General features: G+C 45.1%; 2 protein-coding genes and 1 long non-coding RNA gene across 3 annotated transcripts in view; 1 reads left to right on the top strand and 2 right to left on the bottom strand.

The window, feature by feature from the left end:
• Window positions 1-38,508: 38,508 nt before the first annotated feature.
• Window positions 38,509-39,839, bottom strand: LOC117884363. Its single transcript, XR_004647551.1, has 2 exons — window positions 39,456-39,839; window positions 38,509-38,986 (listed from the first exon to the last, which is right to left on the bottom strand). It is a non-coding gene; the product is annotated as an uncharacterized LOC117884363 (long non-coding RNA).
• CILP (cartilage intermediate layer protein) lies at window positions 39,702-59,829 on the top strand. Its single transcript, XM_034784706.1, has 9 exons — window positions 39,702-39,782; window positions 43,611-43,764; window positions 46,762-46,845; window positions 49,269-49,538; window positions 51,363-51,548; window positions 53,073-53,387; window positions 53,532-53,640; window positions 55,927-56,084; window positions 56,741-59,829. Exons 2-9 carry the CDS (start codon window positions 43,698-43,700, stop codon window positions 59,086-59,088), a joined length of 3,537 nt encoding a protein of 1,178 aa, XP_034640597.1. The 5' UTR covers window positions 39,702-39,782; window positions 43,611-43,697; the 3' UTR covers window positions 59,089-59,829.
• Window positions 59,830-70,358: 10,529 nt separating this feature from the next.
• The window catches only part of MTFMT (mitochondrial methionyl-tRNA formyltransferase), a 12,444-nt gene continuing 10,713 nt past the window's right edge, over window positions 70,359-72,089 (bottom strand). Inside the window, exons 7-8 of the mRNA XM_034784906.1 lie at window positions 70,821-70,903; window positions 70,359-70,647 (exon numbers count right to left, since the gene is read on the bottom strand). Of these exons, the coding sequence (XP_034640797.1) occupies window positions 70,441-70,647; window positions 70,821-70,903 (290 nt within the window). The 3' untranslated portion in view covers window positions 70,359-70,440. The remainder of the gene's footprint in view (window positions 70,648-70,820; window positions 70,904-72,089) is intronic.

The raw sequence follows: 72,089 nt of genomic DNA, 5'->3' as shown, positions 1-72,089 counted from the left end.
CTCCAGGGCTGCCTATCAATATCTGATTCCAACTTCCAGCGTATAACAAACCCACAAACCTCACCTGCTTCTCAGCAGAACAGAGACATCCTGCCGAGCTCTGGGTTCAGTAAGCAAAGGAAAATAAAAGATGTGCCGTTAATAAAAAAGCAAGAGAGGAGTCTCTCTTTTTCTTTTTCCTCTCTGCTCATAATAAAGATACACACGAGCACTTCTCACAGATGCGAAGAGCGGTTCACCCCCCTCCTTTCATTCATCTGGATGGTGACATGAAGTCATCCCCCAAACAGTGCCCCACAACTGTCTCTAAACATGTTTATTTGTGGGGGGGTTTTCCCTGCAGAAAGATGCAACCTATACAGTTTCAAAGCCAGATTCTCGCCCAGGTAACTCAACTGTGCAGAGTCACCACTGTTCCACTGAAACTGCCCTGTGCTCCCGTACAGAATGATATCGTGAACAAGCCCACTTTCGAGGGCAAAGACTCAAATTTAGGAGAACACAAACAATAAGCACCGATGAATGCAAGCAGCTTACAAACTGTTTCATGCAGCCGGGGCTGACGCTCAGTTTCACTTACACAGAAAGAATGTGCTTTCCCCTGGTGAAGTTACAGAAATAAAACCATCAGCAGAGACTGCATCGACATCCTGCTCCCCAACTAACTTATTGTTACTACACACTCACACTTGCTCTCCCTCTTCTCCTTACTATCATTTAGTCCATGCTCCGTGGCTAGTTACAGCTATTTGCTTTGCTGCAGCCCCCCCACAAAGAAAGTAAGCGCAAATATTACCAGAGTCTTAGCTCAAACCCCAAAAGCAAGCAAAAAGCGATAGCAATGACAGAGTACCAAACGGGTCACTTCTCCTATTATTGCCAGTCCACGGGAAGGAGGAATGACAGGAAGGAAGCCCAGTATCTGTGCTGATTGGAGGTGCTGTATTCAATTCATCGGATGGGAACATACCTGGTATCCGCATGCCCTTAAGGGAAAGGAAAACCGCTGCCTCTCTCTTTATTTGTCCTTCCTAGCCAGTGCCAAAAATGTCAGCCTGCTCCTCTCCTGCATTTAGCCAGTGGTCCGCATGATGCAGATCTGCCTCCCAGTAAAGAGAAGATGCAGAGAGATAGCAGGGTGGCTGGGAGCGCTGTTACAGTGCTCTGTCTATGCAAAAGAGGAGTGTCATTCCGCTCCCTACTCCTGGCACTGGAATTATCATAGAGAGACCCCACCGCCCAATGTAATTCAGGTTAATCTAGCATAATGCTTTAACAATGCGCAAGGAAAGCTGCTTTGATAGGAGCCCCGGGAGAGGGGAAGCACTCCTCAGTTACACAGCTCCAGTGCATTCAGGGCTTAGCAGGTGTATTTTATGATGCTTGTTAGGTCTGTATTTTAACTTGTGCAGAAAGCTGAGCGCCTCTGTGGTGAGATGGGGCACAAATCTAGCTTTATATATAATATAAATAGATACAATAGCATTATTTGCTATCGAGATCAGGAAACAGCTCATTAACCGGGCCCTGAATCAAACCGCTCCAAAGAAAAGCAGAAACAATTCTTTGCCATGGGTCAAACCTTGAGGTCCTTATTCCATTTTTAAGATAGTCCATACACAGACAAAACTGCATATGGACTAGGTAACAACAGAATAAGGACTTCAAGATTTGACACATACGTGAAAACAGGTATCAGGCAGTGAACGTCCAGGTACCAATACATATTTCAGTGGAGCACTTGGGCTGGATCCAGTCAGGGACCAGTATGGGAGCGCTTTTGGTTTTGCAAATATTAATGACTAAATTGGCCTCCTTTCCTTTTAGGATTTAATGAGCCACCCACGTGAGGATTTAATGAGCAGGCCTAGGAAACAATGACAGATCTGCTGTCTTCAGGGAAACGGCCAAATTCAGATGCTGTACCTGCTTACAGCATAGCTGAATGTTGCCTCTTCAGGGACAGCATCACCATTCCAGCGCATCAGTTGTCTGTAAATCAGTAATTATTACACGGATTTTTGTTGATTGTGCTGTTGCTTAGACAACCGCGACACGCACACACACACAGCAAAGTTCCAGGAGCACACAGCTCTTTATTAGCCCCACTGATGGGGATTAATAAGGAGGGGATGCGCTCCTGAATGGAAAGCCATTAATTGGGAATTAAACACAGAGGGAAGAGGAGGCTAGGAACTGGATAAAATGTTCAGAAGTCCCTTAGTGACTTAGAAGCCTATGGCCCGTTTTCGAAAGAGACGCAGGCACTCAGAGCTAGATCCACAAAAGGGTTAGGCTGACATCTAATTTTAGACACCCTGCACCCAGTGTAATTCTCAGTCCTGAGTTAAGTGTCCAGGCTCTCTATACAATGCATGGAGACTGTGGAATGGGATTCCCAGAAGCCAGCACACTGAGTAAGGATCCAGTAGGAAATGCTGAGGAGGGGGGTGTGGCCTAAGCCCTGCCCCTCAAGGGGACTCAGGCACCTCCCTTTGACCTGGATGTAGGGTATGTCTACACTAGAGCTGGAAACATGAGAAGCCATACCCACACGAGCTCTGGGCACACTAGTGCACTAAAAACAGAAGTGTGGCCACAGCAGTGCGAGTGGTGGGAGGGGCTAGCCTCCCAAGAACAAACCTATGGTCTTGGACGGGACCAGGAGTGGGTGGTTAGAGCCCCTTGTGATGCAGCTGCACTTCTGTTGGGCACGTCTCCTCCAGCCGAAATGGACACTTCCCAGCTCTAATGCAGACAGACCCTTAGAGACTGGGGACTCGCCGCTGTGGACCCTCTCCTGAGTTAGGCTCCTAAGGTAGGTTGGTCCTTTCTCACTAAAAAATCGAGGAGGAACCCTTACACCTGATAGCCCAGGGAATGGAGGACATGGGGACCACCACGGTGGGGTTTTATATTGAAGTAACCCACTAGTCTTAATAATAATTCATTGCTAGTAACTTAACAGTCTTTACTAGATAAACAGTTAACATATCTCCAGAGCATCTGAACGAAGGTCAGTCTAACCTTGAACCAGCTGCCTCCTCCCAGGGTCAGCCCCCAACACCTTGAAGAGTCTATTCATTCTCTTAAATCCACAGGAACACCACAGCCACCATCTCCCTCTCCTCGACGGCATCAGGACTCAGGTGGCTTTGCAGATGCCCACTGGCAGAAATGTAGGGGACTGTACCAGCGGCGACGTAGGCAGCAGCTGAACAGAGGTTTTGAGGAGCTCTGTTTCGGACATAGGCACCTAAAATGGCCGTTAGGTACCTACGTCACTTTGTGGATCTAGCCGTAAAAGACTAAATCTCATTGCAAGTTGATGGGACTTAGTGATTTAGAGAGCTGATTGGTTCACTGTCTAAATACCTGTAAAAATCTCTTCAGAGGATCGAAGAGGCGGTGTTGAGAGTTCCATGTCCTGCTCTCCGGCTCAGGGGAAGGAGCTGGGAAAGCAGGTGCTATAAAGAATGAAGAGTTCCTCAGATGACATAAAGACAGAGAGGAAGAGATGAACTATAATATCAGTTTGGGTAATGTAGAAGTCCAACACACACTGGATTGTGTGTATCAGGAAGAAAATCCCATGAAAGGCTCAATGCTAAAAATTAGTTAACAACTTTGAATACTGTCTTTGACATTCACATTCGTCTCCAGAAGATGGCGCCTCCGAGTAATCGGCAGGGGGATGGCTCAGCCTTCCACTCCCAGAACCGGGTCTGCCTTTTGTAACCAAACCTGCAATGGGGCGATGTTCACGTGCTCATTGCAAAGCCCAGACTCAGGCCAAGTTTGCTGAGGTTCGCAGAGCTATCAGCAAGCCTGTTAAATCTGAGTTGAACAATGGTTTCCGGCGGGCAGCATGCAAAAATGAGGTGTCTTTGTGCCACACCAAGCGGTTTCGACCTGAAAGTTAGGCTAAACTTTTGGCCATGTTTCATTTTGGAGGGGGGGATTATTCACACCTGCAACTCAAAGCGACTTCGGAGGGGGGGAGTGAACCCCGAAACATCGGCTCTGTCTGTGATGCCGAGCAAGCGAGTGCAGAATTCTAGGCTGAATTAAAACACACAGGCAAAAGCAATGAACCAATGAGAGTAAATGGCCAAACTCTCATTGATTTCCATGGGAGCAACAGCAAGCCACATTATTTTCCCTGGTATCATGAACAGGGCCGGCTCTAACTTTTTTGCCGCCCCAGACAAAAAAGAGGGGGCCTCCCACCCCCGCAAGCGCCGTGCCGCTGTACCCCCACCCCAGCGCCGCCGAAATCCCCCCTCCGAGCACCACGCCGCCCGAAGCCCCGCCCCCGAGCCGCCCGAAGCCCCGCCCCCTCCAAGGGCCGTGCCATCCAAAGCCCCCGCCCCCCCCTCTGAGCATCGTGCCAAGCCCCCGCCCCCGTCCGAGCACCACGCCGCGCCAGCCCCTGCCCCCCCTCCGAGCGCCAAGCCCCCGCCCCCCCCGAGTGCTGTGCCGCCCGAAACCCCACCACCCCGAGCGCCGCAACGCGGAAACAAACAAAAAAAACCCTCCAGCGCTGCCCCGACGAACCAATAAATAAATAAATAAAAACCCGAGCGCTGCCCTGCCCCAAGGTGCCGCCCCAAGCACATGCTTGGTCAGCTGGTGTCTGGAGCCGTCCCTGATCATGAACAATTATGGACTCGTGCCAAGTGCTGTGACCTTTTGAAGAACTGTTACAATCCCCTGGAGGAGAGGCAATAGCAGTACTTATTCACACACAAAAGCTCAGTGCTAGTGACTCAGTATAAAACAAGGTAACCTTTTCCTTCCTCCAACAGGGCCTGTACAAGAAACCAGATACAGATAACGACACCCAAAATTACACAGATTAACAAAGGAAATGAGAGCGGGAAAGCCCTGGAGGGCATGACGTCCTAGGTGCATAACTGTCTGTGTAAGATGTTCCTATATTTGCACACCGAATGCACGCATCGGAATACGGCAGCTGTGCACACAAAGTGGGGAACTGTGAGTGGAAATGAATTAGGGTCATTTGTAATTGCTTGATTTGTGGGGAAAAGCGGTTAATTCCCTGTGCAAATAGATGAATAAAGGCGCAGAGGGAGAGAATCATTTCAGGGAAAACCATATAGTCCAAGGATTAGCTATGGGGATACCCGATTGTTCAGTTTGCTGGCAATTAAAATTAAAAAAATTAGTTTTGGATAGAACCCAAACTGACATTTTTCAAAATTTTCAGCAAATTGAAGCTGAAAAAGATTTGTTTTGATTTTGAGCCTTTTAAAATGTTTTTCATTTTTAAAAAAAATAAAATGATAGGAAATTTCTAAATGAAAAGTCATTTTGAATAAAAAAATCAAAACATTTTATTTTGAAAATGTAGAAACAAAACCTTTCCATTTGCGTTCAGGGCTTTTTGTTTTGTTGGACTGAAGCAATTCAGTTAAATCGACACAAATTTCATTTTTTGCCCCAGAAAAAAGTTTTGATTGAAAAATTTCACCCAGTTCCATTCATATGCAACGATCCAACTTATGTCATCCATGAGGTTTGAATAAAGGACCTTCTGCAACGCAGAATACACCTCTATCTCTTGAGCCAAAAAGAGTACTTCCTTTAGCTGGTAGCAGTAGTAGGCTATTACCTTCTACATGGATTGACCACTGGAGCGTGACCAAACACACACTCCACAAGCATATTACATAGACATGGGGCACGTACTTGTATCAGCCTAGCTTAGGGGGTGGAATATTCTATGCATAGTGCAGGACTTTCTAACTAGTTTGTGTTTTAAAGATTGAATCACCCTTGAAAAAAATACATTTAATTACAGGGGGGAAAGGTCAGTGAACTCAAACTAGTTTGGGGAATCCCAAAGAATAGTAAGAACCTACAGCCCCTTTGAACTCTGCGATGGTGGATCATGCTGCATTTAGCTATTCAATCGCCCCACTCCCTCCCCTCCCCATACCCATTTGCCTGCCTGTTTCCTAAAGGGATTTACATTTAGCTCATGGCAATGACATTGAATGGACTGGAGGAGGCTGACCCAGTCCTTCTGGAACTACATGGAAAATATTAACTTGGAGTTTCCGACAGCACCGAGAAAAACTAAGGAGGGGCAAGGCAGGCAGAATGTTTGGAGAGCTGCAAATGCACAGGGCAGCCTACAGATCACGGCCTCCAAACGGGAAAACCAAACAATCCAGGGAAGTACCGATATTGCCCTAAGTGAGAAGTGTCTCTCCTAGAGGAAGGGGAGGAGTAACCCAGCAGGCTGGGGGAACTAAGCACTGCCAGAGGGATTGTACCAGAGATGGAAATATCTCCCCAAAGTCACTTTCCAATGTGACACCTGTCAGGCTGAGATACAAAGTAGCTGCTTTATCACCAGGAAAATTGCTCCTGCAATGTGCTTCTTTGCTGAAAGTACCTGGGAGCAGTACCTGTGTATTTGACGGAGCGAGAGACCACAACATAATTATATAGCACTTGATGAGTCACACTCCTCTTAGGGTACGTCTTCACTACCCGCCGGATCGGCGGGTAGTAATCAATCTATCGGGGATTGATTTATCGCGTCTCGTCTAGACGCGATAAATCGATCCCCGAACGTGCTCCCCGTTGACTCCGGAACTCCACCAGAGCGAGAGGTGGAAGTGGAGTCGATGGGGGAGCCGCGGCTGTCGATTCCGTGCCATGAGGACCCGAGGTAAATCGATCTAAGATACGTCGACTTCAGCTACGTTATTCTTGTAGCTGAAGTTGTGTATCTTAGATCAATCCCGCCCTAGTGTAGACCAGCCCTTAGATACACTAGTGTAAATCGAGCTACCCCAGTTCACAGTGGTGTAACTAAGGGCTTGTCTACACACAATCTTTGTACCACTTTAACTATATTGGTTTGAAACCGACATAGTTAAATCAGTAAAACCCCTAGTGTGGATGTAGTTATTTTGCTATAAAGGCGCCTTATACTGGTATAGCTTGTTCTTATGTACCTACACCCATGTTAGGAAATGTACCAACGTAACTGTTTGGTTACACAGCGTACCCGGAATCCTTACACTTAACTTGGTAAGAGGACTGTGTATAGACCAAGCCTAGGAGTTCTGTGGCCTGGGTTTTACATGAGGTCAGACTAGATGATCACAGTTGCCCCTTCTGAATCGATGAAAGAGGAAGAGTTGGCCCATACTACCGGCCAAAGTACTTTGCGAACATTATTAGCTAATTAATCCTCACAGCATCCTGATTTTGCACATAGGGAAACTAAGGCACAGAGAAGTTAAGTGGCCACACTCAGTGAGTCATTGTTGGAGACAGGATTAAAACCCAGGTGATCCTGGCTGCCCACTCCAGTGTTTTAATCATTAGACAAATGCTGACTCTGGGTGCGTAGGGAAAAACGGCACTTGCACTACGAGTCATTCATAAAGCCAAGGAAGAAGAGAGAGAGAAGATGGATTGTCAGAAAATGGGACATTTAACCTCAAGTGGAGAGAACAGGCTTGGATGAGCTAGAGGCTGATAAATCTGCTTTTCAGACTATGCAGCAGGGATGGTGAATCGTTCTGTAAATATTGGGAACATCGACCAGTACGTGTTGTCCTTCTTAAAAACAAAAAGAACAGACAAAGCGTTAGTAAATCCCTTGTGATCTTTCCATCCTCTGCTCTGATACTTATCGAGGAAACACTCGGCAGACAGAGAATGTGCTGTTCAGAGCTACACGCTGTTGACATGCTCTAGAGCGATATGCAAACTCACCAATTTTAATGCTTCTTAAGAACTCCTGTGTATGGAGGGACGACCAAATGGGGGATGGGCACGTTATTTGCTTCTGTCGTTTCTTGTTTGGTATCACACACTACATCGGATATAATGGATGCTGTCTTACACCATAGGGCTCTGGCAGGCAAAGGGATAACAAGATCCAGTAGTGAGAAGCTGAAGCTAAATAAATTCAGGCTAGAAATAAGGCACAATGATTTAATAGTGTAGGTAACTGACAATTGGAATCACTTTCTGGGGGATGTGGTGGATTTCCAAGCACTTGGCAATCTTTAAGTCAAAATCGGATGTTTTTCTAAAAAATATGCTGTAGCTAAATCAGAAGTTATGGGCTTAAGGCAGGAATCACGGGGTACATTTCTATGGCCTACATGATGCAGGAGGTCAGACTCAATGGTCATCATTTAAATATATTTACAATTGTTCATAGACAAATATCAATTTACTATCAAACGGCCTCCACTTTCGATACAGTTGCTTCTCACTATCAGGAGGGGACACATTCCTTCTCTGGGATTGTTTGGCTCTGTTGGCGCTAACCTGTTCTCCAGTAGCCTGACTGTGTTTTCACCTATTTCAATAAGGCAGTGGTTCTCAGACTGGGGCCGCCGCCTGTGTAGGGAAAGCCTCTGGCGGGCCGAGATGGTTTGTTTACTTGCCGGGTCCGCAGGTTCGGCCAATCGCAGCTCCCACTGGCCGCGGTTCGCCACTCCAGGCCAATGGGAGCTGCTGGAAGCGGTGCGGGCCGAGGGATGTGCTGGCCACCCTTCCTGCAGCCCCCATTGGCCTGGAGCGGCGAACCACGGCCAGTGGGAGCCGCGATCGGCCAAACCTGTGGCCGCAGCAGGTAAACAAACCGGCCCGGCCCGCCAGGGGCTTTCCCTATACAAGCGGTGGACTGGCTTTGAGAACCACTGCTTTAGAGTCCAAAAAAACACCCCAATTGCTTTCAGTGTCTCTTCCTGAAAAATACTGGGCCCAAACCACCTCACGTACCTGTGAGAATCAGGAGTAACTCCACTGAAATCAATGGAGTCACATCGGGTGTAAAACAGTGGCAGGATCAGAATCAGGCCTGTTGTGAATACAGGTCCATGAATGAAATACAAAAATACTCTCCACCCTGGGTGCTCTGTCTGGGAGTCAGGACCACCCTGCTCTCTCGCATTGTTAAATTTGTCTTTCTGGTCTATTTCGATGGTAAGCTCATCGGGTGAGGTGCTATCTTTCCCTATGTGTCTGCCCAGCAACCAGCATAATGGGGCCTCGATCTCGGTTGGAGTACCTAGGTGCCACTCGGCTGAGCAAAATGAGGGCTAACACCACTTGCTGACATTTTGTCTGTCTGTGCGTCATGGGATAGCTTTTGAAGATCACATTTGATCCGTTCTAAAATTTCAGGGACTGGTGGAGGCATCAGTGGGCAGAACCCTAGTGATTCTGGTGACACCAGAAAGGCCGGACCTCCACGTTGTGCCCCTCTGGTGCTGCAGGCAGAGAAGCACTGTGAGATCAGGGGCAACTTGGCCAGTCAGCACCAGATGGGCACTGGCAAGGGGAGAGATGGCCACAGGTTCAGGCTCTGGGTACCGGAGGCAGCGAGCAATGACTGGCTGAGTTACCTTTGATGTCACAATGCCACTGCTCAGGTTCCTCTGCCTGAAGCACCTGGTGGACCTTGCCAAGGGGAAGCTGTTGACATAAAATGATGCAGAGAAGAGGAGGAGCGGCTTAGACAGTTTCACAATAACGTTTAGGCTCAATGGCAGTTACAGGTTCAGGGAGAGAGACTGCGTTCCTCCCCCTCCCACCCCCTGCCAGCTCGGCCTGCATCAGCAACCAAGTTGACACCTTCTAGTCAATAACACTAACAAGGGCTGGGATCCTTGAGGGGATCCCAGTTGTGGCTCCGAACTAGCTGGGAGGCTCTGACGGGGGAAGAGTTTACAGTGGGAGAGCAAATGGCAATGATTTGCGTCTCTTGCTTCTTTCCAACAAACAGCTGAATGGAAATCTTGATGAGTGGTTTCTCCACTTGGTTCAGCCGCCCTGTTTTCTAGATTAGTTCTTGTTCTGAAGCCCCTTTTGTCCCACAGGAAGCACGGCTATCCATTCTGGAAAAAACACTTCCCCAGCGGAGACAGCTCAGCTTGGATCATTTTACGATCAACCCACAAGTGACGCAAAGTGGAGGCCAAAATGCTTTTGCAGGTTGTTTGTGGGCCAGCCTGGGGTCTGTTCCAATCCTAGAAACCCAGTTAGGAAAAGCAGCGTGTCTGTTGTATCTAGGTCAGTGCAGCTAGCTACCCCAGTCTGCATTTGTAAGTTTGTTCCTAGGAGCTTTGAGTCCAGGAACTACAATTCCCAGGGTGCACCAGGGGAGGAGGAGGAATGGGAGGAGCAGGAAAGGAAGAATGATGAGCTGCGTGAAAGAGTGAGGGAAATAAACCTTACCTTTGCTATTAGCAAGTTTCCTGAGTCTTCCTCCCAGGGGGTTGGGTATACAACCAACTGGCAACAAGCATAAAAGAACCACAGAGAAACCGAGATCTAACGTACCCACGTACCTCGTGATTCCTGCTGCCGGGATCTGCTGTTGCTGCATCCAAGGAAATGTCACAGGCCTAAAGCCTGCTGCTATCTGCAACTGCAGCTTGCTGCAAAGAGAAGTTTAAAGGGGCAGTGACTATTTCTGCAAAGTGCCCCTTTTTGCCAGCCGGCTCGTCCCTCTGCAGTTCTGAGGATCCAGCTTTCTTCCACACTTATAACCAGGACACAAGTTACACCTCCTCCGTTCTTCATGCCTACTCCAGGAGATGCCCACTCCCAGGGGAACAATGGAAATCTTACTTCACCAACTGTGTTTGCTAGAGAAACTTCTGCTTACACTCCAGACAAGTGGGGAGCCTTACTGCTTCCTTGCCTTGGTTCTAAGGGGCAACAAATCTTCAAGCATCTCCCTCCCGTTATCGACTTACTGCAAGCTGCGACTCCATACGCGGCTGCTTTCCAAGCCCTGGATGATCATTTTAATCCTCTAGCAAATGCTGTTGCCACATGCTTCAAGTTCTATTCCTGTGTACAGATGCCTCATAAGCCCATTGACCACTACACAGCTGCATTGTGTGAGTTGAGTGCAACCTGTGAAATGGCCAGTTTCACAGACAAAATGATCAGAGATCAAACTGTCAAGAAGACGACCAGCTCCAAGATTCATGAATGACTCCTCATGATAAAAGGCCTTCTTTTGAACCACAGAAACTGCCCTGTGAGTGGAACGTACCACTTTCCATGACATCAGATGTCTTCCAGCCTGCAGAGGTGAATGCAGTCTGATACAAGACTGCACCCCATAAAGCTCATAAGTCTATATCCACAGGGCCATTACCCTCCCACACACTACACTGATACCATGAGCTACAGATTCAGTGACCCAGATCACAAGGCAGACTTTCAAGGGTGTCCTGCCAGGAAATCAGTATGCAAGAAGTGCAACAAACGAGATTCTGCTAAAGTCTGCAAGTCTGCCATCAATGTTGTATCTGCAGTTCTCACAGATAAGGATGATGCTGAACTGAATCACAATGGTGTTCTGAACGTGATAGGAGATCACCACACCACTCCACACTGCTGAGTGTGAGTCAACGGCAATAAGATGAGGAAGTTAGCAGATTCTGGTTTGTCCTACGCTATAATTCCCGACCACCTCTACATTGTGTTATTTGCCAGCTCCCAATCTGAGTTGCATCTTCCAGGCATATACCCCAGAGATGGTGGATGGTGGATCTCCCATCCCCAGTCAATGGTTATTTTACAGCTACCCTTGAGTACAAAGGCTGTGATGCCCAAGGGAGAATCTGTGTAACCCAAAAGGGAGCTATTTTTGGAAGGAATCAAAAGGATCTTCAGATGATATTAGATCTGAATAGTACAAAACCTGTCCTGCAAACTGGGCTAGGCTACCAATAGGAATCACTTCTGACTTTCCAGAAGTTTTCCCTGATACCAAAGGGTGTTGCAAAACAGTTCCAGCACAAGATCCAGCTAAAGAACGATATGGTGCCTGTACAGCATAAAATATGAAACTTACTGGTTGCAATGAGACAACCACTCAAGGAGAAGATTAAAAACTATGAAAAGCAGATATCATTGAACAAGTAGATTCATCAAAATGGGTTTCTCCTATTGTTCTTGCCAGGAGGCCTAGTGGTGCTATCTGCATGAGTGTGGACGTGAGAGATCTAAATTCCAACATTGTTGTTTATTGTCATCCTCCGCCCAACATCAATGAAATGCTGCTCACTATGAAGGAGGCCAGAGTCTTTATGACCCTGATTTATCTTCAGCTTACCACCAGATCCCCATAAAGGAAGAATCCCACTAGTACATAGCTTTCATCACTCCAGAAGGTTTGTTCCAATTCAAACAGATGACATTTGGTTTAGCCTCTGCAGCATCCATATTCCAAAGACCGATGCATGGGATCTTTGGAGAGACTAAGTGTGTTACTTATTTTCAATATGACATTCTAGTGTATGGCAAAGATGAATCCAAACATGATGTTATCCTAAAATAGGTTCTAGAAAAACTCTGATGACATGGACTTACCATCAGTAAAAAGAAATGTCAATTCCGTACTGACTCAGTGACATAACTAGGACATACGGTCTCTTAGAATGATATACAGCCAAAACCAGTCCTAGTGAAAGTCATTCATGGTGCATCAGAGTAGTTCCTTTGCATCATCTCATAAAAAAGGATCTGAGGTTTTAATGGGATGAAGTGTGTAAGAACAGCTTTAATGAGATAAAACATGCAATTTCCACCAGCCTGACTTTTACCCTTTTTGACTCTGCGAAACAAACAATTGTCACAACAGATGCTTGTGAGTACAGTCTTGGTGCTGTCTTGACTCAGCTAAAAAATGGACAAGGCACTGTTGCATTAGCCTCCAGAGCCCTGATTGAGCCAGAAAAATCCTAGTCTGTCATTGAGATAGAAGCTCTGGCATGTTTCTGGGAAATAACACATTTCAGAACCTACCTGTGGGGTAGGAGATTTATCTTAAGATCTGATCACAAACCTCTTTCAGCTTTATTCACCGTGTGAGGTTTTGGGTGAGCAATACCAAGAATTGCTAAATGGGCCACCAAACTAATGGACTTTGATTTCCAGACAGTACATTTTTCAGGTGCCAAGAACACCCACTGCAGATTGTCTATCTTGCTTGCCCATACCGTATCATGAGATTGCAATAGAGAAAGATGATGAAGAGATCGTCATTGCAAAAATCTCTGCTACAACTCAAGAAGTAATCACAGTCTCAGAGTGAGAAACAGCCATAAGAGAAGACAAGGTGCTTCAGGACCTAAAGTCTTACGTAGTCAACAGATGGCCTTACAAGACGATAACACCACAACACTTGCAACCCTATATATACATATCACATGAGCTATCCCCTGTACATGAATGAATTTTGAGAATTAACCATCTTGTTGTCCCTGCACTTATGAGAGAATGATTGATTCACCTGGCACATGAAGGACATCTGGGGATGAGTCTAACCAAAAGATGACTGCTACAAGACTTCTGGTGGCCAGGGATGCACAAGCCAGTTGAAGAAATCATCAAGAATTACATGGCTTTGTGCTAACAGTGATAAATCACAGAAAACCTTTTGCATCCCTCTCACACCAGTTGACTTTCCCATCTGTCCATGGGAGAAACTGGTTCTCAGCATAATGGGACCATTTGAAGATCAGCTTGTTATGCAAAGTTTTGCCATAGTAATTGTAGACTATCATTCAAAGCGGCTGGAAGTTATTCACTGGAAAGATTATCACTGAAATCATGATTAAGTTCATGCCATCAGTCTTCTCCGGAGAAGAATTTTCTAAGAAATTGGTAACTGACAATGGAACGTAACTGACCTCTCCTGAAATGCAACATTAACCCAGTAGCAATGGTATCAAGCACAAAATCGTATCTTTATACCACCCGAGAGCTAATGATCCAGTCGAGAGAGTGGACAAACTAGTGAAAGAAAGTTTTCAACTTACCAGTTTGCAAGCGAGACCATGGAAAGAAGCTTTATGTGAAATACTGTTTGCTTACAGGACCACTCCACACTCAACAACAAGAGTATCACCCTTTGAACTGTTAAGAGGATGCAAGGCCAATACACGACTTACTATCAGTCAAGGGCTTACATAGTCTTCTTTTTCAACCAAATATCCTGAAGAAACTATTTGTGAACGTGTTGAGAACAAATAGGAGAGATACAGACAGTATGTAAATTGTACGAAAGGTGCTAAACCTTACACGTGTCAATCTGGAGATTTTGTTTGTGTGAAGCTGCCATATGGAGTCAAAAGAGGATGTTCAAGATATTGATGTCCTTTGCAGATAACAAAAATAGGAGAAGATCCTGCTCTATTAATAGATGGAAAGAAATGGAACATTTTCAGGGTTGTCCACAGCTCATCAGCCAGCAGCTGGAGAAGAGAATGCTGATGTCCACCTTGGACCAGAGAACATCGATGACACCGATAGTGATGATGGACCATCCATAGTAGTAGGAATTGCTCCACTGCCCAGTCTCGTTCCCGCCTCTCCAGGTAGTAGTAGAAGTGGGAGACAAAGGGGACTGCCTAAAAGATCGGAAGACTTTGTTACTGGACTCAAGTGACTGTTTAAAGTTTTACAATGACTATTTGAAAGGGGAAGTGTGTGTTATATCTAGCAAGGCGCAAATAGCTACCCCAGCTTGTGTTTATAAGTTTGTTCCTGGGTGGTTCCTGTTGCTTTGTGTCCAGGAACCATAATTCCCAGGATGCACCGGGGAGGAGGAGGAGAGAGAGGAGAAAGAGGAGAAGGAAAGGAAGAACGTGAGCTGTGTGAAAGAGTGAGGGGAATAAACCTTTCCTTTGCTGTTACCAAGCTTCTCGAGTCTTCCTCAAAGCGGTTCAGGTACAAAACAGTAGTAGCCTTTGGCCTGTATTACCTGTACAACCACATAGGGTTTGTCTACACTGCAGGATGGCCATGGCTGGCCCAGGTCAGCTGACTCAGGCTTGTGGGACTCGGGCTGCAGGGCTACAAAATTGCAGCGTAGCCATTGGGGCTTGGGCTGGAGCCTGGGCTCTGAGACCCTACTATCAGCAGCCCTGGGCTCTGAGACAAGGTGCCATGGGGTTTTTATTACAGTGTAGACATACCCATCCTTGTTTATCCAAGGATCGCGCATGCAAACAAGTCGGGAGCCACCATGGCCAAGGCCTGCTCATCGGTGGAGGGGAAGCTAGCACTCTTAGGGTCCGAGCCAAAGCCTGTTGAGAGCAGTGGAGAGTTGATGTCAATGCACTTTGGATCAGTCCCTGGCTTTGCATGGGGCCCTGTAATGCTGAGGCTTGCCCCCGTCAGTCAGCTGGTCAGTATAATTCAGTGGACGATCTATTCTCAGCAGTGAAGCTGAGATTCACAGGGATTTGGACTTGGGCTGGATGAATGGCAGTTTATAATGTATCTGAGATGGCATTCACTGTATGGAATTTATGATCCTTACTCCTGGCATGTTTAAATTCCCTCCCACAGCTTGAGAAGGGATTTGGTTTTGGATAAAGAGAGATTATGTGGTAGGCTATGTGTGTATAGTTATTTTGAGGGATTTTATGAGATTATAGGCAGATTGGCATTGCCTGCCCCTGACAGCAATAGGTGATATGTCTTAGTGGATCACATGGACTTTCCCAAGACCTCTGCATGTGTTTTCCTTGTTCAGTTCAAATTTTAAAAGGCAATTCTACTTTCTATAGGTGGACTCCTATCTATCTCACCCCCATCTCTGGATACCTGAGCACCTCACAGCCTTTAATGCATTTATATTCACTATGCTCCTGTGATGTAGGGCAGATGGGGAACTGAAGCACAGAGAGGCTAAGTGATTTGCCCAAGGTCACACAGGAAGTCTCTGGCAGAGCAAGGAGCTGAATCTGAGTCCACCAAGTTCCAGGCCAGTCCCTCAACCACTGGGCTAGCCTCCCTCCCCATTGTGGAGTCCTCATGGAATCTCTGGTGATCAAAACAAACCTCAACAAAAATACTTGCTTCCATGCGGGCTGGATACAATCCATTGTGCCTTTCACAGGGCTGAGTGATTGGGGCTGGACGATCTCCACTTGGAGTTGCAGAGGAAAGTTCACGGGTCCACTCAAATGATCACCACTAAAAGGAAAAGACCGAGTGTGTCTCTTTCCTCCCTCACCGTCCCCCCTCCAAGCATTGTCAGTTTAGCTGAATACATATTCTGCCGTTCGGGTGCCAGGACCAATGACTAACTAGTCTAAACAACAATAAATAATCATGATCAAAACTCAGCACCACCAAAGAACACCTAACTGATTGCAGCTGAACCCATTAGTAGAGGCAACAGAGCCGATTTGCTTTTACACACGAACAGCATCCTTAGCAGAAGTTCAGTTCTCATATACCATGAGCATCCATGAGATAACCATTGTTATCTACTGGAGGGAGGGGGGCTGTTTTCTGGGCTTACAGATTCAGCTCAAAATCTAAACAGAATGAAGGCCGGTCACCTCTCCCCTCCCCTCCCCCCAACTAAACAAAGATTTGCACAGATGTGACAATGTTTTGCAAAGGCATCGCCGGGTCAGCTTACAGTCTTGGATAGCAGAACCAGAGAACCTGCTGCAAGAGTCTGTATATCTGCAAGGAAGTCGCATTCTGGAAGGATATCATGGACAGGTTCTGATCTGTTACTCTAGTGTTTATCCTGAGTGTCTCTGTGGGAATAAACTCTATTGGAATTTACTCTAATGGAATGAGCAGAATTTGGCCCTGTACTTTTAGGGATCATGTCTGTTCTGAAATATTGGTGGTTACAAATGAGTAATGAGAAACTATTGTTCTTATTACCAAGAAAAAGAGACTCAAAGTGAACAGGAACAATATGAAATTCAGAGGCACTACTTTTATCATTCCCAAAGCCAGTACATCTGAGTCCTCCCTTCAAGATCCATGTCGAGTTCCACGCTTGGAGAAGCTGAGCACCCTCATCTCCCACTGATTGCAAAAGAATCGAGGGGCCCCAGCATATCACAGGATCAAGCCCATAATTATTAATTCTGTGGTACCCATCAGAGCAGAACAACACTGCACAATTTCCATCAGCTGTTTTCAGTACTGAATCTTAAAGAAAAGGGGAGTGAGTGACCAAGGTAACAGGGAGGTTGGCAAGACAGCAATCTTAATACAATGTACGTAACTTCTTTTTGTTTTGGTAATGAGAATCATCAACATTTATTAGCTATTTGTTCACATGGATATTTCTGTTTGGTCAGAGTAATTTATAGCCTAAATTGAGTTTTTCAGAGACTGATCTTTTCCCCTTACGTTTTTTAAAGGCTTGTGTTGTTTCAAAAGCAGCTTGTCCAAGGAAACGTCTGCCTCATGTTGGATTTGAAACAGCAAGTCTAGTCAGAGGGGGACATGGAACTTACAGTGTTTTTGTGAGTAAATACCAGCATCCATGCAGTCATTTCCTCGGGCTAGGATGGAAATGAGATCACCGCTGGAATGGTTTCTTGATATCAGACAAGAAGTTCACAAGTTAAAAATATGTTCATGAAGTTCCCATTTCTTCCCCCTTTATCCTTCGAAATATTATCTGGGCTCGATTTCCAAAATCAATGTGCTGAGCTGGAACTAATTCCATAACATACCTCGCGCTTCGGACATGCCTCTATCAGCTGTGTAAATAAATATAGTAGCCACGTGCTTTCAGAGTAGCCTTCAGACCAGGATCTCAAAGGCTTTGGAACATTCACTGAGCCTCACAGTATTATCCTGAGAGGTAATTTATCCTCACGCTAGAGCTAGGGAAACTGAGGCACAGACCAATTAAGGCAGGCTAGCTTGCACAGAGAGGTTAACTTGCCTACAATCACCTACAGAAGCAGTGGCAAGGCCAGGTATAAAATCCAATCATCCTGGCTCCTAGACCCCCTTCCCGCCTTCCCCCACTCACCCTGATGCAGATGCACAAGCTCATTTCTTTTAAGAAAATTCATAGATTCATAGAATTTTAGGCCAGACAGGACCATTAGATCATCTAGTCTGACCTCCTGTATGGCACAGACCATTACATTTCACCCAGAGCTGGATGCTTTTCTAAATACAAATGTCCATCACCCTGATTACAATAATAAAGGTCAGGAGTGTACTTTAAGGACCACTTCACTTGTGTGTGCTGTACAACGAGTTGCACAGCGCTGGCGTGGGGATGGAGAGGCACCCCAGCCATGGATCTGAAATCAGCTGAATGTTTTGCACATCAGTGAGCAAAGAGAAGAAAAACAGTGAAGCAAAAAGAATGACGTGCAATGGGCTGAAGTAATATCTACCAGTATCTCTCTTCAGCCCAGCACCCAGCCTGAGCGTGAAGGGGGAAAGGAATCCTCCACTCAAGCCACAGAACTGCTCCATGACAGCTCTCCCAACTCTGAGACTACAGTAGCACCCTGACACCTCCAATGTCCAGGCAGGACGCACAGAAGGATTCTTTACAGAAAAAACACCCTCTGGTCCTGCCTTCCACAACCTACTTGTGTCAGCAACAAGGTTTGAACCTAGGACTTCCAGCACCACATCGTAGACCTCTACTGCCTGAACTAGCAGGGCAACTCTATTAGTTAATATATAGTAGGCTATTATCTTCTAGTGCAGTGTTTCCCAAACTGGGGCCGCCGCTTGTGTAGGGAAAGCCCTGTCCGCAGGTCTGGCCGATTGCGGCTCCCACTGGCTGCGGTTCGCCGCTCCAGGGCAATGGGAGCTGCTGGAAGCAGCGGCCAGTACGTCCCTCGGCCCGCGCCCCTTCCTGCAGCTCCCATTGGCCTGGAGCAGCAAACCGCGACCAGTGGGAGCCGCGATCGACCAGACCTGCAGACGGGGCAGGTAAACAAACCGGCCCAGCCCGCCAGGGGCTTTCCCTACACAAGCGGCGTCCCAAGTTTGGGAAACACTGTTCTAGTGGACCAGCCCCTAGTGCAGAGGTTCTCAGGCGGTCGCGAGGTTATTACATGGGGGGCCGTGAGCTGTCAGCTTCCACCCCAAACCCCGCTTTGCCTCCAGCATTTATAATGGTGTTAAATATATAAAAAAGCTTTATTAATTTATAAGGGGGGGGGGGAAATCGCACTTGCTATGTGAAAGGGGTCACCAGTACAAAAGTTTGAGAACCACTGCCCTAGTGGGAGATATTATACATTTGGCCAACATTGCGGTGAGAAGCAGGGAGCCACCACAGGGTTAAGCTCCAGCCATGCAGAAACGACTGCAAACATTGCCTGATTTTGTCCGGAGAAGTTGTTTTTTTGGGACTCTTGCTGGAGCCCTGAAATAGAACCGTCAATAGTCCCAGCTCGTCTGAGGACACATGTATAACTCCTGCGCTGCAGAAACTGGGTTATGTGGAGAATAAGGAGGACATGATCTATTGGGTGTTTATGTCACAAGATGGTAGGGAGGAAAGAGTTTATTTTCCATAGTGGTGGAAACGTCTGTGATCAAAGGAAACATTTGAGCACTAAGGCATACTTATTCCACAAGGCTCTCTCTGTTATTGTACCTCAGTTTCCATCTGCAGTGAACCCTGTGGTAATTATGCTTTCGCCTCGCCTTCGTTAAGACACACAACACACTTGGGTTCCAAGGCTGATATAATAAGGAAAAATTGTAGCAGAGGGTCATATAAACATATAAAACGCCTGACATTCAAATATGCTTGGGGGAACTGGACAGGGTGTGTGGATTTCAGTCTGGATTAGGGTCAGACAAGGGCTCAGAGTCTGGGTAAAAGGCAGAAGCAGGTCTAGATTCTGAGTTAGCCAGCAACAAACTCTCATGAGAGTTCAATCCCCAAACCGTGAGAATTTCACACCATCAGTTGCTCTTCTGAGACCTCCACCCCCTGGGCCATATTCAGAAACAGACGCCTTCTGCTCTGCAATCGAATCCAGAAAGGGTGGGGATCCCCATACAAACATCCCATCCCTGGCATGTATTTGGGCGGAGATGGTACGTCTTCACTGGAGAGTTAACTCGGGCGATCGGCACCGGGTTCGCTGAGCCTGGGTGTGAGCAACCCCACTGCAAAAGCCAGACTCGAGTGACCCTATCCTCCCTGCTGCCTCACTCCCCCGTGTGAGTCACTGGGACTTGGGGGCAGACCCCAGAGTTCTGCAGTGAGCTTTCCCAGTACACTGTGAGAGAAATTGGCTGTCTTTCTAGGCACCTGGGGGAATGGTGGGCAGGCCTTGGAGGACTATGAGCACTCGAGTGGTTTACCCTGTGTCCTCACAGCCTGCGTGAAAGCAGCACCTCAGCTCTAGCCTACCCCCAGGACAGGACAGTTAGCCTGGGTTTAAAGCAGCAAACACAAGTGAGAGGTTGTGTGTGTGGATGGGAGGAGGGGCTAAGGTCAACTCCCAAGTAAGACCGTGGGTTAACTCTGTAGTGAAGACTGACCTAGTGTCAGGGAGAGGCCGTGGGCAGCCTGTGTGCCCTGGTCAGCCGCTAAATTGCAGTCGGGAGATGAGCAGCAGGATTGGGGTCAAGTTGGGTCAGGGTTTCAGGAAGCTGGGTCAGGCACCAGGTTATAGACAGTAATCAAAGTCGAGGACCAACCAGGGTCAGCAGCCAGCAGGGTCTGGAGCAGAAGCAGGCAGCCAGTCCGCATGGTTGCTCAGACAATAGTTGGGTTTGGTCCTGCTTTGAGCAGGGGGTTGGACTAGATGACCTCCTAAGGTCTCTTCGAACCCTAATCTTCCATGATTAACTCCCCATGATGGCTTCCTGGTTTAAATACTAGTCTCAGCCAATCAGTGGGCTGAGAGGGGCTGCCACTCAGGTCCTGCTGGGCGGTACTTCCTGCCAAGCCTAGCTCCACTGTGTCCTCTAGTGGAAAGCCAGCCTGAGCTTCCAGTGGTGATGTGGAAGCACCAGCAGCCCAGAACCTCCCTGGTCTAATCCTACGGGTTCTTGTGCCTAGAGAGGTTCTACCCTTGCCCATCAGCCTGCATCACACTGCACCACCTCATCATCCGCTGGCTCACACAGGGTTTGAACACAGATCTGGGTGACAGGCCAAAGCTTCCCCAACTCCAACAAGTTCTATAGACCACAGAAGCAGTCTGAGTGGCTTGCAAACCTCTATGCACCTTACCAGCCCGCTGCCATTTGTCTTACATCTCATATGGTTAATCAGAACCACAGGCACACATCAAAACTAGAGATGGGCCTACCCCCTAGACCCAGACATCCCTGAGGCCTGCTGATCAGGCCCATCTACGACGGAAACAGTTCTCCAAGCTGCTGTTATAACAATCCCTGGGCATGAGCCCCTCATGGCAGCTCTGCCTACGTGCAGTGCAGACCACACGCCTTTGTTAGAGTCTATATCTAGCTGGCTTGGTCAGGCTCATGAGACCACCTATCTGAATAGCCGAGTCACCACTGAGGCTCATTTCGTTTTCCTTCAGCCCAGATGAGCCTGGCAGGGAAGAACTGCGGCCTACCCACTCTTGGGGAGTTCTGCTTCCAGGCAACCACCAGGCCTGGCTAGGATATGGACCAGGATTCAAGCTGACTTCTCAGGCAGACCCCTGTCACTGCCTGTGGACGCATCCCAGCATTGTTGACTGGGAAGTTGGGATGTCGCACCATTATAGGCAGGAGGACAGGTGACTTCTAGCCCATGTGGAATCCCCTGTCAAACGGTAAAAGGCTCAGATGGCCAATAAAAGGCCATGAAAGGGTTAGTAATTGGAAGATGAGCTAAAAGGATAGTAACATGATCACAGATGGTCCTGGAATGCTCTGTACATTTCAGACTTGCTTACGTCACAGAGAAGGAAACAGAGAAGGGCCCTGTCTGAAACCAGACAGCTAAATGTAAGCGTCGGGGGAGCTGAGTTTTGTGTCTAGGGCCCGTCTCTGGCAGGCAATGCAGCAAAGCGACGCTATCCCATTCCCGATACTCTGGGCCAGCCGTTACTCTGGCTTGAGTTTCTGTGCTTATTGCTAGAAGCAATGAGAGTTACCTGGGGCGGATCTCTGCTAGGCTGGATGGCTGCCAAGACCCCACTTCAGGAAACTGGGAATCCCATTGACGCTGCCAATGATTAGGGGGGCTACCCAGGCCTCTTCTTTCCCACTCTGCAAACTCCTACTGACTGTTGCAGAGGTTTTGCAGAGTTGGCACTAACTGCTTTGGTGTCCTAAGCAAGTATGGGGTTTGGTCTCCTTCCCCCCCCAAATCACTTGAAGCACAGGCCAAATCACAGAACCTCTGTGCCTCGGTTTCCCCAGCAGTCAAGCAAGGATTATAATATGTACCTGCTTCCCAGGGGCGCTGATCCATTACTGTCTGCAAAGAGCTTTGAGGGGCTTGGATATCTTTGGATATTACAGAAATGCAGAGGGTTATTAATGATCCTCCTTCGGCTGCTGCTCTAGTTCTAGAATCCGTTATACCAGCTGCAGCGACGTTTCAGAGATAGTACCACAAAAGCCATTACAAAGCTTTGGGGGAGGACGCTGGAGCTCACAGAGCAGAAACAAGGAAGCAGAAACCTTGTGGCTGACAGGCCCAGTCTATGGGTTAGCGACCATGATAGACCCAGGACACTTTCCATGCAGTGCCACCTACTTAGCCTGTGTCTACGGTTGCTATTTACCAGCAGATTCCCTTAAAGATCTCTCTGCAGGTTCCCAGGAAAAAGGATGGATGGTGCTGCTGACACAGCTCTCACCATACCTCTAGTGTCTCCAATGAATGCTTTGTAAGGAGAACGGATAACAAAAGGGTCTTCTATCTTTGGACCACTGTGGATTGCTCCTTGCAGCCAGCGATAGTTTCCTGGGGTCCAGATTGATTCTTTCCTACTGTGGGTCCCCATCTTTGTATAAATTCTTATGTGGAAAGTGACACGCAATGAGCCAAATTCTGCTTTTGCTTACACGGGAGTAAACTCAGAGCAGCTCCAGGTGACTTCAGTGCAGCTACTCTGGACGTACATTAGTGAAACAGAGCCGCACGGGGTCCATTGGATCCAATTATGGCAATAGTGTTCGACCGGAGCAATTGACTGTAATGGGAGGAGGACTGAGCTGGTAGGGCCTGATCCAAAGCCCATCTTTCCAATGACTCGAGTGGCTCTGGCTCAGGGCCCCAATGAGCAGGAAACCATCAAACTCATCCATTTCTCGCCATTCCTCGTTAATGCAGAAAACACAATCGGGGCCTCTGCTTTCTTTGCTGCAACTTCCAGGAATGCAATTGAAAACCTTTCCGGGAGAAGGGAGTGACTTTTAAAGTCAGTGTCATGTTTTTACACGTCCGGGGGCCGTTTGCCTTCTGCTGTATTGGAAAACGATCCCTACCCAGAAGGCCGCCAACGGTCCTTTCATCCAGGATAAGGTTACGTCCAACGTACGGATTTGTCAGCTGTCTGTGCATTGCAGGGCTCAATACATCCACGAGGATTTATGGGAAAATAAATGGGGATGCTGAAAATGAGCTTTGCGGCGAGCAGATTTATGGCCATAACAGAAGCTTTAGAAGTGAGGAGAATCCTGCAGTATAAAAACACTTCCCATTAATCCATATCCTTCCTAATTCAACCACGGCCATCAGAATGAGTCCTTCCATTCTTTTATGGAAGTTGGTAAATTAAACAGCAGCAAGTCACCACAGCAATTCAATACCCTTTCACCGGCATGCTGTGAAAGATCAAATGAGGGAATATGTAGCTACTGTACAGCAGAGAAATCAAAAGTCCAAGGAAATTACCAAGCCTGAGGAACGAAATACTCAGAGCAAACACCAACCATATGCTCGTAAAATAAAATGCTTTATTAAGAATTGCAATAGCCTGAATGTTCATTCAAGCATTTCTCTGTGGAATGATGATACTCTACTCTTATATAGCACCTTTGTGCAAAGAGCTCAGTGTGTTTTTCAGACACTGATGAATTAAGCCTCACGGCTAGAAAAGAGTCCAAAATTGATTCCAGTTCAGCTGCTACAGAGTCTGGGCTGTTTACAGTCTGGGGGTTGGCGTCCAGGTGTTATGGCTTGGGACCGTTTCCACTCACAAACACCCCTAGAAGCTGATACTTTAAGTATTATCATCCCTGTTTTACAGATGGAGAAACTGAGGCACAGAGGAGTCACCAAGCTAACAGTGAAGCAGTGGCAAAAGCAGGAATAGATTTCAATAATTATGGCACTTAGTCCCTTGATCTAACTCCTAAGCCACACCACCTTTTCTGTCCCCTTTCATCCACAAATCAGTTTCAGCCTGGGCAACAGCAGTGCAAACGTCTCCACTCAGCCCCACCAGCATGCCATCCTGACACTAGGAGTGAGAGGGGAATTCATTTGCCCTGCTCATCCAACCTTGGCCTTTTGATGAGATTGCCAAGAAGGAAAATAATTATTAGACATGAACTGGGTTCCTGGGCAAACGAGTGGCTTTCTATCCCATTGCTGATACTCTAGGCCATCCAAAAAGGTTCTAATTTAACATAGAGGTTTAAATTTATGCCTGGTGTAACTCCATTGAAGTCAGTCAAGTCATACCAGGGATAAATATGGCCAAGCATGTTTAATTTGTTAGTAAACACTCATCTTCTTTTGGACCATATTTGCATGAAATAAAGGCCGGTGTCAAGATTCAGCGTCACTTTGAGACTTTATCAGCCACGGCCCTTTTCTTTGGCAGATTCTAGGTGAATCGCCTAATCTAGCAATTTGTTTCTAGCCCTAAAAACGCCTCCAATGCTCACAAGACCATCTGTTCTTGTGTGTAAGTAACCTAGTACAGGATTCCTAATTTCTCACACACCAGAGACATCAGCAAGCCAGCCTCAACTTCAGACAAGGATGCCTGAAAAGGTGAGCACCTAAATCCGTATTCACTAGGTACTTCAATCTGGATGGCGGTTTCTCACACTTTAGACATACAGATTGTCTAATGTTTGCCTAAAGCTTTATTCCCACATCCTGCTCGTAATAAAATGCTCCGAGTATGAGAGTCAGAAGTTCTCTCCATTCACTTAAAGCAGAGAATGTTTTATCTGGGAGGATGGCAGCTGAAAGCATTATTTCCAGAGGTAAACGGCTTTCCTAGATGTGTGGAGCAGCTGTGCTGGCCAGGCCACCTGCTGCTTTAACTCCAGTACTTCAACAGAGGTGTGGAATTCCACGCAAGGCTCTAAATGGCCCCACAGGAAGAATTTAGTAGCCTGACTCCCATTCAAAAAGTGCAGTTCATATCCACTCACTGCTGGTGACCATTCCAGGTTATGCCTGTTTCACTGTGTGTACCATCAATGCGGTGGTATTTCTGGCTTTGACACTTTCCCTCCTAGAGCATTAAACTGCATGAACAATGGTCTATATGGAATTGAAGGTGGTTCTAGATTAAATATTTAAAAGGCACCAAAATTGACATTCTCCCCACCACACACACACACCTTCACACTGCCCATCTCTTCAAGTAAACAAGACAGATAAACGGATTTGTCACAATGGGCCCCTTAGGTCCTGCCTCAGGCCAAACACCCCTGGGAGTCACTGGGAATTGGGCTGAGGCAGGACAGAAGCCAAACTCAAGGCCACATCCTCCCACGGAGGAGAAAAGCCCCCAGCTTACAGAGTCTCCTATGAATTCTGTCATTGAGGATGGGAGGCTGCTCCCACTGGGCCTTGGAGAACATGACAGCTTCAAGCCTTGTACTTCTAGGACTCCCCAGACCACAGATGTCTTTGCTCCACAGAGGGAGAAAGCACTTAACTTAACACAGCCACAGGTTTGCGGGGAGCAAGTACCCAGATAAATCCAGTTGGTTCCCATGCCCCATCCCCTCCAGCACCTGTTGTATTAACTTTCTCAGTGTGTGTGCATGGGGAGGAAGGGGTGATACACGCCCCTCTCAGCTCCCCCCCCCCCATGCCTTACAGATCACTGACAAGGACAACCTTCAAGGCCCAAGGCAGGAAGGGATGGTGTCTGGGGGCAGACACAGGAGAAAGGAACACACAGAGAGTACGCAGCACCAATAAAAAGAACAGGAGTACTTGTGGCACCTTAGAGACTAACAAATTTATTAGAGCATAAGCTTTCGTGGACTACAGCCCACTTCTTCGGATGCACCAATGATCAGGATGAGAGCCGAACCCTTACTTTTAACAAATACAGTTTCTGGGTTTGGGTTTTCATTAATCCTGAAATATCAAAGAACCTTTCCAGTTCCAGTGGAGCTCAGCATGGCACTCGCAAGGGAAACCTCCTGCCCCTTCACATCCAGCTTTGTCATTTCAGTGCTTGGCTGCTGGAATCATCCCCTGGAATGGATGCTCCAGACACAGGCCTGTTTGCTTTGGAGGAACCAACAATGGATTATCTTATACACACAAGATTCCAGGAACAACTCAGCGCACCAGACGACACGGAGGCAATGAGGGCTGGATGCGGGGAGCAGCTCTCCGCGAGAACGGAAGGGACATTTCTGGAGCTAGACAAGCCGTGTGCGTGAATGAGGGATGCTTATGAGGCTTTCAACATTGTAGCATGAGACCTGGCACAACGTTTATTTTGCTGTATTTCTTAAATGCCGTCCCGACAGGATTTTCAAAGATAATTGAGCAATGGAATGTCCTGTTCTGCTTAAGACTTCTTGGCTGTCAGAAGCGATGTCTAAACAGCCGAAGTGCAGTTCTGGAGCACAGCCCCACAGGGCAAACAGAAGCTGTGTTTGTTCATCATCTGGCTTTACAGACCTACTTATCTGCCTCAGCACATGGTGCCCGCTGTGAAACTACACTCAAAGCGTTCACCCATCCGGTTCCGTCCTCTGAAATTCACTGGCACTGACTTTGGTGACACAGCAAGGTCCAAAGGATAGGGCGAGGGTCAGGAGACCTGGTTCTGGTGTGTGATCTTGGGCAGTTCCCTTCACGGTGCCTCTATCCCCTCTCACCCTCTGTCTTGTCTATTTAGACTGTAAATTCCTTAGGACAGAATGATGCCCTACGTGTACATACAGCACCAGCACCATGGGGGCCAGGATCTTAGTTGGGGAGTCTGGCACCACTGTAACTCACCTAATAATAGCAACGACAACTATGCATTGGCTGGGTTCCCCTTGTAAGCCTAGGCTCAAAGGTGTACAACACTACCCAGACAGGGGCTTAGCCAGCCCATAGGCTGGGGCCTACTGGTTTATATGGAGACGACGTGTTGGCTGATGTCCCATCACAGCCTTCTTCCTGGTGGTCTCTGCACAATGCTTGGGATGGAGTTGTGCAGTACAGCAATGTGTTACAACTCCTGTCAGCCACAAGCATATGCATTCTGTAGATTTCTAGAAGTTTTTCTTTTGGGGGGATGGGTGGGCAAGGGAGGCAGGGTTTTGATGCCAGTGTGAGGCTCAAGGTAAATTAAAACCAACAATCAATGCAGATCGCAGAACTTTGCTGTGACTTGGTAAGAAGTCCACTGTGCACTCCTTCCTCACCCTGGTGAGATCGCTGCAAAGAATTATCAAGGCACAGTGAAAGGAATGCTGCTTGTCTATCCAGCATTCGTTTTCTTATCAAAACACAGTCCTGGCCAGACATTTGTTAAGTTTCTTAAACATTTACCAAAGTGTTGAGCACCCTAAACACCCCCTGAAGTCAACAGAAGTGCAAGAGGCTGCCCATAATTTTCACAGCTCTGACATTTCCCGTAATCTGTGACAAACTATGGAATCTAATCTATGAAACGGGATAATTTTGTCCTTGATTTCCATGGGGCTTTAGTTGCCATATTTCTGGTCTCTCCCTTCTACTCTCTCTTTCCTCCTTACTCTTTTCTACCCTCTCCCTACATTCTCCTTCGTATCTTCTTCTCTTGCTTGTTAGAACCATCTGAAGGATGGCCAGAGAAAACATCCTAAAAAAAATCATACTGTACCAGTGCACTCCCCTCTTTAATACTATATGAATTGTAATTTCTCAGAGTATTTTCCAAACGAAAAAAGGCTTCAGACCCCATCCAAAGATCACATATTTTCAGCCCGGCTTCTCAGCTACCAAATGAGTAAATCTTCCACACCCACACCACGGTTCTCATTTAAGACTGCAGAATCTGGCTTTTATTTGCAATTAGCACAGCAATTTCACATGTCAATTTCACTACAGCCAGTTGTTGAGTCTTATCAAACAATGCTGTTCTGGAGATTTCTAGAAAATCCAGAGTGCAATTAGCCTTGGTCAGTTAATGAATATTACAGGCCAGCTCTTCAGCTTGATACAAACTGGCACAGCTCTGTTGTCTTCAATGGAGCTACACAGATTTACAGCAGCTGGGGATATATGCACCGCATTTCCGTGAGGATAATGGGCCTGGTTCTCTTCTCACTCAGCCCAATGGATTTACTTCCAATTTAGTGAAAGAAGAATCAGTCCCTGATTCTATGCTTCTGCCTCAGAAAATTTTTCAGAATCATTTGAATCCCTCAGATTTCTCAATATAATTTTTAGGAGTAGTCCCCCACTCCCCAATGATAAAGCTATTGCACCTACATGTAGGGTGACCAGACAGCAAGTATGAAAAATCGGGAGGGGGGGTGTAATAGGAACCTATATAAGAAAAAAAAAAAAAAACCCAAAATCGGGACTGTCCCTATAAAATTGGGACATCTGGTCACCCTACCTACATGTATAAAAGTGATTCTCCATCACTGATCATTTTTAAATCAAGATTTGATGTTTTTCTGATGTATCTGCTCAAGGAATTATTTTGGGCAAGTTATCTAGGAGCTCAGACCAGATGATCACAATGATTCCTTCTGGTCTTGGAATCTATGAAATGAAGAAGATACAGCTTGCAAATAAACGAATAATTCCTCAGTGAAATAGTTAGACTTAACTGTATTTCCCTATTGCTAAAAAACACTTAAGTCCCTAATGAGATAATGAAATTGAAGCAGGCATAAAGATGAAGAAGATCTTGTTCAGGGAGTGTGGTGGGAGAGATTTGATTTCCCTTTGCAAAGTGCATTTAAAGAGAAGCTATTTTTAAAAAATAATAATTTACATTGGAGATGGATCCAAACAAGAATCCTATATCCAAAGATCCACTAATATCAATGGGAGTATTTCCATTCAATTCAGTTGGGCCAGGATTCCACCCCAAACCTGGGGAAACTCTAGATCCACATTCAAACTTTTTATTAAATTAAAAGATGTAGCTACAATTTCTCTGATGGTTCAAACTAAAATCAGTCTCTCTTGTCAAAATGTATTTTGCCTCCACCACAAGAACACACTAGTTTGCTGTGGTAGGGTTACTTTGGAGTCCTGAGCTGCTGGCACGGATTAATTTATACACCAAAGAAAATGCACTGATACACTTCTTAAAAATTACTTAATGAATATCACAGTATGGCACAGAGGCACTTAAATACAGGGCAATTTATAAGAGCTAATCTATAGTGTTTGAAAGCAATTCTTCTCTGGCTTTTTTTACAGTATAGTTTATAATTTTATGTGGCACGCTGGTAACACAGTCTCACAAAATGCTGCACAGAAAGAACCCGTCTACAGCTTCAGTCTAACAAGTGTTGGGCTGCCATCCCACTCCCTGGAGCTCGGGGGTTCTCAAACTGGGGGCTGTGACCCCTCAGGGGGTCGTGAGATTATTATGTAGGGGGTAATGAGCTGTCAGCCTCCACCCCAAACCCCGCTTCACCTCCAGCATTTATAATAGTGTTAAATATTTAAAATATTTTAATTGATAAAGGGGGGGGCGCACTCAGAGGCTTGCTATGTGAAAGGGGTCACCAACACAAAGGTTTGAAGAAACCTGATGTAGCTGGTGTGGAGGCTATAGCTGGAGAGAGGATTTCCTGCCCCCTCCCACCATTACCCTTGCTGCTGCAATAGCCCCTTGGGTTGTCAGGGTGTAGGAGCAGCCTTCAGGCTGCTCTAACTTATGCCAGGAAACCAGACTGGCACCCAGTTGGCCCAGGATCAAGGGAGCACAAGGGTATATTAAAGCCCTTTTTGCCATGGAATGAACTCGCTGTTTCTTGCAAGCAGCACCACAATTGTATATTTAGATGGCCACGTGTTTATTTTATTTTCTCTTGTGTGTTATTTCCTATTGTGTCCAAGCATTGGCCTGTTTCATGCTAGACAATGATACGCAGGTTGGCATGTTAAAAATTAGAAATAAAAAGTTCATAAAAAATAAAAACCTGCTCTATTCTTTACTTCTTCCTTCTATCACGTCAAGAGAGAACAATGGGTTCTGCTTTATTCTTGGCAAGGCTCACCATCTGGAAATCCATTTTAAAGAGGCACTATGAAATAACCAGATGTTGGCTTTGAAGCACAGTATACATTCATCTTCTGCTTGCACACACGGTCACTCCTGAAGCCCCGGCCTGCTTTGAAACTTCAATGCTGTTTCCTTCCGGGTTGGTTAGGAAGGTGCTGATGAGGGTAGAAGGTTAAAATTCTAACTGATCTGCGCTGAAACATCATCATCACCAGCACTTCATAGGCAAGCCATTGGGAAAACATATGCAAGCTGTGAGGCCCAGACTTGGTGTCACTAGCAGGTTGTTCTTATCCTTGCATCTCTGCCACGCCTCTAGCTCAAGGATGCCAAGACTGGTGGATGTCCGGGTTTGGTTCATGCCTGGATTGACCTGTTCTCAATAAACAAACGTACACTGCATGTAAACATACTCTGCAACTCTTCAAAGTGACTTAGGCAACAGCTTCATTGTTTTATGGTTACTGTAATCAGCCTTTGGACCTTCTGCCTTTGCCTTGCATTCATATTCATCAAATTGGTCTCAGGTCTTGTGTATATGACTTCAAAGATCGGATGATGATGACAACAGACAAGTACATCTCCTTTTTTATATAGTCTTGCCTGTTTCACTGAAACAGAAGAGAATGTCATGCCAAAGAATCGTGACATATACGGTCTCCAGCTTGTCCATTTTTTACTGAGTTTTTGACCATCATACATGGTGTCTCTTGGCTGATGGTAGGTTATCATTGGCCAAAGAATCAAGAGTTGCTTGAATCCCTTCACAGACATCACACGGATCCTTCGTTGCGTCAGCACGAGCTGACCATTGAGTGTTAGACAAGCGCTTCACAATCTGGTAAAGACACTAACACATTCCAACGATGAGTAGATGAAGCAAAAAATTTGTACAATCTTTGCGTGAAGTCAAAGTATGAAACAACTCGCATGCTCCATTCAGCAGCCTTAACACCTACTAGGTTCGAGGAATGTCCTGCACAGGGAACGTACACAGCAAATTCATTCATTCCTTTTAGCTTTGCTGCAAACTTGAGTTGGTTGGGTGGAGCAAAATTTGGCCCAGTGCTTCTACTCATGTGAATAAGGGCTAAGGGATGTCATTCCTCATCTGGAAGGGGGCAAAGAAGGCTGCTGGGCAGGACATTCAGAGCATTATTGTTCCTGTTAAATCTGTTGTTTTTTCCAAAGCCCTTCTAACCTGAATATAAACAGACTCTCCTGGCTGAAACGTGCCTGACAAGCTTCAGCCCCAAAATTAAATTAAACCCCATTTTCTTTGCTTTTCTGGAGAAAGAGTCCAAACAAAAGAGCCCTTTCCCAGCCTATAATTGTTATTACACTTGGGAAAAAAAGATGCTAACTTTTCTAATATGATTGTTTGGAAGCCCTCGGTCTTACTCCCATGGGACTCAGCAGCAAAGCTCTATTGACATCAGTGAAGCAGAATCAGGCACAGAGAGCTTCACAGAGAGCTTTCTGTGGTCTGATGCGAGCTGGCTTGTTGATGTTTGAAAATCAGGATCTGTGCATGAACATTATATTTCCTAGTATAGATTCTGGAATAACTTCATTCCGTGGGGATGCACCTTATCCCTCTGAAAGAGCCAAACCTCAGCCAGTGCAATCCTTGGCATTGCTCCATTAAAGTCAATTTGTAGCAGCTGAGTATCTGTTCCATTATGCCAAGGAGATACTAATTGAGTCAATGCGCCATATTCATCACCGGCGTGACTCCACAGGAGGCGGTGGAGATACACCAGGGATGAGTATGGCCTGATGTTATTTAGCAGAGCTAGGAGAATTGTGGTCAGTTTGCTTGGCAGAGATTTCCAGTTTCTTCTTCTTCTGCGTGGCATTCTGTGAGGCATAACTCAGTGGTTTGAGCATTGGCCTGCTAAACCCAGGGTTGTGACTTCAACTTAGGGATCTGGGGCAAAAAATCTTTCTGGGGATTGGTCCTGCTTTAAGCAGGGGGTTGGACTAGATGACCTCCTGAGGTCCCTTCCAACCCTAATATTCTATGCATTCTATACTCCCCAGAGTTTCACTGTTAATTTACATTTGAAGAAACCCAAACATCTCTAAAAGAAACAACTGCAAGTTGAAGCCACCAAATTTTCAGTTTTGCACCAAAACCTCAAATTTTCCCCAGTATCAATATGAAAGCACAACATGACCAGCATTTCCTCAAAAACTGGCACCAGATGTGCTTCAAAGGGTCACAAACCTTTCAATAAACCCAATCTGAGGTGAAAACAAGAACCCCAGTCAAGAGACCACTGCCTACCATGCTCACCAGTATTGTCTCATTGTTTGTTTGTGCTCCCCCATCTGTCTGTCTTTAAGTATAAAACACGAGACAACAGGTGGATAAACTGTAAATTCCTGGAGTAGGAGATAATCTTTTCGTTCTGTGTCTGTACAATGCCTAATACAGTGGGGTCTATTGTGATAATTGGCCCTACAACTTTACCCTAATTGTGAGCTCAACTTATAAGAAGTACATGAAAGCTCATAAGATGTCACAGTGACCTATAATAACAAATGTTGATGGGAAAAGGCACAATAAAGAGATGCCAACACTGAAGGAGTCCAAACACAAAGCCCTACTGATGTAACTCGAGGACTGTGTTAAGATCATGCTTGGTAAACAAGAAAAAAGTGTGGAACCAGAAACCAGTGAACCCTAATTGGTGGACACAACAATGAGGGGATGGGCTATTCTGCCCACCATTCCCTTTCTGGGTCCTTAAAGAAAGAGACTTTGGCTTCACCATTATGGCTGCCTCTCCCACCATTTTCTGGAATGCCAGGCCTTCATCAACCTGATGCCGAGAGATGGCCTGAGCAGACCAGGCCAGAGAGAGGGACCCAGATGACATTGCTACTTCTACTGGCTCCAGCTGAATCCCAAATACCACCTGGGATGAAATGGGATTGGACTTTAACAACGACAGGTCCAGCCCATTTCAACTAATTTTTTCTGTTACCATCAGTTATTACCATCTTTGATACCATCTAAGAGACTGACAAACAAGGGATGTTGTTTTTCCCTTCTAAGGGCTCTTACCAGCTAAAGAAAAATGGAACAAGGGATGTTGTTAAAATGAAAGCCTTATTTAATACTTTGCATTTCAAATACTTAAAGAAAAGAAGGGAAATCATTTATCTTTAATAAAAGGTTTAAAGGATTTTTAATGGGGTATTAATGGTACCAAGCAGGCTGAGGTCTCTGTATGCCAAACCCCGGACCTTGTTTAACACTGTTTAATGTTGGACAGAGACTTAGGTTATGTTAAAACCTTTAGCTCATATATTCTATCTAAATTAATACCACGGTACTGGCCAATGACTAGGGCTCCTAGGGGCTACAACAATCAATATATATCACAAATAAAACAACAATTGTGACTACTTTTCTGTGGTTCCATATGAATATTTCACACATAGTGGCTAAGAAAAAAGTGTTGCCCTCATATTTTTGTTTACAGGAACCTGCTTTTAATCCATGGCGTGGTGCATTACAACATGTTGAGAAGTCAGGAATGAGACAGGGACCATCCTCCCCTGCTTGTTTTGTTATAATTATCCTGCAGTATTTTGTTTTGGAAACACTGATATGAAACATGCTTCCTGAGGTCCCCAGGTACCATGCTTTTTTTTCTTTGAACCTTAATTCCTAATTTGCTTGGTATTTTAGGCAAAGCCTGCCAGAATTATAGTTGTAACTTAAAATTAATCTTTCACCAGCCACAGATTCTCAAACTCCCACAGTGCTTTTAACACTTCAGAGGTAGGTTTTACATCTGTTACATAAATGATGTAGGTAAAACTGAATAGCATTTAACCATGGTCCATAGTTTAACTCATAACCAAATCCTTCCAGTGGGAAATGTCTGGTCATTCCTTGACTCCTAGTCACAGCCTGTAAATTCTCCTTTGTGCAATAAAAGCAAACTACTGTAGTACATTTTCTGGATCTTTTCCAAAGATTTTAGGCAGCTGGGCCATGACTTTAAGCTGAAGGATTGTTTGTTTTAAGTTACAAAATAATTTTGTGCCTGAAAGGTCTGATGATGGTTCAAACCTCACAGTGAGCCCCTGGGACTCTATGACATCTCCAAGACTGAATATATAACATGGAAAACATTGCTGGGGGCTAGGGTATCAAACAAGATTAAAAAAAAAAAGTCGGCATTAGTTATCCCTGTAGAATGGTTGGGTAGCTCCAAGGAGTCAGGTGGTAAATGAAATCAGAACTCCCAGCTCCTTGTTCTAGAATGGATTTAACTTTATTGTAAAACAGTGTTTGCTGTGGAACCAAGTGGGCAATTAGGCCCAGAACAAAGGTATTTAGCTGCCGAAATATGTGTGAGGATCTGGGCCTTTGTTACTTAAAATCCTGTATTCTCCTTTTGCATAAAGATGCAAGAGGGAGGAACTTACAGAGAAATCCACACATAAGCAGAGGGAGATTAGCTTCAAATCCCTATGGGAGGCTGGCAGTGTGAATGGGAATGTAGCCAGGCAAACAAGAGTAGGTGCTCAGATACCATGGTTATGGGTGCAGTATAAGAACCAGAACAGAAAAGAATAAGATTTAGATTAGCACACTCATTGCCTTGGGATGTTGTGATAGCCAAAAGTATAATTGGGTTCAAAAAAGAACGAGATAATAGATCCATCAACAGCTATTAGCTAAGATAGTCAGGGATGTAACCCCATGCTTGGGGTAATCCTAAACCTTGGATTGCCAGAAGCTGGTTGGGGAAAACTAGGGTGGATCTCTCTAAAATTACCCTGTTCTATACACTCCCCCTGAAGTTCTGGTACTGGTCACTGTTGGAAAATTTATCATGCAAAATTCAGATAAATACGCTATTGTTTTACAATTAGTTATACTTCCTATATCAAATCATAGAAGTAACTGTGTAGGAAACCACACAGCCTCCTCAGAGTTAATCCACAGTAGCAAATGGGAAGGAGAGTGAAGAGCAGGTGGCCTGGCATGGAAGCTGAGCAGACAAGCCCCTTAAGTCCTAGACAATCTCTACGGGCCACTGGATGCATCATCCCTTTAGCCTCAGGAGGAATTCTGGCTTTGGACTGAATGCTAATTCAGGGAGAGATGAAGTTTCAATTAATTCCAGCTTTAAAATTAACAGGTGAAAAGCATTAAGAAGGAAAAAAAAGGATGAAAAAATGTCCATTTCATTCTAACACATTCCTCTGTCTTAAATACTGAATAAATTTGTGCTGGTTGAAAATCCTAGAAACCGGAGACTCTGTAGGGATTCTGATCTGCGAGTTCAGATCTGGATTTTGAACCCAGAGCTGAAATTGTTCAAAGTTTGGGTGTTGTCCTGATTAGGGGCTCTTATTTGGACCACTGAAGATACGGCGTGACATTTGTCTCTGGAATGAGATCTGGAGCCCAAAGTTCTGCAGTATTTGGATCTTCAGATCCGTGTCCACTAGAAATGGGTTAGTTTGCACAATAAAACACAGAGAAGGTATTTGACTAAGAAAACTCCCAAGTATCCCTCACACAAAAAGAGTAAACAGTGAAAGCTAAAACCTTTCTCACGCAGCCTCAGGAACTACAATATTAGAAATGAATGAATTGTGACCCACAAGAATCATGTATACGTAGTAATAGTATATATACAAGTTTTATGTCCTCAGTAGACGTCAGCCACTGGAGGGCGACATGGCACACATTAGAGACAACAGTAACTTAGCTTTTACAAGAGAAGTTAACCACTACATGGTGACACAATCCTATGCACTCATACACTGCTCTGCCATTATTTATGGAAGAAAACACATATAACCTGTTGGAAGACAGGCAGGCATACAAATACAGTGCATTATTATATAGACATCATAGCAGTCTTGGAGAATGTGAGGATAAACCACATTGGACAGGCCCAGGGACAGCCACATATCAGGTTTGTTATCAGCACATCACACGTTAGAAATACTCAGCTCTTGTCTGGCTGTGTGGCTTACAACTCTGAGGATGCATGGGAGCAAAGCAACATCCCCCTGCCAAGCTGGAGAACGGATGATATCTTCTATATTCGGCTAGTGGAAAGAATCTGAACTCCCTGTGGAGAAATACCTGTCAGACTCAAACTCAGCATGCGACAGACCATGGCATTCAACATGCCCCATGCACTGACCAATCTGCCATTAACCTGGTGCAATGATTGCAGGTGAGTGATGGTGAAACCAGAGACCGATCACCAGGTCTGAATTCCATGGGGAATTGTTTTTAATGAACCTCTGCACGAACATGCTGGTGGTCTTTCCCCGAGCAATGTGTGTATGTCTCCTGAACATTCTTTGTAGCCTCTCCAGCTGCGTTTATCCTTGACTGGAGAGGCTCAGACAAGAACAGCTGGAAAATCTCAAGCAGACAGGCCTGCGCCCGCAGCAGTCTAGTTTTAATATCCCGTTTAGTTTTCTTCACATGTGGAATAACCTTCTCCTTGTTTTGCAGAGAAAGTCTTTGTCATGCATCTTCCTGAAATAGTGACTCTTGGAATCCAGTGCAAAATATCAGAGACAGTGACAGACTCATCCTCTGTATTGGCAATACCTCCCAACCTTGTGTCGTTCGCAAATTTTATTAGCACACACTCACTTTTTGTGCCAAGGTCATTAATGAAAATGTTCGGTAACACTGGTCCTGTAGTAGGGTCCTCGGAGGGCTGGGTGGCATCCACACAGTTGTGGGAGAGTGGCTGGAGAGCCTGGGTCCACCCATTCCACTAGGCTACAACCCAGAGCCCTAGGAGGGTTAGGAGCGTTGACCCCGGGAAGAGGCCTGGGTGCACCCTCTGAGTTACCCTCCCTGGGTCGCTTCCTACCATTGCTTCTGGTGCCAGATAAGGAAAAATAAAAAGGAAGCCAAACTGTCAGCCCTAGCTGGGCCCAGCATATACTACTTCCGGGAGGTGTCTCTCGCCCAGTGGTTCTGAACCTTTCCAGACCCTGTCCCCCTTTCAGGAGTCTGATTTGTCTTGTGTACCCCAAGTTTCACCTCATTTAAAAACTACTCGCTTACAAAACCAGACATAAAAATACGAACGTGTCACAGCTCACCGTTACTGAAAAAGTGCTGCTGACGTTCTCATTTTTACCATATAATTATCAAATGCATCAATTGGAATATGAATATTGTACTCACATTTCAGTGTGATGCTTGAGCCTGGTTTTCACTTGTGAGCCTTGTCATTCTGGGTGGCAGTGAAGCGACAGCAACAATTAGGTTTTTCTCCACGTTGAGGCTATTCTGCTCTTAGGCCCGGCCTCAGGGGGTGCCAAGCAGGGCGATTGTGCAGGCCCCATGCCACAGGGGGGCCCGTGAAGCTAAGTTGTTCAGGCTTCAGCTTCATCCCTGGGCACCAGTGAGTCTAATGCTGGCCCTGGTGAAGCTCGAGTCCCGCTGTTTGGGGTTGAAGCCCTCGGGTTTTGGCTGTCCGTCTGTCTCGGGTTTTGGCGAGGAGTCTAACCAGCACTGGTGGCCCCATTAAAAGGAACTCATGACCCACTTTGGGGTCTCAACCCCCAGTTTGAGAACCGCTGATATAGTATATGGAGCAGGAGCCTGCAAGCTAGGCCTGCACTCCTCCCCAGCCTCCAGAGCTGGGTTGCTCCCTTTTCAACCCGGCCTCCAGTAGCAACATGGGTTGGAGGGGCAGGTCTAACTGGGCTCAATACTGTCCTTTAGCCCCTTCTGCCCCAGTGTGGGGTTTGTATACCCCATCGTAGGTCCCAAGACTGATCCCTGAGGAACAGCACTAGTAACCTCCCTCCTGCCTAACTGTTCACCTCTCAGTGTGACCCGTTGTAGTCTCCCCTTTAACCAGTTCCTTACCCACTTTTTGATTCTCTTATTAATCCCCATCTTCTCCAATTTAACTGATAATTTCCCATGTGGTACTGTAGGAATTGCCTAACTGAAATCCAAGTAGATTAGATCCACTAAAAAAATCAGTTATCTTCTCAAAAAAAGAAATCAGGTTGGTCTGGCACACTCTACCTTTTGTAAAAGCATGCTGTATTTTATTCCAATTATCGTTTACCTTTATGTCCTTAACTACTTTCTCTTTCAACATTTGTTCCAAGGCCTGGCATACAATTGAGGTCAAACTAATGGGCCTATAGCTTCCTGGATCATTTTTATCCCTTTCTTAAATATAGGTTCTATAGTTGCAATTCTCCAGGCATAGGGCACAACCCCCGAGTTTATGGGCTCATTAAAAATCCTTGCTATTAGCCTAGCAATTTCATGTGCTAGTTCTTTTAACATTCTTGGATAGAGATTAGCTGCTCTCCTTCCCCCGCCCCGATTTGGTCCCATTAAGGTGTTTGACTTCCATCTCGGATGTGGTAATTTCTACATCCATGTCCTCTCTTCTGCTGTCCCCAAGCTCATTATTTTTATTAAAAACGAGGCAAAGTATTTGTTTAGCTGGTGGGCCATCCCCATATTATCTTTAGTCTCCCCCCATCCTCAGTTCTTAGTAGTCTCACTTCTTCTTTCCCTACTTCATCACTCAGCTTCTGCCAACATCTTGGTCTCCTCTGGTATGTTCCTCCTTCCAGCCTCAATTTCCCCTTCATCTCCTTCTCTAGCAAACGTCTCTGCCCCTTCTGCCTTGCCACCCAGTATGCCTGGAACTCTCCCCCAAAACCTCTTCGCCGGCCCGGCACACTCACCTCATCACATCCCTCCTGACACGCAGGGCCGCTGCAGAGCCGCAGAAGAAAGAAGAGAACTGAGCGGAATTAAATGGAAAATAGTAAACAAACAACTCCCCACCATTACCCCGCCTTACCTCAGAAATAACCCCAAAAGGTTGCTCTCCAAGAAGTGCCTGTGAACTAACCAGGGTCTCAGTTCTGTGATGAGCTCTGAATGGGCATGGGGCTATTCCCATATAGAGCTCATTGCGGGACTGGGGCTTATGTCACTGTTATTTAACCGGCCCTGTCTGATCCTGTGCTCTCATGTTATGACATCTAAATTTTAAAGTGTAAGCTCTTCAAGGCAGGGACGTATCTATTTATCAGGGTTCTTATTTGGCCCCCCATAAGCCTAGTATCTAAACCTCTTCCACAAGTAAAAACGGTAACAGTGATCTCTCTCTCCCTCTTGTCTGTCATGCTGTTCACTGAGGCTCCTGTCACACCTCAGGACATGGTATAAGTAATGAAGAAATAATACTCCAGTACTAAACGACATACTTGCTCTCCAGTGCAGTTTCTATATCCTTTGTCAGCCCCTTTGCTCTCTCCGGTTACTCATCTCCATTAGGGCACTGCAGCTCCCCAGTCTGCCGTTGCTTTGCATTGTTTTGCAGAAAGTTTGAATATGCAATCACCTTGTTCAGGGATTATTCAGACTGCGGTTTCCTCCTCACTCTCCTATTTGGTTTCCTCTGAGCCCTGTGGCTCAGTGCCACCTCCTAAGCTACACGCTGTGCTATATAAGAGACCCCAGCGGCTTCAAGCTGCTGAGATCGCTTGTACTGTACTGTAGCCCAACTCAGAAGTAGCATACAGGAGACTTTGGTAAGCTGCAAACTCTATTTCTTCTACTAAAGGGTTGTAAATTCCTCAGTTCAAGGATGCTGTGAGTGCAACTAACTCTTGCTTCACCTCTCCTATCGTAGCTTGGCTAAAAACTTTGCAGCAAGTGAGATTGGATTTTCCCTTAATTGTTGTCTAGGTGATGTGTGCAAGTGAATTAATCTAGGGTTTTATTCCCCCTCTGGTTAGAAGATTATAGATCATAAACATGTGATTAAGGCAGAGTAATTGTATTTGACTGTGTTTATGGTTGAAAAATCTATATACTGTAAGTGGTAATTCATTGATGGCGTGTTGAGGGATATATTTCAGAGACAGTGCTCAATGGCTCTGAAAAACATGGAAAGGGGGAAATATACATTGAACTGTGGGCTGACACGAGTACAGGACAGATCATTACCCTAGGCAGAAATGATCACTTTTCATTTCTATTCAACTCAAATCAGTGCTTGGGAGAAAAGTCTCCTGCCTTCCTTCTATCAGATTTCTATATATTACACAGCTATTAGCAGCCCTCAAAGCACAATCCTTCTTCTGTAGGTTTCAAACCTAGGATTTTAAGCACAAAATCTGTACATCCAAGCAAGGGAGCCTCTTAATTTACATGGAGCTGTTCAACCTCATTGAATGTGAATATGTTTCTACATTGTGACTAGCCCCTGATTCATAATCCTCTTTCCAGATAAACGGGAATGTGTACAGCATGCAGAATGCTTAAACCCCTCTGTCTTAGTGGGAAGCTCAGCTGGAAAACGAACATTTTTAAAACCCTCTGTGTCTTGGGCTTCCAGGAATGTAGACAGTTTCTGGCTTCTGCACCCTATGGGAAAGGAAAAAATGTCCTAATTCTTGGCTGAGATTTGCATGAAATCCAGTTCATAACAAGCTGAGTTACAACAGAAGCCTCCAAATGGGAACAGGCTTTTAACTAGGAGTGACTTTTCTTCTGTTAGTCATAGACTATCAGGGTTGGAAGGGACCTCAGGAGGTCATGGAGTCCAGTCCCCTGCCTTCACAGCAGGACTAAGTACTGTCCCTGACAGACTTTTGCCCTAGATCCCTAAGTGGCCCCCTCAAGGATTGAACTAACAACCCTGGCTTTAGCAGACCAATGCTCAAACCACTGAACTATCCCTCCCCCATTAGACTGTATTGTTAGACTGTAATTTCAAATTCTCATTAAAAAGCCACGAATTGTCCCTAATTTCCTGCTTATATCATTTTTTGGCCACTCACAGCTTTTAAGTTATAATAAACATATTTCCCACCCTTATAGTACCTTTTCTCAGCGGCCCTCGTAAACATGACTTTCTAACAGTTAGGCATTATCACTGCTGTTATTAAGCATCACCACCATCCTGCAAGGTATGTAAATCTTATCCTCATTTTACAGATGGGTAAACTGAGGGGCAGAGTGGTTAAGGCTATATTTTCAATATGTCCACTGACTTTGGGGACATCGCCTCAGACACTGACAACTCCAAGTGACTTAAATGGGAGATGATGCTCAGAATTTTTGAAAATCAGATCAGAAGGTGGGCACCCCAAAAATCTGGGACACTTGTGAGTTTGGGCCTATGTGATTTATTCAAGGAGCCTCGTAATGGACAGAGCTGGGAATAGAACCTAGAAGTCCTATCTCCCAGTCCCTGGTCTGTAACCACTAAATGTAATAATAATACTTTTTTATGAGAGACACAAGGTAGGTGAGGTAATATTTTTTATTGGACCAACTTCTGTTGATGGAAGATACAAGCTTTTGAGCTATGCAGAACTCTTCTTCAGGTCTGTGGAGGGAAATCAGAGTGTCTGAGCTAAATACAAGTGGGACAGATTGGTCAACAGAAGGGGTAATGCATGCTGTACATCAGTGGCTCTCAAACTGGGGTCGCCGTTTGTGTAGGGAAAGCCCCTGGCAGGCCGGTTTGTTTACCTGCCGCATCCGCAAGTTTGCTGCTCCAGCCCAATGGGGGCTGCGGGAAGCGGCGGCCAGCAAATCCCTTGTCCCGCGCCGCTTCCCGCAGCCCCCATTGGCCTGGAGCAGCGAACCGTGGCCAGTGGGAGTCGCGATCAGCCGAACCTGCGGACCCGGCAGGTAAGCAAACCGGGCCGGCCCTCCAGGGGCTTTCCCTACACAAGTGGCGGCCCCAGTTTGAGAACCACTGCTGTACATGCATGTTGTAACATGCACTACCCCTTCTGATTAACAATTTGTCCCAAAAACTTGTATTTAGCTCAGACACTGATTTCCTTCCCCTGACTTGAAGAAGAGCTCAGTATAGTCCGAACGCTTGTACCTTTCACCAACAGAAGTTGATCCAAGAAAAGATATTACCTCTCCTACCTTGTCTCAAAATACTTTACACATATATAGAATTTTTACACTTTCAAAGCGCTGTACAAACATCAGTCCTCACACCTCCCCTGCGAGGCAGCTAAATAAGTAGGTAGCATTATCCCCAACTTGCAAATGGGGAAACTAAGCCCCTGAGCAGTTACTATATAACTTACAGAAAGCCACACAGCAAGTCAGTGGCAGAGCTGGGACTGGACATTAGATCACGCTTGATGCTATTCCACTTCGCAAATAACAGAATGACATTGATGCCAGAGGCATGTGATCTAATCTACAGTGCTGACAGCTCTGGAACTTGTCTGGGTGGATGTTTCAGTTACATTTTATTTCCAAACCGTATTTACTATTGGTCGCAACTCCTTTCCGGTATATGCCACTGTACTTGTGTCATTCTTGGAGCAAGGCTGCGGTTTCAGAAGGAATGTGGGACTGTCGGGCTTGGTTACTGCAGCAGTCCTGAAACATCAGGATTGCATAGAAATTTAATCCATGAGAAGGCGGTTTAATGATCTTCCATGAAATCATTGTCTGCAGAACACATCTAGGGGCCTGGCTTGAAAGGGGTGGGAGGACACAAATACTAGAACACTGTGCCAGATGCGCCTTTCACACAAATAGAAATAAGGAAGAATTCCACTGAAGTCAATAGAGTTCCACCAGTGTGAGAGAAGAATCAACCCTAATGTTTGCGAGGGGATAGACAGAAGCCCAAACTCTAAGGCCGGTGCTATGCAGGAGGTCAGACTAGAGGATCATACTAGTCCCTCTACCGGCTTTAACATCTGTGAATCCAGACGTGAGGCCCATGGTGGTACAAGTGCCACATCAAGTGGAAGTTGGTCAGAAGATGGGGTGGGTGGGTGTAAGCGGCAAAGGAGTGTATTTCACATTGGTTGGTCAATACTTACACTAGATTGTTATACTGTGAGGGCCCCCAAATGATTGGATACTGTAAAAATGTAGCCTTAAGCCCGTGTGCCTCAGGACTGTTTACCCAAGGCGATCTTTGGCCCACACTGGTAAATGTATGTTTAATGAGAATGGCCATATGGCGTAGTTCCAAGGAACATAGTCTTCAGACCGGAACTCAAGGCTATTCCTACCAGACAGGTCAACTCTTGTGTTTAGGAATCAAAGCCATTCTCAGCTCTTTTAGCACCAGATTTTGCCACCTATCATTATATTGAATTGTCTTTCAGTCTTGGAGGAGCCCCACTGACAACAGTCGTAGCATGCTGGGGCCTGAAATCACCCAGCCTCTATCTGGAGGGAGGTGTTACCCAACCCAAGGAAGGCTGGGAAAATCTGGCCCTTGATGAATTGCCCTGTAGGACCTCTTTGAGAGAACCATCAGATAGGGCTTCCTCCAATTCCCATTGACATCCATGGGAAGACTGTCACTGACTTCAGTGGGTTTTGGATCCGACCTATGATGATTGAAATTGTCTTCACAGGTGACCTGATTCAGGGAAACTACCCAGGGACTAAAATTATTGGCAGACTCTCCAGTCTCAGTGGGGGCTCAGCCAGTGAAGAAAAGGATGATCGCAGCAAGAGGATGGATTCTCTCGCTCCTTCTTCTGGCCACCACATCTGTTCTAAGTGAAGGTTAAACATTTATACCAACATTATGGTAGTGACCCAAAGCTGTCACCGGCTGATGGCTGTTTGATGGCCTATATGAAATAAGCTGTTGTTTTCAGGCCTATTCCCAGTGGAATTGCCCACATCAGAAAAATCACTGGTGCATTGGCACTACCTGCTAACATCTCCCATCTAGGGTACTTATCTGGCCTCCCTCACTGTAGGATCTGATCCCCTCACACTCTTTAACACCTCTATAAGGTAGGGCAGTGCTATTATCCCAATTTTGCAGATGGGGAACTGAGGCCCAGTGACATCAAGTGACTTGCCCAAGGTCACACAGGAAGTCTGTACCAGAGCTGGGAATTGAAACTAGGTTTCCCAAGGTCCAGGCTAGTGCCCTAACCCCTGGACCATTCTTCATCTCTAATCAAAGTCCCCTAATTTTCACTCCCACCTCTACTCCAATATTTGAACCCAGGACCACTGGCATTATAAGTGAGAGCCATACCCCCAGACGACATGGTGTAGTTTGTGGGCCCTCTACTACACTGTCACCTCTTAGGCACTGTCTATTTTGGGAATTTTCCCCAATTTCAGCCATCAGCAGCCAGCCATCAGTGGCAGTGCTGAATCGCTGGCCCCCCATATCGACCAGCAAAGACGTGATTTGTACTGGTACAGGTTACCCTGGGTTCAAGCACGAGTAAGGGAGATTGGTGCAAATTATGGTTTATAGCAGTTCATTCTGTCTACACTAGGAGTTTGCACACCAATGATTGGCTGCCCCGTTGCTGAAATCCACAGAGTCAACATTGTCTTAGACATGGTATCCAGGGCAGGATCACCATATAGATAATAATTAATGGAGATATCCCATCTCCTAGAACTGGAAGGGACCTTGAAAGGTCATTGAGTCCAGCCCCCTGCCTTCACTAGCAGGACCAAGTACTGATTTTGCCCCAGATCTCCAAGTGGCCCCCTCATGGATTGAACTCACAACCCTGGGTTTAGCAGGCCAATGCTCAAACCACTGAGCTATCCCTCCCCCCGAACAGGACCAATCCCCTGACAGATTTTTACCGCAGTTCCCTAAATGGCCCCCTCAAGGATTGAACTCACAACCCTGGGTTTAGGAGGCCAATGCTCAAACCACTGAGCTGTCACCTCACTTCTCTGAATGATGGGGCAATGTGGGTTAGGAAGCCTGCAGTTACACTGCCTGTGCAATAAAATAGAGCAGATAACCCCCTTCTTCTGACTCGAGGCAGGATCGCAGTTTCTGTCAATAGAGATAGTTGGGAAATTTCTGCAAAAATTAGTATCTGACTAAATGTGGGGAAAATCCATGATGGTTTCCATTTTCTGGCCAGCATCTCTAGCTTTCCTTTCAGCAGCACAAATTTAACTAAAGAAAAAGGCAACAGAAAACAAATCTAGATCATCCCTTTGTTGCCCAGGTCCACACACACAAACTCCTTATCTCTCAACGAAAGCCATTAAAAAACATCTAATCGCAACACTGGTGATAAACTAGTTCCTCATTCGTGTTACAAGCCATCCCTGCCTGCCTGCCTGAGTTTCCAGTCTAAACAGCTCTAAATTTCATTCAAAACATATTTCACCTCCAACAACAGGGCTAACGGCTCACTCATAGTCAGCAATGACCCACTGCCCATGCGTGATTATACTACTCGGCCTCAAACCTCATAGTTTATCCCGTTGGGAGGGAAACTAGATTATTGCTCCCCAAAGTGCAGGGGGGTGGGCTCTTGGGGCCCCTTGCAGCCCTACATTTCTAAAGCAGCACATAGCTACTATTGTCCATTGGTTACTGAATCTTAAGCATGTTCCAACCGTGCAGACATCAAAGATTTGGGGCTGGGCTCAGTGTGGGGCAGAGATGGGGCCCGAGTAGCGTGCTACAGCCTTGGAGGAGCATTCCTTCCTCTTTTCCCCTATGCATTTGCCCAGCGCCCAATCCTAGGCAGGGCGCTGTGTTAAAGATTTAGCCTTTGGGGTTAACTGCAGCATTAAATAAAACAAAGCAAGTTGGCAGCCATTACCTGGAATCTGTAACGCACTTTGGAAGGGTTTTTTCAGTGAGTCAGCAGTGCTAGAAACTGATTATTGGACTACATTTCCGGTCACATCGATGTCAATGGGACTTTTGCCATTGACTTCACTGGGACCAGGTTTTGGCCCTGTGGTCTGCAGAACAGCTTGGTTCACTTAGAATTTCCACTGCTTTGCTGTCAGGAAGGAAACCTGGTGAGAAGAGGCGCTTTTGTGAGATTCCCAGACCGACTGCTTTTGGCGAGGATGGGAATATCGGGAGGTCTGGCTGGCATTGTAAATAGTTTTAAAATACAAAAGTGTTTTCAGCCCACGGTTAAATTCCACTGAGGATGCAGACCCTTTGTAGCTCAGGAGGGTCACACAGCAGTTCTCTACCCAGACAGTTACTGGTGCAAAACAAAAGCTCTGAGATGGCCGTGCACAGAAACTCTGGACCCAAACACGGCCACTGAGAACTGGATCCACATCACAGTCTCCTGGCAGGCCCTAAGTCTAGAGTGGCTGAATCAAAACCCAATTCTGCACTAAGTTACACGGGTGGTGCTCCCTTTAAAGTCATTGGGAGAAGTACCCATGTAACTCAGAGCAGGGTCGAGCGAGCCCCAGCTTCATGTACCTCCCAGCTTTGGGAAAACCCAAATCCAAACTCCGCAGCTCAGACCCATTGCAGAGAAGCAAATTCTTGAGGATATTGACTATTAATAAAGCCAGGGCTGCTTCAAAAATAATTACGTCTAGCTTTTAAAAAACAGACATCCTTTGACCATCAATACTTTGAATCCCCAGCAATTTATCACGTGACTGCAGAGCTACTCAGCTATCTCACAGTATCGATCCATTCCCTGGCTCCCGCAGCACTAACATTGGGGGTGTATTAAAAGAAATTTTGGAAAAAAATCAATTCTTCCCTGTCTTTATTGTTGTTGTAAACTTCTCCCCCAGGTGAGAGGGTTCTGAAACAATCCGTCAGCAGGCTCCAGCCCAGACAGAAACCCCTCACTCCCTTTGTAAAGGGCAACCTAGCAAGTAAGTCATTTTCCATCTCCAGAGCTTTGCTTGGTGGGGACAGAGGTCGTTTTGTGCACGTATATTTTTTTCATGCTTAATATCCAACCTGTTTAACAAGATGAGGCACTTATGCCATGGCCTCATCCCCACCTCCGGCAGGATTCGGCTGTCACTGCAATATGCTTCGGGCTTCTCTCCGGGAATACTGAAGGTCAAATATACAACAACAGCCCATATCTTTAGCTGGAATCCAGCCTCATATACTTCCCTTAGGCACGTAAGGTTCCTCAGAGAGGAGGAATGCATACAGAAATCTTGAATGGGGAGCAGTTTCACTACACCCCATCCCCCACCAGAAATCATCCAGTCTCAATCCCTCAGAAGAAGTTTGATGGACGGCTCCCTCCATCTTCAGTAGAACTCTCCAAGGAGACTTTGTCCCACACTGTGCACAAGCAGAAGGAAGGTGCCCTAAGAAAGTTGGGCTGGGTAGAAAACCACCCAGCCCCAGGACCACTCAGAGAATTAAGAGCTCTCCTCACACGACCAGCAAAATGAAAAGACAAGCCACCATCGTCAGAATCAATGGCTGGAATTTCTCACGGGTCCCCTACAAGTTCTGGATCAATGTAAATATGCTCCTATAACGGGTCTGCTAAAGCAGAGTAAATGTGTCCCCCCTGCTCTAGCTGAAAGCATCCCCACCCTCTCTCCCTATTCAGACAGTTCCCGCCAGGGCTGGGAATAATCTGCACGCAGGGCTGTGTGCGGGTGCCGTGGGTTAATCAGAGGGCCTCTGTGCAAAAAGGTGCACACCACCAGCCAGATCCCTACATCGGTGTCACGCCATTGAAGTGAGTGGACCTGCACCGATTTACCCCAACTGAGGATCTGGCCCCCAGCTCCCTAAGCTCCACCCTGAAATGCGCCTCTGTGGCATTTTTGCAGCTGGGGAGCTAAAAGAAGGCAGATAAATTCCATCTAACGCTCCCATCAGCTGTGGGTGGGTTCTCTGATAAGCTCCCTACCATGAATTTGGCCCTACATCCCAAATAGAATGTGGCAAAGAAGCCAAACAACATAACTAGTTAGCCCACCAGGCATGAATCCTCTAGAAATGCTGAGCGCAGTGTCACCCTGCACACAACCCGTATCTTTCTACAATACCCTACGGTATTTCTCAGTGATAAACGACCAAGCAGATTTAATGACCCACAGCGCCATTTTTGCCCATCAGCTCCTCCCAACTGTTTCATAGAATCATAGAATATCAGAGTTGGAAGGGACCTCAGGAGGTATCTAGTCCAACCCCCTGCTCAAAGCAGGACCAATCCCCAGGAAATACCATGATGCCTCAAGTGTTGTTCCCTAATGTCAGGCACCACAGACTAGGATTTAAATTGCAGCGGATACAGAAAGCGCTGAACAATGATGTTATGGCAGAGGGATTGCCAGACGTTCACAGCAGTTACCCAAACCTTCCCATCTCATTTTCCCTTCATTACCATTATTAGCAATGGTTGGGCTGGGAATGACCCATCCATGTGTGATGAGCTAAAAGCAAAAAACCAGGGACACACCACCTGCATTTCAAATAAAGGATTTGCATTGGCTCAAAAACTGGGATGCCAATTTGAGCTGCTTGTTTCCCCCTTAAACTGATAATTAAACTCACTCTTGTTACCAAGCCTGTGGTTAGAGCTAACACGGGTTGGGGATAACCCATGTTTCATGACAAGGGGAAATATCTAATATTGACAAATTTGTTTAGAACAGGAGGGTCTCAAACTTCATTGCACCATGACCCCCTTCTGACAACAAAAGTTATTACATGACCCCAGGAGGGGGGGCCGAAGCCTGAGCCCACCCTCGCCCTGCCGCCCTTGAGGTGGGGGTGGGGTGGGGCAAAGCCCAAGGGCTTCAGCCCCAGGCAGGGGGCCTGTAACTTGAGCCCTGCCACCCAGAGCTGAAGCCCTCAGGCTTCAGCTTTGGCCCTGTGCGGCAGGGCTTTGGCTTCGGCCCCAGGAAGCCTAATGCCAGCCCTGGTGACCCATTAAAAAGGGACCGTGACCCACTTTGGGGTCCCAACCCACAGTTTGAGAACCGCTGGCTTAGAACAGAAGCTTCTAGACTTGACCACACTTGGAAACAGGGATCTCAAAGCACCATGCAAACATTAATTGATTAAGTCTCATACATCCTTCTCAGGGAGGTATTATACCCACCTTTTATGGCACAGAGAGGTTAAGGGACGTACCCATGGTAACACAGCACAGCTGGCATTAGCATCCAGGATTCCTGACACCCCAGTCCCAGTCTGTGGACACACAGGAGAAAAAAACAACAACATTCAAGATGAAAATTAAATGGGAACAAGAGCCAGAAAGTGGTGTGGTGATCATGCCTCCAAAGCTGACTGCAGCCTCCTTTCTGTTATCCAGATCACGGGGAGTGGACCACATGGTTCAATGTTGATCATCCAGGCGGCAACGGGGATCACGAACGTTTAGACGCCATCAGGTTTTACTTCAGGGACAAGGTGTGCAAGAGACCCACGCGAATTGAAGCGCGAACCACAGACTGGGTTCCTGCCCAGAACACAGGCCAAGTGGTCCACGCTAGCCTACAGGAGGGATTCTGGTGTTTGAATAAGGAGCAGCCGGCAGGAAAAACCTGTTTGAATTATGCCGTACGTTTCCTGTGTCCCATAGGTAAGTGCAGCAGCTCTCCGGGGGTTTGGAATGACTATTTAGCATGTCACTCTTAAAGCAATAAGGTCCAACATGCCATCCAACAAGGATGTGCAGGGTATGTCTACACAGCGAGCAGCAGAGCCCGGATCAACGCTACGGTGCGGGGCTCATGCTAGGATGCTAAAAATAGGTGTGTGGACGCTGCGGCTTGGGCTGGAGCTTAGGTTCTGGAGCCCATTGTCCTCCTTGGGCTTCAGAGCCCGAGCTCCAGCCTGAACGGCAATGTCTACTATTTTTAGCACAATAGCACAAGCCTGAGTCTCTTGACCCAGGCTCCAAACATAAAACAGGGCTCATAATTAAAGCCCCGTGAAATTGCTTTTATTTTTCAGGAATCTATTATAGTTTCATTTTAGCCATTCCCCCGCCAAGGAGTTGGGCCCTCCCCCGGGGGGAGGCCATGAGGGGATGGTTGCAGAGCAAGTCCACCTTGCATCCGACCTGCAGTGATGGCTGTTGTCCTGCAGGGCTGGATCTGGCTCCCTGCTCCAGGCATTGTGACCTGGCACCCAGGGTCACAGTGCCACTCACGCAAATTTGGCCCGACCACTCCCCCATCCTCATGATGGAGGGGCGGTTGGGCCAAACCTGAGTGATGCTGCAACCCAATACACCAGGCCCAGGCTGACAGGACAGGAGATACAGGAGCTTCCGCTGAGGGGTGAGTTTTTCATTTTATGTTGTTTTAATCTTCGTTTTTTTGTTTTATTTTGTGCTATTTCACATTTGCATAAAACACAGGGCTCTACTTATCATTCACCCCATAAAAGCGTTTTAGCTTGTACGGTCCTCTTTTGAGACTGTTATCTGTCAGATCAACCAACCAGAACGCGGGATTTCAGGCACCAACAGCTTTAAAATGTGCATTTAAGCCATGGCACTTCTCGACAAGCCAGCCATTACAGTTCTGCGGTTGCTGTACTTCGCTTTCCTTCTCCAGCCACCAAAGTCCACATAAAACATCTGCTTTTATAAGACAGGGGTTCATATTCCAACACTCTTATTCAGACACTTAGCTGGGCATCTGTCTGCATTTCTACCAGGTAACCTGACCTTCTAGCTGGTGTATTACAACAGCTGGAAGAACATATAACATGGTGCATAGACATTTTTCCATAAAAGCAGATTTGTACGTATTTAAAAGAATATGCTAATAAATATTTTATGGGGCATGGTAACTTTTAAACACTTAGAGCAGACCGTGTATTTTGCAAGCAAGCAATTTAAATTACATTAATTCCATCTAGTAACTTTTTTAACTGAAGTGTCTTAAGATCCTAACCATATACAAGACCATATCACGCACTGCAAATAATCTGACCCATAAAATGCTATGTAAGTGCTAAGTAGTATTCCAGGGTTCTGTTCTGCCCTTTGTAAAACAAGTGCAATTCTCACAATGAGAGATGTACCTATGTTATTGTATACAACATCCATTTAATTATTATCAGAGTCATTGGACTACCTTGTGCCAACTCTCTTATATCCTTCCATGTAAGTGCCAATGTCTATTTGATTTCCTTTAAAACAAAGACATTCAAGACTAAGCATCTATTGCCCTTGAGTTTTACTTTAGTAATTCTGAATGTAGTAGCCTGCACAGATTTAAGTCAGATGCATTCGGAAGTCTTCTCATAGCTTATTACTCAGAATCATTAATATGTTTCGGGTTTTTTAAGATCTAAATGATTTTAAAAAAATCACTGCCTTTTTCCCAGGCATGAGAGAATACACAGTATATGTAACATGCATCTTAGTAACACAGCAATGATGTTATTCAAGGGTCTTTGCTGCACGATTCAAAAAGGTTTTGGTCTCCATGGTCGAAATGGAGTGCGTGCTCAGCAGAATGCGGCAAAACGGGTGTCCAGACCCGTATCAGAACCTGCCTGGCAGAGAGCCACTTGGACCTGCACTGTAATGAAGTGACTGAGGAAGGGCGACTCTGCATTGGACATTCTTGTTCAGGTGCTCACATAAACTTACGTCTACACTTACTTCCTGGTTTGGCGGCACGCAATCTTCTTGTCTAGACGCGATAAATCGATCCCGGAAGTGCTCGCCATCGACGCCGGTACTCCAGCTCGGCGAGAGGAGTACGCGGCATCGACAGGGGAGCCTGCCTGCCGCGTCTGGACCCGCGGTAAGTTCGGACTAAGGTACTTCGAATTCAGCTACATTATTAACGTAGCTGAATTTGCGTACCTTAGTCCGAAGTGGGGGGTTAGTGTGGACCACTGATTACAGTGTCCCTTACCTACCTGGAATAATGTCACGGTCTCACTCCAACTACTAGGGTTCAGGAACCACCAGTATGGTTTTAGCATCTTTCTTGCCAGAATCTGGCAGGAGCTCAAGGAGTGAATAAGCCATAAAGCCTGATCTACCCCTTCATCCCGAGGGTGATCCGGTCAGGTCACGGCTGAAGTACACTGATGGGGAAGCATGGGGAATTCATGCTGCTGCTGTCTGTGCTGTGCTTACCCTGTGATTAAACAGAGGGCTCCAGAGATGAGCTAAAATTAAAATACCAAAGCATCAAAATTAGGGGATCAAAGCGTGGAAAACACTCAGGGCTCCATCAGGGATGCTGTGGAGCTCTTGGATTAAGGAGCATCTACGTTTAATGTCCTGTTAGAGCAGCACTCAAACTGTGGCCCATGGACCACTGGTAGTCTGCAAAGTACTTGCTAGTGGTCTGCTGGCTGGTTACGTGGTGTTAGTTCTCCTCTTATTAGCACATGGTAAGTAGCATTAAAAGTAGGCAAATTACGTTATATACTTCCCTAATATTACTGTAGTTGCCACAGAGCTATTAAGCAATTGTGAATGAAAGAAGAAATGGTGTGAGCCATTGTGATTGGAAAGGGAGATGGTTCCCTGAAACACTATTAGGTGTAGTCCACCTTAGGAAAATGTTGAGACTCACTGTTTTAGAGCTAATCTATTAGACCCTTAATTCTGTCCTCAGAGAATGGCCATGCAGTACCCCCCATTGCATAGTCAAGTCAGGACACAACTGGACCCAGAGAGTTAACTGGTAGTTCGTTTTATAGACAGACCTGAGTCATGACCCGTACACTTGGATCCCAACTTTCCCAGTGTTTAAGGCGTTTGGATTTTTGGTTTAATTTGGCCCATTGTATAGCTGTGGCCAACTTGGAAAGCTCACATCCAAAACTAGATTCAAATTTCCCCAAGGTTCCATGCTGGGAGGAGGAATGGAATGTTCGCCGTAGCTAGTTATTTCAAGATAGTGACCAATAGTCATAAAGCGATCACTTAATGAAAATGTAATGGCTCTGTAGTCAATCTACTTCTAATACACAACTCTTGATCATTAATAAAAATGTGTTTTGGATCAAATTTATTTCCCGTGCAATATCTGCCTTAGTCAATTTGAATTACAGCAAGACTCAAGGTCCTTAATGGAAAGCATTACCAGACTGAATCCGAATGCTCCATTTTAACCTACACGCCTTCCTTCCCCAGAGTGCAACCTCACTTGCTCCATGGGCCGCGTGAATGCGGAGTGCGATTCCTGCATGTGTGAGGAACACGTACTGCATGGGATGGTCTCCCTTGCAGACGGCGCACCGGCTGCTGAAGCTACTGTCTACGTGCAGTCTGAGAATCTGAAGCTGTTAACGGAGTCCGATAGCAACGGAGGGTTTAGGATTCCTGGAGTGTGCCCCGACGGCAAAAACATTCTGAAAATAAAAAAGGCCAGATACGCCACTGTGACTGTCCCCATACCTGAAAGCACCAAGAAATCCTCAATAATCCATGTGCATCTGAAAAGAGCAGGTAACTACAGCCAAAGACTCCTGGCAATAAAATTTACTGCTATGATCCACTGATTGCTCGGGAGTTTGCTGCTGCTTTTAACATTCATCAAATCTAACCGTGGTTTTAAACTGAAAAGAATGTGGATTTTCTTCCCTCCCACAGACAAGCCGTACATCGTAAAGAATCCGGTGGATAAAGTGAGGCGAATAGGGCAAAATGTGATACTCTGCTGTAAAGCTGTAGGGAATCCAGCCCCTGCTCAGTATCTCTGGTAAGCAATTAAAGGCGGCCCACAAAGTTATTTTTTGCCTCTGAGTGTGCTACAGCTATAAGAGATGCAACAATGTTCTTAGGGGTCCCTCTGCAGAACCATAATAAATCCTTATATTATTGTTAGTAGGAAGCATTTATAGTACGGTCGTGCCCAAATGTCCCAACTGTGCTGGGTGGTGCAGAGCCATAGGAAAGAATCAATCCCTGCCTTGAAGGGCTTCCGGTCAATAAATAGTGTGTCAGATCACTTGCATCTGGAATCTCAAAAATCCCCCGCAGAATTCTCTTGCTATTGAGGAAGAGTTTGGTATAAAGATGCCCAAAATGCAGCCTAAATCAAAGCACACTGCTGACTTAGGGCCAGATTATAATAGTCCTTACACACCGCAAGTAGTACTTTACTCCACAAAGATTGACATTAGTTGGATTGCTGACGGTGAAAGGTGCTATTCACAATCTGGCCCTTACCTTGTGTGATGAGTTGATACAGTAAAACTGATGGATCAAAGAGTAATTTTCTCTGTAGTGTATATTTTATTTTTATCTCCTCTTATTTTATTGTCTTAGCAAATATATTTTTGAAATGTGACAGATATAATGTGTAGGACTTTATAGCATGGGAAATTATTATTGTAAATAATTGTTTCTCTAAGATTTATACTACTATACCGCTACCTCGATATAACGCCACCCGATATAACACGAATTTGGATATAACGCGGTAAAGCAGTGCTCCGGGGGGGGGGGGGCCTGTGCACGCCGGTGGATCAATAGAACACAGTTTCACCTATAATGCGGTAAGATTTTTTGGCTCCCAAGGACAGCGTTATATCGAGGTAGAGGTGTATATTACTTCTTGTACAAGTCTGCAGTTAGAGTTTGTATGGAAAAAAAATATAAATAATCATTCAAAAACCCCTAATCCAGCAGAACCTTCAAATGTGGTCGGTAGCCATTTGCCAGTCTGCTGTGTTTTAGATACAACCTGTGGGGGCTGGCTATACGAAAGCTGGATTTACAGTAAGAATTTTTACCAAGTTTAGGACCATTGTGGTTCTACATGTGCCAGACATGGTAGAAGCCCCAGCATAGGCCAAGTGAAGGTATTTTGACGACCATGTATCTTACCCTGGTGTCATGGTGGCAAAAATCATGCACAAGCATTTCCAGAGTTTCTAGCAACGGTTAAGCCGAACCAGCAGGCCAAGTTCCATGGTAGGAAAATTGCTAGAAATTCTCAGAACAGACTGGCCTAACATACTAAAGACCCACACCTAACTTCTGAGCTTATTTAACATCACTGAGTTTACCCTAGCGTAGCCCAGACCTGAATCCAGCCCAAGACTGATGTGCAATGGTGATACTTAAATGTTTTTACCTGTCTGAAAGTTTTTACCAGTTTGAGAGAGATCTCCAACACACAGATGGCCTGGGTCCAGTGCCCACAGGAGTCACTGGAAAGACTCCCATTCCCTTCTATTGGGGTGGGATATGGTCTGGTGATAAAAGCTTTCAAACCACAGACAAATTCTGAGTGGTCTAATAGATCCCTCCAATATCTCTGTGAATGCTTGAGCATTTTGGTTTCAGTGCTGGTGACTCAACCAACGAGCAAGTTCTAGCCATCCATCCATGACAATACAAGCACAGGCAGATATTAGGGCTGTTTGCATATATTTATTTTAACAGTACGTGTAAATTATAACTAGGATTATCTACAGGCTCCTAGAGAGTTGCCAAAGTATCCCTCAATGTCAAAATGTGGACAGCCCCACAATAACGTATTTACCAGATACTCATAAAAATACTTTGCTCTTCTGTAGGGCCTTCTACTTAAGGATTTCAAAGCGCATTATTAGAGAGTTAAAAGCTCACACCATCTCCATTAGGTAATATTATTCCAATTTTGCAGAGCGGAAAACTGAGCAACCCAGCAATGTGTGGCAGAGGCAGGAATAAAACCCATGTCTCTATTTCCCGTCCTGTGCAGTAGCCACTAAAACCATCCTTTCCTTGTCCCATCAAGTTTTCCTTTACTTTATACTTTGATATACCTATCTCATAGAACTGGAAGGGACCCTGAAGGGTCATCAAGCCAAGCCAAGCCCCTTGCCTTCACTAGCAGGACCAAGTACTGATTTTGCCCCAGATCCCTAAGTGGCCCCCTCAAGGACTGAACTCACAATCCTGGGTTTAGCAGGCCAATGCTCAAACCACTCAGCTATCTCTCCCCACCCCCCTTCACTTTTTATCAGGCTACGGGAATGATTTCTGTTTCTTACAGGTACCACAATGGAACTTTGCTGGATTCCTCAGTGTACAAATATAATAGCAAGCTGGTGTTAAGGAACCTGAAGGTAGACCAGGCAGGAGAGTACTTCTGCAAGGCGAGCAATGATGCAGGGTCTGTGAAATCCCAAGCTGCTAAACTTTCTGTAATAGGTAAGAAAATGTGGCATGTTACAAGAAGTTGGGAACTGCCAATGTGCAAAATCAGTGGGCACATATGTTGAGGCAATTTAGGACAAGTTTTGCGGAAATAATATTCATTATTAGCACATTAATACAAAGATACATTCAATATTAGCCAGACAGTCCTGTGCACTTTGGATCACCTACCAACTTTCAGTTTAATGACCTACCCAAAATAATTGTCCTTTGCACTCACTGCCATATGAGTGGAGTATCTCAGTCCTTTTAGATACTGGGGCTGAGGCCCCAGTTCAACAAAGCGCTTAAGCATGTACTTTACTTTAAGCATATGTTTAAGTTCATCCCTATTGAGCAAAACACTCAGGCACATGCTTAACCTTAATAACTAAAGGAAATTCTTCAGCTGAATGGGATGCTAGCACATGCTTGAGTGCTTTTCTGAATAGACGAACCTTAATCACGTCTTTTAAGCATGTGCTTTACTGAACTAGAACCACAGGCATTTGACTAAACAGAAGCTTGTAACGCAACCAATTATTCTGAATTTAAAAACCTTATTGCTATTGAAAGAATGGTTATCAATATCGGAGGGGTTCAGATGTATCATGTGGCAACAAACAGCACAGAAATATCTACACATTCACTAATAAAATCTATTTTAACAGCAAGCGATGAAGCTTCCTGCGATCCAAGACCTGAAAGCTACTTCATCAGACTCCCACATGACTGTTTCCAAAACGCAACTAACTCCTTGTACTACGACGTTGGTAAATGTCCAGCAAACATATGCGCTGGAAAGATAGATCAAGGACTCCAGTGCAAAGACCGTGCTGCTTACTGCTGTGGGATCTCCAAAATGGAAATAAGAGAAATATCGTGCAGTGGATACACCCTTCCCACTAAAGTTGCTGTGGAATGTGGCTGTAGCGTGTGCACTGAGATCAAGATGACAGTCCGGGGGAGAGCCATAGCTGCAGATAATGGTGAACCAATAAGGTTTGGCCATATATACATAGGGAACAACAGAATCAGCATGACTGGCTACAAGGGAACCTTCTCTGTCCACGTCCCAGCAGACACAGAGAGGCTGGTTCTTACTTTTGTCGACCGCCTACAGAAGTTTGTGAACACGACTAAAGTTTTGCCTTTCAACAAAAAGGGAGGTGCCGTGTTTCACGAGATCAAGTTACTAAGAAAGAAAGCCCCAGTTACGTTAGAGTCCTCTGAAACGAACACGATTCCCTTAGGAGACATGGAAGGGGATGATCCGATAGCTGAACTAGAAATTCCTCCCAATACGTTTTATAGGCAGAATGGTGAAGTCTACACAGGCAAAGTGAAAGCCAGTGTTACGTTTCTGGACCCAAGAAATATGTCAACAGCTACAGCAGCACAAAGTGACCTGAACTACATAAATGAGGAAGGCGACATGCTCCCGCTGCACACATATGGCATGTTTTCCATGGACTTCACTGATGAAACAGCCACCGAGTTTCTTAATGCAGGGAAGGTAAGGGTTCACCTGGACTCTGCGCAGGTCAGGATACCAGAACACCTGCAGCAGATGAAGCTTTGGTCACTGAACCCAGAGACAGGATTGTGGGAGGAAGAAGGGGACTTCAAACCTGACCAAAGCACACGTCGCAAACGGGAGGAAAGAATTTTCTTGGTTGGGAATATGGAGATCAGAGAGAGGAGGCTCTTCAACCTAGATGTCCCAGAGAGCAGAAGGTGTTATGTCAAGGTACGAGCTTACAGAAGTGAGAGATTTCTGCCCAGCGAACAAGTTGAGGGGGCTGTGATTTCCCTTATAAACATGGAGCCTGCATCAGGTTATTCATCCAACCCTAGAGCATGGGGACGCTTTGACAGTGCAGTCACTGGTCCCAACGGGGCTTGCTTACCAGCTTTCTGCGATGAGCAACGTCCAGATGCCTACTCAGCTTATATCCTGGCAAGCCTGGAGGGAGAAGAACTTGAAGCTGTGCCCTCTTCTCCCAGACTCAACCCTAACGCCGTCGGAGTCCCACAGCCATATCTCAACAAGCTCAACTACAGGAGGACAGATCACGTGGATCCTAGAATTAAGAAAACTGCCTTCAGTATCACGGTGGCCAAACCAAGTCCAAGCACGGCAGGAGAGAGCAAAGGCCCCATCTACGCCAGTGAAAACCTAAGAGAATGTGAGCAAGCACACTACAGTGCCGCTCATTTCAGATTTTACAGAGTAGAGAGAGACCGGTATGATTACAATACAGTTCCCTTCAATGAAAATGATCCAATGAGTTGGACTGAAGACTACCAGGCTTGGTGGCCCAACCCAATGGAATATAGGGCATGTTATATGAAAGTAAAAATTAACGGACCCCAAGAGGTGAACATAAGATCTCACAACATGGGTGGCACGCATCCATACACAGTCGGCAAGCTTTACGGCATCCGAGATGTGCGCACCATTCAAGACATGGAGCAATCAGATCTTTCCACAGTGTGCCTGGAATTTAAATGCAGTGGAATGCTGTATGACCAAGACCGTGTAGACCGTACACTGGTAAGAATCATTCCCCAAGGAAAGTGTTACAGAGAAAGTGTTAATAGCATGCTCCAGGAATATCTAGTGAACCACCCCCCACTTGCTGTAAATAATGAATCCGGGGAGTACACAATGTTGGCACCTCTTGACCCTCTTGGACATAATTATGGAATCTACACAGTCACTGACCAGAACCCTAGCATAGCCAAGGAAATAGCTCTGGGTAGATGTTTCGATGGCACGTCTGATGGTACTTCCCGAGTTATGAAGAGCAACATAGGCATAGCATTAACTTTTAACTGTGTTGAAAGAGAGGTGGCGCAGCAAAGCTTATTCCAGTCTCTGCAGAATTCACCTAGGCGGAGAGAAAGAACAGGGATCAGAAGGCAACAAAGAGACATCTGCATTGGCCAGGCCAAGATGAGAAGAGTTACCCAACGCAGAAGTTCACCAAGAGTTCAGTGTACCCCAACAGATTAGAAACATACCAGAGCACCATTACAGTACCCATATTTGATTAAATATATTCTAAAAGGAATAGCTACCTGCCAATAAGCTAATCTAAGTACATCTGCTCAGCTACAGTTGGGGATCATTACTGAATTTCTGGAGACATCATTTCTATACTCACTCAACTCGAGTAATTAAAGTTCATCAATTTCTGATTTTCTTTTTATTGCACCACAAAGGAGAGATATGAAGCAAACATATTTGGGGCCAATTGTATTACCCTGTTAATATCCTTAGTTAAATGCAATCACCATAAAATCTTATTTTTGCCTGATGTTAAACAACTTCAAACTTTGGCCTAACGGGGAAAAATTCAGAGATTAAATAATGCACATAAAATATTGTTCTATGTTCTGGATCCAAAGACTTTGCCAGCTAGGAGTACATGAACAATAAAAAGGAATACACCGATTTCTTCATACTGAATTCAATTGCAAGATTTTGTACTTGAAATGTCAATATTTTATTTATTTCCTTGCTTATTGTAGAACGGTGTATTCATTACTGAAGTATTGTATAGTGCATTTATTTTAGTTCGTGTTTTTGTAGCATACTGAGAAGAAGTCATGTGGATTTTTAGGTTTCACTTGCCTAAGGCTACTGTTTTATTTTGCTTCTTGCTTGATTCAAGTCAAACTTCCACACTGTAAAATAGTGTAGATTCATAAAAAGGTAATTTTTGTAACGTCGATAGTGCTGTATTCCTTCTGTGTCTGAGGGGTCTAGATTAATGTTCAAGTAACAAAATAGTTATTCCTGGCAAGGAATAATTTGCTAAATTAAAAGGTGAATTTTTTTTTTTTCTTTTCATGAACAATTCCCAAAACAGAACACAAAATCCTCAATCCGAGTCAGATTCTGGCGGACGCTGTGGGCACAGCTCTGCTAGCACAAAGCAGTTGAAAAGCTGCTCTAAATGGGCAACTGGGGATTTTTCCAGGGCTTGATGGGGCATAGTCAGGGCATGTTGCGGCAATTACGAGCCAATGCAATTTGGAGCAGCCCTGAGGCTACTCTAAGGAACACCGACAGCCAAACTGACACCCAGCAGCCCCTGAGATGGGGAAAGTGCTCCCCCCCCATCTCCTCAGCTGCACTGTGCAGAGCTATCATGGAGGTGAGAATCTAGGCCTTACTTTGTTCTTTGAGGTTCTAACTTTGTTCATTCTTGGAAAGTTATCATGAATTTCTTCAGTACTTCGAACCTGATCCGCTGATTGCTCATGAACCATATTCTCAATCTGCGTCGCACTGGCTAGTTGCACAAGACATAGGGTATTGTTTCTCTTCCCGGAATGGCTGACATATGCAACTAACCAACAAAGAGCAAACCGTATATATTACAATCAAACAAACCACTTGAAATGAATACTTAAGTTTAAGATTTGGGCTAGTAAACCTCAAGCACGGGACTGTGCATGGAAAGAGATCACAAAAAGGTAACCAATGCACTTAGATTGGGGTGGGCAAACTATGGCCCGCGAGCCGCTTCCAGCCGTCAAACGTTTTTATCCGGCCCTCGAGCTCCTGCCTGGGAGCGGGGTCGGAGGCTTGCCCCGCTTCACCCGCCCGGTGCTCCCCAGACCCCGACTCACAATTCCCTTGATGAGCACCATCTTCCGGCCTGCAGAGCCACTCTGCGCAGGCACGACTTCACCGCGCTGTTTCTGGGATTGGAACCCCACGCCTATGTGGCAGCCCCCGCCCCATGCGGCAGCGCGCCCAATCCCCTCCCAGTCTCCTACGGCCCCACCTCAAGAGCCTCGAAACCGCCCAGGGGTCACACCCGTCCCAGCTAGGGTACCACTGCCCGTGGCGGTGCCTGGTACGGCCGCCTTGGTGTCACTGCTGGCAGGGCCCCTAGGAGTCCCCAGTACCGCCCCTGTAGAGCCCCCCGCCACACCCCATGAGTCCCCCCCTCTCCCTACCTCAGTAACATCCCTTACAGAGCCCCCCCATGCTAACTCTCATAGAGTCCCCCTCTCCCACCATGCATTCATGGCCCGCCATACAATTTCCATACCCGGATGCGGCCCTCAGCCCAAAAAGTTTGCCCACCCCTGACTTAGATCAAAATTCACTTCAGAAGTGAAACAAATACTCAGGTCTAATTTTTTCCTACTATTCACTCAACCCTCATGTTTAGTAAGTAATTTCCAAACCAGATAATATGCTTGACCCTGATCCAAAGCTTACTGAAGTCAATGGAAGTCTTTCAATATATTTTAGTAGCTCAGTCCTCAGTGATCTATGTTGGGGGTGGGGGGGGAGGGCAAGAAAGTTCAGCTTGACTGATTTTAATGGTTAAAAAAAAACACCTCTGATCAATGGGCAAGAAATGCCATGACAAGCTATGTTCTTGTGGACCAAACTGTCAATTAATGAGGCTAAGTGAAAAGAAAACGAGAATATTCGGGCATTTTTTCCCTTTTCATATTAGTGATTTTGGGTCATTCCTCTTTTATTTGTGTCTATTTCTCTGCAATAGTTTGCCTTGAGCTCCTGCTAGCAGAGCCAAGATGGATGACTGGCTTGATTCTTCCTCCAAAGTCGCTGGCTTGCCTAGATCAGCAATGCATTTTTCAGACTAAGCACATCTCCCCCCTCCTTCCCCCCCCGACACAGAATGTAAAACACACCTGTTTAAATCTGGAACAACACTATGGGTTTATCCTAGGGAAAGTGAGCTCAGAATCTGACCCAGAGTATGTGCATACTTAACAAAGCTAGAGTTTTTCCTTTGGGGAGAACTTTCTAAAATTCATTTAGTACTGATGAAAGAGTCCCGAGTCACACCCCAGGGGACTGAAATCCTCTTTATCCAGCAATGGAAGCTTCCCTATACTGCCCCACCAATAAGCCTGACCTAGAAGGACAAGACAGTTCAGGACTCCATAGCTATTCAATCCTTGATTGCTCTGCTGAGACTGCTGACGAGGTTACCGCCGAGAGCCAAGGGTGGTGGTGGGTTTTCTGATGTGGGGACTTATTTGCTGTTAACTAGATGGAGATCATTAATTCATTCCATGTAGGCTCAAAAGCCACCAGTCAGATGCTAACACCCTTTCACTGCTAACGTAAGCAAGAAGGGCTCCATCTCTCATTCCCCATCTCAGGAGCCATCTAGTCCAAACACAATTGTAAGACAACTCATTAAATAACCCCACAAAACTTAACCAGCCCCCATCTCTGATCCACAATCTTTATAATATTCTTCAGTCTTGTGTCCTAGGTTGCATCTGTCCTTTGACTTCCATAATATTTAGCTCTCATATTTATTTTTGAATGTACTGCATGAGATGCATCGGCTGCAACCTCTAGCTTAATGCGCATAGTTATTACACGCTAACACACAGGTAGATCATGTCAACTACAGGGAACTCAAGAACCACCCCCACGGGAAAACTCAAATTCAGCTCCTCCCCTGTGATAGCTTCAGACCCCCAACCTAGTCACCATTCAAGTAGATGGGCCTCACAATGCACAGGAAGTTCCACAAATTAGGGACTAACAGGAAAATATGTTCCACCGAGAACACACTGCCTCCCAACCACAGACAAACATCTACCACTAAATCCTATTCCCACTGAAGCCAATGGCAAAAGTCCCATTGACTTCATCTGGAGCAAGACACCACCATTTGGAACCATCAAGCACTCATCGGTTGGAGAGGTGGTTTCCTATATAGTCACAACTTTAATTTCTTAGGGCTTATGCAGCTAAGCCTCCAGGGCTTCATGTGGGTCTACACTGACTCCCCATTAGTCAGCTGTAAAATATTCAGCAAGAAATAGGAGAAAGTTAGAGCTTTTAAAAAGTCCTTATCTTTCAAGCAGGAGCACCCCAATTGCTGCAGTTACTATCAAACAAAGAGATATGCCACAAGGTTTCCTATTCTGCATGGTATGTATCTGAAATTCAAAATGACAGCATCCATATCCAACATCAATGCCTCTGCAGAGTTCGAGACGTTTTTCAGGTCCCCTATTGACCTGGCTTATAAGGCCCTTAATAAATGAAAGCCTCAGTGGATGTTGGCTTAAAAATATGAAGTTGCTGCAATTTTCTCTCTCCTCTGAAAAGGCAAGAGTTGTTCTACTTAGCTAGCACCAATTTCTGCATACTAGGGTTGCTGTTCTTGACCTGAATAGTGACGGTGGGAATTGAATCACGACTAAAGCATTTTAGTAAATCTTGGCATGCTATGTCACACCTCATCAGCCAACACCCCACTTTTATTGTGCATTCTGTAAAAATAATCATTCTTCATTGCTTTCTGGGTTAAAGCCCCATATCATGTAGGTTCTGGAAACGTTGCTTTCAGACACTTTGGCTGAGATTTTCAAAGACACCTGGGGGAACAGACATCCAATTCCCAATAATCTCAGCCATTGTGCAAAAGATATTAGAGTGAATCGGGTCCCAAACTGGAAAATGTAAGATTAATCTTTTCCTCCGTAAAATAAACTACAAGAAAGCAGAGACCTCTTCTCAGCTTGTGCATTAAAGAGTTACTAAACAACTGAGAATTTCCTAACATTTGAGCATATAAAGTTACTTTTGTAAAAACAATTTAGTGGCCTCAAACAGAACTTTGTGTGGATTTAATTATGAGCAAAACAGGGCAGCTCTGGCCACAGCAAGGATTAAAAATGATTTTCCATGAGACAAAGAATTATAGGTATTCCGAACCCGATATTTACTTTGTGATTCTGGCACAATTGAGCCATATACTTAAAACAGATCTGCATCAAGGGGAATATGCTACTCACATATGGCGCAAAGATCAGGATCAGATGCAGACAGCACCATCTGCTGATCTCTTGACTATACGTTACCGTGAATATCCAGAAAGTCACAAATAAGGAAACATCTGCACTAGAGTGTCTAGTTAGGCTTGAAATTACAGCAATGGCTACCAGCAATAAACCTCACACAAAGCGCAATCTGACAACAACAGCAAGAAACGTAGAAACTACTTTGCAGCTTCTCTCTAGTGCAAACATCTACTGCAGTATAAATGTTGCTCTCTCTTCCAAAGCACCATAAAGTAGATATTCCACCAAGCAGCTCTGTTGCTCTGGTGGGGTGATACTATTGCATTGCTCCATAGGACTCCACAAAGCACTCCTAAGACTGATAAGACACTCGCTGCCCAGTGACTGGGGGTTTCTGCCCTGTGAATATTAACTTGCAAGCAAACATTAGAATAGCACTTGTGCTCAAACCTCAGGGCTGTTTCACATGAAGAGCTTCTTTCTGACGCATACAATACTAAATGCCTCATCGTTTTGGTTTAGACAGGGGCAACTTTATGGACCCAGCCAGGTCAAAAAGCACAGAAGTAAGGAGAAATTAAAGAAAAACCAAAGACGTTACAAGGAATGGTTTTAAAGCATTAGCATGAACAAGACAGGGGAATTACATAGGCTGGTCACCAGAAAACCTTTAACCCAAAACAGCATGTACATATTCAGCACCTCGCTCAATTCACAGACATTACAGCTTATTCCTTTTGGTCAGGGCCAAATGAGCAGACACTCTGACCTATCTTCTCGCGGATCAAGTATTTTGGTGAGGTGTGGGCAAAGCTGGTGTGGCCCAGTCTAGGCCATCTGTTCTGCAGCACGTTTCATAATCCCTAGATTCCTTTTCACTGTGTGCTAGAAATTATCTTTGCATTAAATGTTAAGTGATTTATTTCTTCCATTTCTCTATATTAAGGAGATTCCTATTATTGTTTATGAAGCCACAGTTGTGTGACATCACAACTAATCAATGTCACAAGTGGACTCTCTCCAGTTTGTCCACATCTTTCCTAAAGTCTGGCACCCAGACTTGGAGGCAATACTCTAGCCGAGGCCTCTCCAGTGCCAAGTAAAGCAGGACAATAACTCCTGTGTCTTAAATACAACATTCATGTTAACACACCCCAGAATTAAATTAGCCTCTCTCGTAACGGCATCATATTGTTGACTTATACGCAACTTGCAACTCCACTATAACCCCCAGGTCTTTACAGCAGTACTACTACCTAGCCAGTTATTCCCCATCTTGTAGATGTGCATTTGACTTTTTCCTTCCTAAGTGTAGTACATTGCACTTCTGCTTATTGAATTTCATCTTGTTGATTTCAGAACAATTCTCCAAGTTCTCAAGGTTGTTCTGAATTCTAATCCTGTCCTCCAAAGTGCTTGCAACCATGACTTGCTTGGTGGCCTCTACAAATTTTATAAGCATACTCTCCCCCTCCATTTTCCAAGTCATTAATGAAAATATGGAGTAAGTACAAGCTCGAGGACTGACCCCTGCAGGGCCCCACTAGATTGCCACCCTCCACCCTAAGTTTGACAACAAACCCTTGATAACTACTCTTTACGTACCCTTTAGTGGTCTTTTAACCAATTGTGCACCCACTTTATAGGAATGTCATCTAGCCCACATTCCCCTAGTTTGCTTATGAGAACGTCACGTAGGGTTTTGTCAAAAGCCTTACTAAAATCAAGATACATCACCTTTATAACTTCCCCACTTGGCCAGTAACATTGTCAAAAGGAGGAAATTAGGTTGGGTTGGCACGATGCATCCTTGACAAATCCATGTTGGCTATTCCTTATAACTCTATTATCCTCTAAATGCCTACAAACTGATTGTTTAATAATTTGCTCCAGTATCTTCCCAGGTTTTGAAGTTAGGCTGACTGGTCTGTAAATCCGCAAGTCCTCTTTGTTCTCCATTTTTAAAGATAGATACTATGTTTGCCCTTCTCCAGGCCTCTGGGACCTCACCCATCCTCCATGAGTTCTTGAAGATCATTGCTAACCGTTTGAGATTCCTTCAGCTAGTTCCTTAAGTGCCCTATATGAATTTTATCAAGCACTCCTGACTTGAATACGTCTAACTTATCTAAATATTCTTTAACCTGTTCTTTCCCTATTGCAGTTTGTGTTCCTACCCCCTTGTTGTTAATATTGTATTGAGTAGGGGCCACCATTAACCTGTTTAGTGAAGACTGAAGCAAAATAAAGTGTTAAAATACCTCAGCCTTCTTGATATCATTAATTATTAGCTGCCCTTCCCCTCTATGTAGAGGACATACACTTTATTTCATCTTTCTCTTGCTCCTAATGTAGTAAAAGACAATAAGATTCTTTAATGTACCTTGCTAGATGTAACTCATTTTGTCCCTATACACTTGTGCCATTCTTTTGTACTCCTCCTTAGCAACCTATCCTGTTTCCGCTTTTTGTAGGATTCCTTTTTGATTTTCAGGTCACCAGAAGTTCTTTAGTGGAGTCATATTGGCTGCTGACTGTTACGAAAGAAAGTACAGGTCTGTCGCATCTTACGCACATTTAACATGCGCGATTTCAACTTTACACAGTGGGCAAAAACCACACACACACACACACACACACACACACACACACAAAAGAGAAAAAACAACAGTTTTAATACTATACCTGTAGTGCGGGCGATTTTGCCCACCATTGAACTCAATGGGGTTTTGGCTATATGCGGTTTTCACTTTACGTGCTAACCGCAGAACGGAACCCCCGCGTAAGAGGAGACAGACCTGTATCAGCCGTTGTGCCTTTAATACTGTCTCACTGAGAAACTGCCAGCTCTCCTTTATATTTTATTCCCATAGGACTCTACCTACTAGCTATGTTTGTTAAGGTCTGAGTTTTTTTGTCAAGCCAAATAATTTTGTCTCAGTTTGACAATGAACTCCATTCTCCTAAACTACTGCAGTATTTTATAGGAGGTGTAGTTCCGATGATACCCAGCCCCATTCTTCCCTATAGGCCAGCTCCCCAGCCAGACTACATCTCCCATGTCAGTTCAGCCAAAGGGGAGGCTGTGATGCATGATGGGAGAGTACTCTGGCCCATAGGATTATGGGGCTTCCAGTAGGCCCCACGCTTGAAGGGGACACACATTAATGCCAAACTGACCCCAGAACATTTCAATTTAATTTGAAAAGCCAAAATGGTTTCATTTTGGGTCGAGACCCAAAATCAAAGTCCTTTGATTTTCTATGAGGTCCTGAACAGCAGCAGTGAAACTGGAATATTAATAATTTCACTTTGCTGCTGCTTGGGAGAAGCTGGGGAAGCAGCGCAGCTACTGGAGCAGTTTGCAAACTCCGGAAGAGACACTGCATCGGTTTCCATTCAGTTCATATTTGCAAAGTTATCAATGAAATCCTAAGGGCTGTACACTTTACCAAAAATTGCCTAAGTTCTATAGAAGTAGATGGCTCAAGTTCTCACAGTCACTAGGTAAAGTTTCTCATGTTGGTGGATATGCTCCAAGTTCTGGATACGCCCAGACTTCATGCTTTTAACTTCTCCCTCCTGGCCTATCTAGGGTTGCCTTGTTGGCCACCTTGATCTTTGAATGGCAGTGTGTATACATCCTTTCAGATGTAAAGAAGGATGTAACTAAAGCTGGAAGAGACGCACAGACCATAAAGTCACTCTAAATGTGTAGACACCAAGGTGGCAGGCATCCTAGAAATATCTGAGATGCATTGGGCAAGAGAGGAAAAAAAGCCATTAAAAATGCACCACATTATATAACGTGGAGGAAAATGTTTTAATGAAATACGTGTCACAATATTTTTTTAGTATCCTCAATCTATCCATGAATCTGTAACAGGTTTCCCAAAGCATAGACTCTTCCACGATGTTTATTGCCTCTGACTCAATGTAAACCTGGAAGTAGTATCATGGTAAAAGACTGGATCGTGTTGAGAGAGTTCATGTCAGCTTGAAATAACTGCACATTAGCAGGGCTGTAACTTATTACGCTCTTATGAGTTACAAATATTAAACTGAGCCTGTGTTTAGAAACTGAGACAGAGGCTCTAACTATTGTCTTCTGCCCATTTCTCACACTTAGTGGTCTGATTTTTTACTTTTCTAATTTTTTCTAGCTCAACTTTTCCACCAAGGACAAGGAGATTAGCTTGTTAATGTCATTTACCTTTCTTGCATCTCTGAAAGCAAGATTGGTCTCAGACTAGGTTTTATGTACAATTTTAATTGTTGTATTTCTGGGTTTTTGTTTTTTTTCCCTTCTCCCCATCATTTGCCACAAGCCTTCTTCCCAGCTGGAGCCGGTTGGAAATTTTCCATTAATGTTTTTTTCTGTGGAAAATGTATTTTCCACCAAATGAAAATTTTTCCTGGGAAAACTCTGATAGTAAAGCAATCAAGAATCAAGTCAATTTCATGCTGCTTGAGAAAGCTACATGTAGGAGCAGACATGAGCACTGGGGTTATTCATAGAGAAGCTCTCTCTCTCCCCCTCCACTCCATCATATTCCCCACCTCCCAAATATTTTTCTTCCATCTCACCTGCGCAGGCAGGAGACTGGGGAGGGTAGAATAGCAAAGATCAGCCCCCTTCACAGCTGTCCATATGTTCTGCAAGAGGGCAATACATAGCAGCTAGAAGGTTCCGGAGGGGAAAGGAACAGAATGCATCTTTCCCCTTCCAGCAGCTAGAGGGTGGTGGAACTTCCAAGTTCTATTGTACACCTACAAGCCAGAGGTTGATAAATACATGGAAACTCCCAAGCAGCTTCAAGGATAGAAAGTTGCTAAAAATCCCAGCACTATACCCATTCCCCACAACTGAGGATGGCAGGCTTCTAAGATGTTGCCCCTAGACCTCTCTGGTATCTCCTGTCTTTCATCTACACCTCGAGCTGGTAGGCTGTTCTTCATCTAATAAATTGGTATAATTTTCAAGTCCTATTTATAAATGCCAGTCAGAGGTTCCTCCAAATGTTTTTCTAAACTTTAGTTATTTCCAGAGTTGGATGACTATAAACTGCTGAAGATAAGTTGTCATTTACATAGATTTTGGACAATTAAGTCTAGTGGCACAGGTTAGTTTACAAGCATAACAAAAGCATTACCTTAATACAAATCATAGTTCTATTAAATAATCTTAAATGTAAATATAAAATCATTTTATGGAAAAAAATCCATTTAGATACTTTAAAAGAAGCACAACTTAGTAAGTCAAGCTTAAAATGGCAAGAATCTAGGTAAGCACACTGCAACTCTGAAAGACTAAAGCACAAAGCATGCAAGAGCTGGTGTTTGCTGGTTACTGTTCTATAGTCAATATTGGCCAGTCCTGTCTCCTCTTTGCGAAAACAGGACTTCTTGACCCTTGGTCTTTACAAATTGAAGTTCACACTCATCATCTGGTAGAAAAAAGTTTTTCTTCAAAAGGAAGTACTGAACTTCTGGCTCTTTCCTCTAATGTCAAGTACTAAAGTGGGTTTCTGAAAGATCTGCGTGATAAGCCTGGATGACAGAAAAGCCTTCCAGACTGTCTTCATTAAGCAAGAGATATCCCCGTGTCCAGATGAAACGATAAAGCCTTCTACATTGTCCTTCTGATGTTTTGGAAAAAAGTACTGTTTCCTACAATTAAACTGTCACATTGTATTCTACTGAGCTAAATACAAAGTGTTTGAATGACCATATACAAATAGTTACTTAATTCAATATAAACGTTCAGTGCCAAATTTTTACTAGCTTTTCCTCCATTAGACACACAACTTTTCTGGATGGCCGTCATCCAACCAAACACTAGCCAAATGGTGTGTACTCGAAGAGAACAATTCTAATTACAGTGGGTATTGATTTAGAGGCTAAATTTCTTTGTGTTCTCTATTTTATATGATAAAAGCATGCAAAATTACCAATATTATCCTCCCGGACAATTCCCAATTGTAGACTTCACTTGAAAATGTTACACTAATGAAAAATTACAAAGCTGGGCCTGAAATACTACACAATTACCATATGCCTTTGTACAAATATATTTGGATCCAATAGGATTTTGGCAGATATTACTTACCAAAATAGGTTTCACACAAACAGGACCTTGCAGGTAGAGTGTTTCTCATTAATTTCCTATACCATTTAAGGACAAACTACTTTGTTTGTCAGAAAAGCATAATTAAAACACAATTATATTGATTTACCCTCTGACTAAACCAAGAAAAAAAAAAATCAAGCTTTTTAAAATTATGTATAAAAATAATTTATTGTTTAACAATAGAAACAGGGTTATTCATTGTCTCAGGCATTCACTAACGTGTGCTCTTCTCTTAAGGAATAAAACGTAGTGCTTCAAAAAAAGAGTACTGACGACATCTTCTTGGCTGATGATACCAATATCGCACATTTTTCAGTTGAAACACCCTTAAATAAATACCTGCTTCATTTATTGTAATGGACGATGAAATATTTAATGTTTCTATTCATTTACAGAGGTCCTGTTTGACAGATTTCATGCACTTTTTGTTTTAAATTGTGCACCACCATTTCCTTTTCTTTCAGTCTTCTTCACCGTGGTAAGTTTGAGAGTGTGAAATCTGCAATCCCCATGAAGTGTTTTTGAATTCTGCTGGAACCAGGGATGTAAGTACCCATTATAGAAGTCAGCAGCTGTAAGCTTCTTCTTTAAGATGACAGTTTTGACTCCGACCCAGCCTTCCTAGAAAGGAAAATAAAAGATGCACACAGTAAGGACTCTACCTACTAGGTAAATTTGTTGAAGTCTGGCCATTATTATGTTCTTACATTAGGGTGCAGATTATTAAAAAAAGAGGTAGCAGTCTAAAAATCATCTTCAGAACCTTCAACAGAAAACAAAGGCAGAAAACATACCTTGCAACGTATCACCAACGTCTGTGACGATTTATGGTATAATACTGATCCTGGAACAATTCCATGTTCATTTAATAGCCGATCTGCAAACAAATAGGAACTTCTTGCATTTTCATGTTACTGAATAAGAGTAAAAAATATGAAATTTATTTTTATGCCTGCCTCTGAAACTAGGCAGTTATGTAAAATTATTGGTTTGCACAAAAAACCCTCATTGTTCTTTGTGATATATAGCAGAGAGGAGCAAGTCAGAGTAAGGGGTGAAAGTGTCCCATAAGTAGGAGAAGAATTCTAGCATGGTCCCCAACTTTTCCAAAAGCATGCATAAGCTCCCTTGTACTAATAAAGGCATGTCTGCCCTGTAGGGGACTTGGTGAAGCCACACTCTGCAGTACACTGCCTTCTAATGTCTTGGCTCCCCAAACAAAACAGTCAATGCAGTAGAGTAGATACTAGAGGTATCATTAAATCCTCTTCTGGATGTTACCCATCTCCCTGGAGAGACTCCTAAAGGAGGAGGATTTTGGGAAACACAAAAGAGAGGCTGGCCTTCCTTGTGGATGACCCAGGCTCAACAAGTCTACAGGATTTTGCCTATAACTATTAATTTTACCAGACACAGAAGTAATAGACTCATAGAAATGAAGGGCTAGAAGGGACCTCAAGCGGTCATCTAGTCCAGCCACCTATGTGGAGGCAGGGCCAGGAAAATCTAGACCATCCCCAACAGGTGTTTGTCCAACCTGTTTTTAAAGACCTCCAACAATGGGGATTCTAATACCTCCCTTGGAACCCTATTCCAAAACTCAATTATACTTACAGTTAGAAAGTTTTCCTACTACCTAACCTAAGTCTCTCTTGCTGCAGGTTAAGCCCATTACTTCCTATCCTTCCTTCAGTAGAGATGAAGAACAACTCATCATCATCCTCTTTAGATCAGCCCTTAATGTATTTGAGACAGTTATCCAGTCCCTCCCCTCAGCTTTCTTTTACAAGACTAAGCATATCCAGATTTAAGCTGACCTATGAGGAAAGGTTTTCTAAACATTTTATCATTTCTGTTGCTCTCCTCTGGACTCTCTCTCTCCAATTTATCTACATCTTTCCTAAAGTGTGGCACCCAGAATTGGGACCAGAACTCCAGCTGAGTCCTCACCAGTGCTGAGTAGAGTGGGACAATTAACTCCTGTGTCTCAAATACGACAGTTCTGTTAATACACCTCAGAATGACATTAGCCTTTTTTTGTAACTGCATCATATTGTTGACTC

This window comes from Trachemys scripta, chromosome 10 (assembly GCF_013100865.1).
Source record: "Trachemys scripta elegans isolate TJP31775 chromosome 10, CAS_Tse_1.0, whole genome shotgun sequence".
Taxonomy (NCBI): domain Eukaryota; kingdom Metazoa; phylum Chordata; order Testudines; family Emydidae; genus Trachemys; species Trachemys scripta.
Note: the sequence above shows the minus strand (reverse complement) of the source record. Positions and strands in the feature narration are given on the sequence as shown.

Coding starts and splice junctions, on each gene's coding strand:
- CILP (XM_034784706.1), top strand. CDS start 43,698: ATGATCGCAGCAAGAGGATGGATTCTCTCGCTCCTTCTTCTGGCCACC. Junction 49,539..51,362: donor ACGTTTCCTGTGTCCCATAG/GTAAGTGCAGCA, acceptor ATGTTATTCAAG/GGTCTTTGCTGCACGATTCA. Junction 56,085..56,740: donor TGCTAAACTTTCTGTAATAG/GTAAGAAAATGT, acceptor CTATTTTAACAG/CAAGCGATGAAGCTTCCTGC.